This window comes from Cyprinodon tularosa, unplaced genomic scaffold, assembly GCF_016077235.1.
Source record: "Cyprinodon tularosa strain WSP-4 unplaced genomic scaffold, ASM1607723v1 ctg188, whole genome shotgun sequence".
NCBI classification, from domain to species: domain Eukaryota; kingdom Metazoa; phylum Chordata; class Actinopteri; order Cyprinodontiformes; family Cyprinodontidae; genus Cyprinodon; species Cyprinodon tularosa.
This window is the reverse complement of record NW_024038663.1, coordinates 612,448-684,536: the sequence shown is the minus strand read 5'-3', so window position 1 is coordinate 684,536 and position 72,089 is coordinate 612,448. Positions and strand designations below refer to the sequence as shown.

The 72,089-nt window shown below is 40.3% G+C and overlaps 1 protein-coding gene across 1 annotated transcript; it reads right to left on the bottom strand.

Moving 5' to 3' along the window:
* Positions 1 to 20,846: 20,846 nt before the first annotated feature.
* LOC119782061 lies at positions 20,847 to 50,248 on the bottom strand. The gene is given in 6 exon segments (XM_038282826.1): positions 20,847 to 22,512; positions 22,828 to 22,931; positions 43,739 to 44,751; positions 46,001 to 46,370; positions 46,373 to 46,538; positions 48,153 to 50,248. Coding segments are annotated over 6 exon segments (5,415 nt in total).
* Positions 50,249 to 72,089: the final 21,841 nt, after the last annotated feature.

The following is a 72,089-nucleotide window of genomic DNA, read 5'->3' as shown; positions in this document are numbered from 1 at the left end:
CCAGCTGCAGTCCACTCTTTGTGAATCTCCCCCACATTTTTGAATGGGTTTTGTTTCACAATCCTCTCCAGGGTGCGGTTATCTCTCTTGCTTGTACACTTTTTTCGACCACATCTTTTCCTTCCCTTCGCCTCTCTATTAATGTGCTTGGACACTGAGCTCTGTGAACAGCCAGCCTCTTTAGCGATGACCTTTTGTGTCTTGCCCTCCTTGTGCAAGGTGTCGATGGTCGTCTTTTGGACAACTGTCAAGTCAGCAGTCTTCCCCATGATTGTGTAGCCTATAGAACTAGACTGAAAGACCATTTAAAGGCTTTTGCAGGTGGTTTGAGTTAATTAGCTGATTAGAGTGTGGCACCAGGGGCCATCAATTTTGAACCTTTTCACAATATTCTAATTTTCTGATATGATGAATTTGAGATTTTCATTTGTTGTCATTTGTAATCATCAAAATTAAACAAAATTAACATCTGAAATATATGAGTTTGTATGTAATGTATGAATATAATATACAAGTTTCACTTTTTAAATGGAATTACTGAAATCAATCTACTTTTTCATGATATTCTAATTTTATGACCAGCACCTGTAGTGTGTGAACCTTATTTTCTTAAACAAATCTGGATCTTCCTCCACAAGGTAAAAGGACAGGGTTGCAGTTTTATTATCAGGAGTAAACCTAGTCTCTGTGCATCGAAAGATGATTAGAAAAAGCGTCAAGATTCTAAAAAGAGGGAACATTCAATAAAACATCAAAATCTAAACTTCTTTAAAAATTTCTACAAAAAGCAAAAATTATTCTAGACAAAACATGTAGTGTGAAGACACAAAAAGATCTCCAGGCACTATTTTTTCCCTGCATCTTACCACCATCAAAAGAACAACATGGTGAAATCAGATTTCCACATACAAAACTATCATACTGTTGTTTGTATTTACTGTCTGTGTTTTCAATTTAATATTTCTCCTAAGACTGAGTATTAACATATATAGATTTTTGCCATTTAATAACGAAAACCAAATCAGGACAATAGCTAAGTAGCAAAAAGCTCTGAGATTCTTCAAAATGTAGGATATATATCGTCTTCTTTGTTCCTCTGCAAAGTACAAACCAGTTAACGATTGCTCTCTTGTCTAAATTGTTCAGCTGAAAATTTTAAATTGATTACATTAATCTATATTCAACTCTTTTTCAAAAACACCCAAAATATCTGCTAATTTAGCTCTGCAGAACAAGCCTGGTCAATCGATTGCTTTATATCTATACATGCAGCATTAAGAATCAATTCCTTTGTAATGAGATTGAATCAAATGTGTGACCGTGTGTAATGTGAATGGTTTCCCTGAGTAATTAACTCAAAGAGAATTACTACCCAGACCTGCAGTTTCCTTTGAATGCTTTGAGCTCATTGTTTAGTTGTCTGGCTAACAAATTTGGGTTCATTCCTGTTTATGGGTTTTCTCTCTAACAAATTAAGGGGCTGTTTCTGTTTAGAAATAAAACCCAGCAAAAACACATTAAATTAGAAGATATACTTGCTGATCTAAAGGGGAAGAAATCACAGCAAAATTTAATATTTATGGTGTTTATTATATGTCCAAATGTGCAAATACAGTGCTTTAAAACCAAGGGCGTAGGTTTGATTTGAACTTTGGTAGGGACACTATTGGTCGGGTGTCATTGGTGCTGTAATATGCGTGCCCTTTTTTATGCTCGATGTGAGCATCCGTACTGATAAGACAAATTCATTGTTAAAAGAGAAAAGCATCATTTTGCTACATTAATAAAAATGTTATAAGCTCTACACTCATTAGATGCTTGTTTGAAGTATCACAGGCTCTGCTGAATGTGGAATTAGGACTGTTTTCCACTTTGTAAATGGTTTCATTTGCATGACTATTAGAGAAGGTAAATACAGTATTTTCTTTTGAAGATATACAATTGTGCAGAGGTAAACCCCACTCTTATATTTTTACCTACTATTCTCTCTCTGTATCAAGCAAAAAATAATACATTCATTAAAATATTAACTTCACTATAAAAGTTGAACATCTGGGCTGTAGTTACTCTATATAGCCCATTTCATGTATTTTATCTAGGGCTGAAAAAATTAATCGCATTAATTGATTATTTCAATAATCATCAACTAATTTAGTGAGTGATTCATCATTAACTGGAGAATGGAGACTATAAAACATAATATAAATGTAAAATGTCCCTTTCCCCTACAGAGCAATCCACTTAGATCAGTAATTATACCAAAATTGTAAAAATACAATATATATATACACTATATTGCCAAAAGTATTTGCTCACCCATCCAAATTATTGGAATCAGGTGTTCCAATCACTTCCATGGCCACAGGTGTATAAATTCAAGCACCTAGGCATGCAGACTGTTTTTACAAACATTTGTGAAAGAATGGGTCGCTCTCAGGAGCTCAGTGAATTCCAGCGTGGAACTGTGATAGGATGCCACCTGTGCAACAAATCCAGTCGTGAAATTTCCTCGCTCCTAAATATTCCACAGTCAACTGTCAGCTGTATTATAAGAAAATGGAAGTGTTTGGGAACGACAGCAACTCAGCCACGAAGAGGTAGGCCACGTAAACTGACGGAGCGGGGTCAGCGGATGCTGACGCGCATAGTGCGAAGAGGTCGCCAACTTTCTGCAGAGTCAATCACTACAGACCTCCAAACTTCATGTGGCCTTCAGATTAGCTCAAGAACAGTGCGCAGAGAGCTTCATGGAATGGGTTTCCATGGTCGAGCAGCTGCATCCAAGCCATACATCACCAAGTGCAATGCAAAGCGTCGGATGCGGTGGTGTAAAGCACGCCGCCACTGGACTCTAGAGCAGTGGAGACGCGTTCTCTGGAGTGACGAATCGCGCTTCTCCATCTGGCAATCTGATGGACGGGTCTGGGTTTGGCGGTTGCCAGGAGAACGGTACTTGTCTGACTGCATTGTGCCAAGTGTAAAGTTTGGTGGAGGGGGGATTATGGTGTGGGGTTGTTTTTCAGGAGCTGGGCTTGGCCCCTTAGTTCCAGTGAAAGGAACTCTGAATGCTTCAGCATACCAAGACATTTTGGACAATTCCATGCTCCCAACTTTGTGGGAACAGTTTGGAGCTGGCCCCTTCCTCTTCCAACATGACTGTGCACCAGTGCACAAAGCAAGGTCCATAAAGACATGGATGACAGAGTCTGGTGTGGATGAACTTGACTGGCCTGCACAGAGTCCTGACCTCAACCCGATAGAACACCTTTGGGATGAATTAGAGCGGAGACTGAGAGCCAGGCCTTCTCGTCCAACATCAGTGTGCGACCTCACAAATGCGCTTCTGGAAGAATGGTCAAAAATTCCCATAAACACACTCCTAAACCTTGTGGACAGCCTTCCCAGAAGAGTTGAAGCTGTTCTAGCTGCAAAGGGTGGACCGACGTCATATTGAACCCTATGGATTAGGAACGGGATGTCACTTAAGCTCATATGTGAGTCAACGCAGGTGAGCAAATACTTTTGGCAATATAGTGTATATATATATATATATATATATATATATATATATATATATATATATATATATATATATATATATATAATATATAAGATTAAAAAAAAATGTTTTGTCTGTCAATATTCTCCATCCAGTACTCCTCATGTGGAAATATTTTAGTTTCACCTGGTTTATTTAGACATCACCTGAAGCACTGAAGGGCAGCTGCTTCACCTACAAGCTGCACTGCATCATTATTACTGGATATCTGTGTTTTCTATAATCATATAATGTATAAGTGCATTTTTAATAGTAAAGGATTAAATGTAACACAACCTTTTATCATCGTCCTATATTGCTACTGTCTGACTGTTTAAATAGCTCCTTATGTCTATTTTCTTTTTTAGTGGCATCATCTACAAACACAACACTAAGAATGAGCCTAAGTGTATTCAAATATAAAATCATTTTTAACAATTATAAAAGACAATATAACACTATCTGTAATTTAACATTATCCAAAATAAACAGCCAGATTCAAGCATTTTTACCAGACATTAATGTTTGTACTAATTTACTTACAGACTGTGTGGAAATCTATGTAAGATAAAATCAATGTTTATATTCTTCCTTTGTTTGTTCTTGTCTTTATCCTATTTCTAGAAGTATAAATAGTCAATAAAATAGAACTATTATTATGTGGAACCCTTATTATGCTTTTTAAACGAAAAACAGCAGATGTTTAGGCACCATTTCTTGTTGTTATACTCTATAAAGAGAAACAACACCTGCTAATAATTATACCTGAACTTTCTCAAAGAGTCATAAAAAAATGAAACCAGTAATAGCAACTAAATATCGGTAAAAAGGAAACCCTAACTTTTTCTTTTTTAGTTGGCTGTGGATAAGAATCAGAAATGTTGATGGCTTACAGCCTTTATTTGCCCATTTTGTGTCTTCAGAACTCCTGGTTGACTCAGAATATTTCGCTTTATAAAAGAAAAAAAAAGGTTTTTGTTTTTTAGTATACATGATATTAATTTTTTTTAATAGGGACTAGTTTTGTAGCCTAATATTAATTGTAATAACCGCTGCATTCTAGTGTGAATAAATTTTCAATTTTGTGCTCCAAGCACACCAGGACTAGAAAACAGCCAATCAGAGAGAGAGAAGGCGGAACCTAAGGCAGAACAACCAATGAGAGTGGAGTTAAACAGCGCAGCACAGTTCCATGCGCTGCTGCGTGAAAGTGACAGGAGAGAGCAGGCAGAGGAGCTGCAAGAGGAAAAGAAGCCACTGCTGCAACAACTACTGCTGTAAATGATAAACATGTTGCTCACATCCAATTATTGGTAGGGACAATTAGGTCGGTTCAAAACTTTGGTAGGGACATGTCCCTATGCAAACCTACGCCCATGTTTAAAACATTTCACACAATTTCTTTACCGATCATTTTGTATGTACAAGAAAATCAATTCTTCCCGTGCATGAATGTTTGCCCAATAAATACATCTTTGTGCAATAAACCTTTGAAAAAGAGAATGAAATGTAAATCACTGATGTGTTTATACATAAAAAACCCTCCACGCAGCTAACCCATAATAAGCTATGAACAAAGCCTGTATGTGGCAGTCTGAATAGCACCTCGCCAGTATTCATGTGGATGTGAAAGCCTTGGAGTTAGCCTTGTGCTGCCGGTCATTTTGCTCTTAGATAGTATGTGCTCTGCTCCTGACCCAGTTTATGCCATCCAATCATCAACAGCTGATGATAAAAGGTGATTTTTTTTTTCTAGTTTATAAGCATATATCAGCTTATATTTATATCCAAAGTCATTACCTTCATAAATCACCTTATAAAGTCAACCTTTTTGCATTTTATTTTAACTATTAATTTGGCAGCTACAGTATGTAAGAGTTTTTCTTAAAGGGCTCATATAGAACATGAACAAACAGCATCATGAAAATGAGGTAATAAAGAGTAAAAATAGGTTAAATAAACCCCAAGCCTTGTTTATCTAAAACGTCAACCTCCTAGGAAATAAATAAAGGAATAAGGAATAAATAAATAAATAAATAAGTAGTAATAATAATAATAATAATAGTAAATAATTTCAACAATGGACTGTCCGTTCAGAAACAACCAATCAGTACCAGGATGATTGTTGATCAAACCTGTGTGCACTGCCTACAACCCTCCCCCAGCACATACCGTAACGCTCTAGATCAGAGGTCTTAAACAGGGGGTCCGCGTCCCCTAAGGGCGTCCATGGAGGTACTGCATGGGGGTCGTGAAAATTTTGGTTAATTACACTATTTTTTTATATTCCCCCCTGCAATTTTTTTCCACTAATTGAAATGTCTTTAAATACACATTAACATCAATTCAACACACTGTAGTAAACAGATAAATGGAGGCAGAAGATGTCTTTCAGTCATCAATGCACACATTCAGCGACACAGGTTGTCCCATCAACCAGAAATCAGAAATACTTTAATAATCCTAGGGCGAAATTACTTTCGTTACATGACTCCATCTGTACTAGAGTGACTATAGAACCAGTTTGATATAACACAATTTTATACAATATATTTAATTAGGGGGTCCCTGCTCTATCTCCATCTGAAGGGAGGGACCAGTAAGGTGTGTCTGTTCAAATTTTCAGGCGAAGTCTACGATTTTATTAGAACGCTTCTACAGATTTAATAAAGGATCCTTATTGTCATGTTTGGCTTGACGTGTTTGGCCCACATGCTGAACACACTCGGAAACAGGCAGATCTTTGAGGGTTTTTATTGGAAAAAAAACAGAACGAAAGGGGATTCTGCAACCGCAGACCGAAGCTCAGCACAGGGAGCCGGAACCAAGGAACGTCTAGGGGAATGAGAAGGGCGGTTAACCAGGGACGGGGCAAAGAGGAATATTCAGCTGGACGAACGCTTACCTCAGAGCGGGGAGAGCCGAACCGGGGAGAAGGCGGGTTGGACTCAAAGCTGGCCAGGTGGAGAAGAAGGCGATCGTCCAGGTGACCTGAGAGCTGAAGCCAGAGAGGGTCCGAGCAGCACCGGGGAGATCCAAGCAACCAGAACAGCGGGGGAAACCTGAAGGAGGTCCGTGAGGGTGGGGGGACCAGTGAGGGGAACCGACTCGGAAGGAACCGGGGGTACCACTCAGAGGAGTCCACCATGAGAGGAATCAGAACACGAGGGAGGCACCTGGGAGACACAGAGGTATGACAGGTTACACAAAGCTTGAGAAGGCTAGAGACCGTGGTCGTTTTTGCATACCACTACGGTAACACTCAGGCGTCCTTCCGCTGTCTGAACGCAGTTCTTATAGAGCACCCCGGTACTGCAGAAACAACCTGCTGGTGTGCGAGCACCAATCAGTCAACCAGGAACACCTGTGGAGAAGGCAGAGGCAGCAGAGTCCTGACACCACCCCCCCCTCAAGGGTCGCCTCCAGGCGACACAAAGGAGGATGTAGAGGGACGGGAGGAGAGGAAAGAGTCAATAAGGGACTGGTCAGGGATGGAGGATCCAGGGAGCCAGGACCGATCCTCGGGACCGCGACCAACCCAATCCACGAGGTATTGGAAACCCCTACCTCGTGGACGGGAGGCCACGATACGTTGGATCTGGCGTCCACGGTGGTCTAGGGTGGGCGGAGGAGGGTCGGCCGGGGGGCACAAGGGACTGGAGGAGACAGGCTTAATCTGAGACACGTGGAAGGTGGGGTGCACACGGGAGTGAGACGGGAGACGAAGACGGACTGTGGTGGGACTGACAATGGAGATAATTTCATAGGGGCCAGTGAAACGTGGGGACAGCTTGCGGGAGGTAGCTCGGGAGGGAAGGTCTCGGGTGGATAACCAGACTCGCTGACCGGGGAGGTAAGTGGGGGCTGGGACCCGCCTCCGGTCAGCGAACCTGCGATTCTGTTCAGCAGTGTCTTGGAGAGCTTGTATGGTCTGGGTCCAAAAGTGCTTGCAACGGTTGATGTGGTCCTGGACGGAAGGCACAGCGATCAGCCTATTGTTGTCGGGTAGAAGTGGGGGCTGATAACCCAGAGAGATCTCGAAGGGGGAGTGACCGGGTAGCAGTGGAGACGTGACTGTTATGGGCATACTCAATCCAGGGGAGGTACTTGTTCCAGTCCGTGGGGTTCTTGGAGGTGAGGCAACGGAGGGCGGTCTCCAGCTCCTGGTTCATCCGCTCTGTCTGACCGTTGGTCTGCGGGTGGTAGCCGGAGGTCAGAGTGTACCGGGCACCAAGGGCCACAGCAAACTCCTTCCACACCCGCGAGATGAATTGGGGACCACGGTCAGACAGAATCTCTTGTGGGATTCCATGGAGGCGGAAAACATGTTTCACTAGGAGCTGGGCCGTGAGGAAAGCAGAGGGGAGTTTCCGGAGGGGAATGAGGTGGCAGGCCTTGGAGAACCGATCGACAACTGTGAGGATTACTGTCATACCTTGTGAGGAAGGGAGACCGGTGATGAAATCCAGGGCTATATGGGACCAGGGACGTTCAGGGATGGGCAGGGGCTGGAGGAGGCCAGATGGTGGTCTGTTGGAGGGTTTATTTTGAGCACAAACAGGACAAGAGAGAACGAACTGTTTGATGTCCTGGGACATAGTGGGCCACCAGAAACTGCGGGCGAGGAGCGTTCGGGTGCGATGGATGCCAGGGTGTGCGGAAAACTTCTCGGCATGAGCCCATTGGATTACACGGGATCTGACTGAGGAGGGCACATAGGTGCGATTTGGAGGACCGGTTCCGGGGTCAGGGTCGGATGGGAGTGCTTGGGTAATGAGGTCCTGTACCTTCCACTGGAGAGCGCCGAGCACACAGGAGGGTGGCAGGATAGCGACCGGTTCCTTCACAGAGTCGGGGGGAGAGTAGAGACGGGACAAGGCGTCGGGCTTCAGGTTCTTAGAACCAGGGCGGTAGGAGATTGTCAGGTTGAACCGGGAGAAGAAGAGGGACCAGCGGGCCTGCCGGGGGTTTAGCCGCTTAGCTGTCTGGATGTAGGCCAAGTTCTTATGGTCGGTCCAAATAAGAACTGGCTGCTCGGACCCCTCTAGCCAGTGACGCCACTCCTCCAAAGCGAGCTTTATGGCTAACAGCTCCCGGTCTCCGACGTCATAGTTTCTTTCGGCAGGAGTCAGACGCCTGGAGAAGAAGGCGCACGGGTGAAGCTTCTGATCCTGATCCGATACTTGGGACAAAACAGCTCCCACACCAGTGTCTGAGGCATCGATCTCAACAATGAATTGCTTCAGTGGGTCGGGGTAGATCAGGATGGGCGCCTTGGAGAAACGGGACTTGAGATCGGCGAACGCCGAGTCGGCCTTGGAGTTCCAGGAGAAGGTGACCTTGACAGAGGTGAGAGCGTGGAGGGGGGCGGCAATCTGACTATAACCCCTAATAAAGCGTCTGTAAAAATTAGCGAACCCCAAGAAGCGCTGAAGCTCCTTTCGGGTCTCGGGTACTGGCCAGTCGAGCACTGCCTTGATCTTATCGGGGTCAGATCGTACCCTACCCCCTTCCAGGATGAGTCCCAGGAAGGCAATGGAGGGCTTGTGAAACTCACTTCTCAGCCTTAACGTAAAGCTTATTTTCCAACAGGCGTTGGAGGACCAGACGGACATGCTTGTAGTGTTCAGTTGGGTTTCGTGAGTAGATAAGGATATCGTCAATGTAGACGAACACAAAGACGTTGAGGTAGTCACGTAAGACGTCATTTACCAGAGCTTGGAAGACTGCCGGGGCGTTGCACAGACCGAAAGGCATTACCTGGTACTCAAAATGCCCGAGGGGAGTCTTGAAGGCTGTCTTCCACTCATCTCCCCGGCGGATCCGCACTAAGTGGTAAGCGTTACGTAAGTCCAGCTTAGTGAAGATTGTGGCTGACTGAACCGGCTCAGAGGCGGAGGAGATCAGTGGGAGGGGGTACTTGTTTTTAACAGTGATAGCGTTTAAGCCCCGATAATCAATACAGGGACGGAGGGAACCGTCCTTCTTAGACACGAAAAAGAACCCTGCCCCAAGTGGAGAGGATGACGTGCGAATTAACCCCGTGGAAAGTGACTCCTTAATATATTTCTCTAGGGCTTGACGTTCTCCCAGAGAAATATTGTAAAGGCGACTGGACGGCAACGGGGCACCCGGAAGGAGGTCTATGGCGCAGTCGTAAGGGCGATGTGGAGGGAGCGAGCTAGCCTGCGCCTTATTGAAAACCTGTCCGAGGTCATGATATTGTTCCGGCACCAGTTTCAGAACATCGGGATCTACCCGAGTGCCAGGCGCGGGGGGGCCTGAGAGGAGGGAACAGCCGATTGAAGGCAGTTGGCATGGCAGCTGGACGACCAGGCTTCCACCCGTCGGTCAGCCCAGTCAATGTGAGGGTTGTGGCACTGTAACCACGAAAACCCAAGTACTAGTGGAGCCTGCTTAACGGGAAAAACGAAAAAGGAGACAAGCTCTCTGTGATTGCCTGAAACAACAAGTTCCAGGGGAACCGTTCTGTGGGTAATGCGGGGGAGTTCTCCCCCGTCCAGGGCCGAAACCTGGAGGGGAGAATCTAACGGAACCGTCTCAATTTTAATTTGGAGAACTAAGGAGCGATCGATCAGGTTAAAATCACACCCAGAATCAACTAGAGCGGACAGTTGGAACGTGTCCCGACCAGAGACAATAGCAGCAGGTAAGCAGAGTCGCGGAGGAGAAGAAAAAGGAAACTTAGGTTGGTCCGTCGATCTCTCCGCTAAAACCGACGGACCTGGTCTTTTGGGCGCTCAGGGCAATCCCTGATGAAATGCGCAGGAGAAGCACAATAGATGCAGAGCCTAGAGCTCATGCGTTGCTGTCGCTCATCCGGAGTCAGCCTAACCCGGCCTAATTGCATGGGCTCTGGGGGAGAAGGAGGTGCTGCAGCGGGTCTAGCCGGTAGCTGCTCGGAAGGAGCTGGCCGAAAAACAGGTGGCCTAAGCGCCCGTAAGCGGTTATCTAAGCGCACAGCTAGCGCGATGAGTTCGTCTAGCGTGACCGGCTGTTCAAGGCGAGCCAGTTCGTCCTTAAGGGACTCATCTAAAGACTGCAGGAAAACAGATCTTAAGGCTCGCTGTTCCCAGTCAGCTGCCGCCGCCACCGTACGAAACTCGATAGCGTAGTCAGCTACCCGTCTGCCCCGCTGTCGTAAGGAGAGAAGCCGCATAGAGTCCTGAGCCTCATCAGACTCAGCAGCAAAAACCATCTTAAACTCAGAAATAAATTCATTAAACGTACAGCCGAAACGCTGACAATCAGGGAAACGGGATTCAGCCCATTTAAGGGCTCGGCCCGATAAAAGCCGTAAAATAAAAGAGATCCTGGTATGATCAAGGGCAAAGGTTCGAGGGGATCGATTAAACACTAGAGAACACTGAAATAAGAACCCTCCACAATCTCCAGCCTCACCGGAATATTTCTCAGGAGTTGGGGAGGAGTACTCGGGGACGTCCGGTGACGTCATGACTGACGTGGCCTCGGGGGAGGGGTCAGGGGACGCGGAAGCTGCTGGCTGCAGACTAGCATTAAACATGCTAACCAGCTGGCTCATCTGGGCAGCTAAGCCCTGTAACTGATCCTGTAAACCAAAAACAGAAGCTTCTAAACCTCGAATCTGATCCTGTTGAGCTGTTACAGCGTTTCCGAGTGTACTCGCTGGGTCTGACTGGCCTGAGTGTTCTTCTGTCATGTTTGGCTTGACGTGTTTGGCCCACATGCTGAACACACTCGGAAACAGGCAGATCTTTGAGGGTTTTTATTGGAAAAAAAACAGAACGAAAGGGGATTCTGCAACCGCAGACCGAAGCTCAGCACAGGGAGCCGGAACCAAGGAACGTCTAGGGGAATGAGAAGGGCGGTTAACCAGGGACGGGGCAAAGAGGAATGTTCAGTTGGACGAACGCTTACCTCAGAGCGGGGAGAGCCGAACCGGGGAGAAGGCGGGTTGGACTCAAAGCTGGCCAGGTGGAGAAGAAGGCGATCGTCCAGGTGACCTGAGAGCTGAAGCCAGAGAGGGTTCGAGCAGCACCGGGGAGATCCAAGCAACCAGAACAGCGGGGGAAACCTGAAGGAGGTCCGTGAGGGTGGGGGGACCAGTGAGGGGAACCGACTCGGAAGGAACCGGGGGTACCACTCAGAGGAGTCCACCATGAGAGGAATCAGAACACGAGGGAGGCACCTGGGAGACACAGAGGTAAGACAGGTTACACAAAGCTTGAGAAGGCTAGAGACCGTGGTCGTTTTTGCATACCACTACGGTAACACTCAGGCGTCCTTCCGCTGCCTGAACGCAGTTCTTATAGAGCACCCCGGTGCTGCAGAAACAACCTGCTGGTGTGCGAGCACCAATCAGTCAACCAGGAACACCTGTGGAGAAGGCAGAGGCAGCAGAGTCCTGACACCTATAAAGTTGGATAAAATTGCCTAATTATCTGCTTACTAAATAACAAAAAAAATAGTTTTCATTTGAAGCAAAAGAAGCTCCAAACATTTTTAATAATTCTTAAAAAGTAATATTATGCTTAAAAAGTTGTATATTAGCTAGTGTTATCTACAAAGCACCTTTGTTTAATTTGTTGAGTTTGGAACTCAAATCTAGTTGTATTAGACATTAGTGACACAGTGAGTAGCACTGCTGCCTTGCAGCAAGAAGGTTTTGGGTCGATTCCCGGCCCGGGGTCTTTCTGCATAGAGTTTGCATGTTCTTCCTGTGCATGTTTTGGTTCTCTCCAGGTACTCTGGCTTCCTCCTATAGTCCAAAAACAGGACTGTTGGCTAATTGGCTTCTCTAAATTCTCCTTAGGTGTGAGCGTGTTTGTGTTTGGTTTGTTTGGCTCTGTCTTGGCGGCCTGTACATGGTGGACCACCCCACAATGTTGGCCAAAAACATTGATCGTAGACATAATTCATAATTCAGACAGCAGAGGCAATTTTATGTCGATCTTTCTGACCAGGAAATTACTCAACTTCTGAGTCAGATAGAAACCAAGTTCATATTAGCTAGTTAAGTGGCCAGGCTATAAGTGTCAGTTTCAGTAGAGAGACTTGTTCTCTGTGGTTTTATTAGAGTATTCTCTAAATAAAAGTGACAAATTGCAAGAGGGTGTATTTATAAATAGCCAAATTGACCTTGAGTGTTTGTTGAGGTAACTGTAGATCGTAATAGGTGACTGGTAAATAGTTGATTGTAAAATAGGTTAAACTATGGTATTTAAAATTAGACTGAAGTTTTATGAAGTAGATCTGAGAACATTTGGAAAAACTGATGAAATTACGGAAAAATGGAAACATTCCAAAACAAAAGCTAAACAGGTCATGATTAAGCATCAGTGACTGAAACTTACACAAATTAGTTTGCAACCAAATGTATATAGAACATACAGTATATCAAAGAATCTCAAACTATTGCTACTTGTTCCAGTACCAACTCAGTATAAATCAAGACTTTAAACTATAAGCTTAGGAAACTACGTTTGATCTGGACTTCTTGCCACTCTGGAAGTCTGTTTTATGTTACTAAAATATTTTTTAAGCACAGAACAGTTTTTCAAAACGTGTTGCGGTATTGAAACTTTAACTTTTTAAAATCTTGAAAAAAAACTGTTTTATTCACACCACCAAAACAACCCATGCTTTGGATGAACACGCATAGGGAAAACTCAGAACAGATCAACCTAATCTTCATCAATGATGCTGAATCAGGGTCTGTTTGCAAAATATACTGGCACAGGATAATCAGAATCTCTCTTCTCCATCCTCACTCACGTTTTTAAACCTTTTCAAGTGCTTCAGTAACCGCTACATGAATTTAGAGAAAATATTTAAAAAGTCTGCTGCTTCTCTTAAGAGCTACAGAGCGTATTTGTGGTGTTTTTGCAAACAGGATGTTTGTGTCTCAAATCATCCCCCCAAAATCACCCAGTACAGTCCTTCTACTGCTATCTGCACTGGTGAAATAACACAGTCCGACTCCATTCAGCTGTGATTGGAAATAACAATCATAATTACCACGGCGTAATCATATCCCTTAGCACTGACTGTCACCATAGAAATACCATTTCTCTAATGTCATAACAAATCAGCTGGTTTCAAGAAAGGAACCCAGAAAAAGGAGGCGGGGTTGGTCTTTATAATTGGAAAGATTCTCTGTTGTGTATCATGTAATTTAGTGCAGCTCTGAAAAAGCTGTGTCACCATCCTTCTGTTTAACTCTGTAATTTATAGCTAAATATCAAAGAGACATTTATATAGTTTTTGTCCAAATCAAAAAATTCATGCCTGATGCTTTGGTCTTTAATCTTGCTTCACAATTTAATATTTTAACCTACAAATTAAGCATTATTGGGATAGTACTAAAGAAAGAATTCATGCTGGATGCTCACACTCTTCCTGTTTCTTTTTCTGAGTGGATTCCTCCTCATCTCCCTGGTGGTGCTCCATTTGTCCTGGAGTAATTCATTACTTGTTCATTCTGAAGTGACAACCCGTCAATTCCAGCTGGCTATGTGGTCTCCTGGGGGCCCACTAGCCCTCAAATAATAAGGACAGCCACCAGGAAACATATTTGCTCACCTATTACCTCCATAACTATGTAATGATTGATTCCTTGTTGGATCATCTATGTTTCACAGCACAGTCGAGAACCGATTAAATGAGAGAGGCAGTGCTCACTCGAGATGATGACGGGTCTAAAAACCAAACATATGATTAGAAATATGTGAGATGATCAACTCATTTTTCACAGAGTGTGAATGTGTTTTTTTTTTTTTTCCTAATCAAGATTAACAGAAGTAGATCTTTTGAAAAATAATATGCAGAGTGATTTCTACCTCACTGGTGTTTTTAATATTTTAAATCATCCCCCCTATTTCATAAATCCTTCCTTTTTTTTTGCTGGTGGCTAAATACAGAGCCATGCAGAAATATTTATACATCTTTAACTTATTTCGGCTTTTTAAAATTATAAACCTGAATGTAGCCATTGAAAAAGTTATAAACCTACAAAGTCATGAGATAGAAGTTAAAACAAAAATTGAAATCGAGGCATGTGGTTGTTATAGCGATTCAGAGTAAATAATTTTCAGAACCACCACTTTGCTGCAATTTAATAACTTAGGCATGTTTTCTAATCTTCTCTAACATTTTAAAATCATACCTCATCTGTATGTATAGTTAAAAAATGCTATATTTTACTTGGCATGTAAAAAAAGATCCCAATACAATATAGTGAATTTTGTGGTTGTAGCATCACATTGTATATTTATTCAGTTCTGTAGGGGGTTATTGTACTTTCACACCTGTTGGCATAGACTGAGTCATATAAGAAAACTCTTAGCCGGAGGTTCTTCTTAATGTATGACAAATAACAGTAGCAAAGCAGAACTATTCAAGGACATGCCAGTATTTAGCACAGCTTCATGTACAATGCTGGTAACTGGCTAAATGATAAGGCTACCTCTGGAGATGTTTTGTAGTCAGCCACAGCAGACAGCAGCCATGCGGGGTATCACTTCAGAGACCAGCAGCTGCGCCTGGCAGCTGGACACACACTCTCTTCCCTTCCGTGCTGTAAATCCAAAATACACGCTTTCTACCTCAGACTTACATTTTAAATCAAATATGTCCTTTGATCACATTAGGATTCACTTGCCAAATCTGGACAAACATAAAAGGCTTCCTGTGGTGCCAATCACACGATAATTTAGGAGTGTAACTTTCACTTTCATCTGGAGTGATTTTTAGTGGATGTAACAGTGGATTAAGCCTCTGATTGCCAATATGAAAATATTTCCGTAACAGTACTGGGAGAGATACTAATGCCAGTGGATTCCAGTCACATCTTATTAATATCCCTAGAAATAAAAGTAAATGTATGAATGCTTCAAGACATTTTGGTAAATTATTTAAAGATATAAATTTATTTTAAATAGGAATATTTTAGTATTTGAATGATAGATAGAAATATTGACGCCTAGAAAAATTACATTATCCATCCTTCTGTCCACACAGGCAGCCACAGGTTGCATTTATAAACCACCTAGAAGCTTTTAGCACTTTTGTGCTGCTGCTTTTAGTCACTGTTCCACTAGCCTTTGTATGAGAGTGCTTATGCAACTAAATGTTCTAAGGGTTTTAAATGGACTCATGGACAGGTTCCAGTGTTGGCATGTTTTAAAAAATTCATTATTTTCTGTTTTACTACTCTTTTGTTGGAGATGTTTCGGTTGTTACACTAAAGCACCCAAAGGCTTTCTCCTTTTCTCAAACTGATAGATAAATCTCAAAATAAAGTGTCTGGGTCATCCTGAAATGTATTACTCCCCTTTGATGCTCTCAGTGACAGTACCAGTAATACATTTTGCGCATAGTGTCTTCTATATGTTTTAACTGTGTATAAGGTGCATAAAGGCCAAAGAACACCAAAGCTATCTGATATGGGAAAAAACACCTTATTCATAAAGAAAGAAGTTCATGATACCCCAGGCTACAATGTTTACATGTTGCTACAATATGTCTTAACATCAAGCTGAATCTTGAAATGTTAGAATACTAATAAACAATTAGTTGTTTTAAAGTATTTTATTTGGGTTTCGACACATGCAAACACAAAGTAGGGCATAATTAAAAAGTGTAAGTAAACTGAGAAAATATTTAGTAAAAATCTGTAAGTATGCTGTGCACGTTACTCTTCATGCAGAATGAACACATATGCACAACATACTGCAGGTCTACATCATCATATCCTAATAAAATACACAAAGCTTTTTGACGGAATATATAGTGTAGGTGATAAAAGGTTTTGAAAGAATCTGTTTCTATACTATTTCACTTTCTAAATGAATTTTTCTTTTTGATTTGTTAGTAAGCATGCAATTTAAGAAATATAGTTTAATCTAAGTAGTCCATGCAACAGATAAAGCAATTCATATTAATCTCTAAAATACATCATTTATTGTTCTAAAGATTTTGCTGATATCATGGTTTTCCTGCTGTGAGAAAAATCATTTAAATCTCTTCTTGTCCTGCCTATTTTACACAACAGACCCAGCAGATGAATGAATACAGGCAGCACATTTCTTAGTTTTTTTTTTTTGCTCCCAGGACCATGCATCTGGGATGTGTTCCAGCTCGACTAAAACTGATTAATAGTGGCTTTAATACCACAGAATGCTGATTGCAAACCCGGCATCTGCGTGTCTTGAAACATGCTCCTTCCAGTCTCATCATTGGGATGTGTGTTTTGGCGAAGTTAATGAATAAGTCATTAGGAGGTGACTATGATTGATGGGTTTGAAACAAACAAGCTAATATCAGCTGCTGCTTAAACCAGTGAGGATTCCAGACTGCAAACTCCAGGTGAAGCAACTGCAGCCTGTGCAATGAGTGCTTTATGTGCCTTTGCAACAAAGTCAGAATTTTTTTTTATTTTCTGAGTTCAGACATTTTTTCCCCCGGTGATTTTGGTGAAGCAGGTGGCAGATCATTCAGAAGCAATTTCTAAAACACTGAGATAAGGGGAGAAGCTAGGATTTTCTGAATATTCTGGCTTAAATAAGCTTCAATTTGGTTTCACAAAAGCAGTACCACAAAAGTTACTTTGGTGATTTCATTTGAGCTAGCCTGCTCCAGATCAGGCTAATCAGCCAGGCTAAGTAAATCCTTATATGTTCAGTCAGTGGTCACATCGATTAGAAACCAATGGCTCTATCCGAATACCTCAAAGCAGTAATGACATTAAAGGCAGGGTGGAAGTGCCTCCTCGATCGCCTTAATTAAAGCTATCAAAATAGTAATGTCAGTTAGGAAGGAGCTATGGAGCAATGTAGCTATGTTTAAGGACCTATAGAGGTCTCTTGTTGTCACTACATGCTATAAGGTTGCTCACAATCCTTATGCATGACAGACTTAGGAGAAGATCTCCTCATGGAATAGAATAAAAATCTGGGCTTTTAGGTGATTAAAAAATCTAATACATTTTGTGATTTATGATTTGTGATTAATGAATCTAATTAATAGCATTTTAATCTAATTTCTGATAAAGCAGCCATGGTGAACAATGTTCCTTAAGGGCCACAGTCCTTTAAGTTTTCCATTCAAACCCTTTTCCTACACAGCCTATGAAGTTTTGTACAGTGACTCGTTGATTAGAATCTGTAATGACCAGAGAACAGAATGCCCAGAAACCAAACAGATAACAACAAGAGACATTTAAACAGTTTGTTGGAATATAAAACTGCCGTCGGCCAGTAGGGATTAGCCAGAGTAGACAGCCAATTAAATGACACAGAACAGAGAACCCAGTATTTAAGGCCAGACAGACTGTGGGATAGCTCAAAAAGCATTTACTTAAAACACGGATCGGAGTAGCAGTGGCTAAGGCATCTAAGGCTGGAAACTCTGGTTTACAAGTTCAGTCCATACCCAGAGAACGAGGTAGGACCCAGCCGGTGGGCTGCCAACCAGATGCGGCAGGTGCCGTCTAGAGTGTCCAAGATGCCACAGCCCCAGAGAACATGCAGGAGTCTGAAGGCAGATCAGACAAACAGATCAGAACAGGAACAGGCAGGCTCAGTGGTTGAGAGGCAGGAAAGGTCAGGATCAGGAATTCAGAAACACCAAGGAATTCTAAAAACACCCTCACCACTGTCTAAAGAGAACAAGAATAATCTGCCATTATGACTGGGAGAAGCACCTTAAATAGAGGTGCAGCAGGCGGATCAGATGAGCAGTGATTGGAAACCGGGCAGATTTAACAGGTGAACGAAATGCATTATTAAGCCAGACATCAGCTCTAAGACCATGACAACCAAAGCTTCTGGAAGAAGATTGGACAGTTGAGTGACAAAGCAGAAAGAGAGGGCAACGTTTCCTATGTTAAATTCAGGTTCACGAACCTTCTCAGAGTTTGAGGACAAACTTAGAGAGTTTCTGAAGAAGGTAGTTGGTGTGTGATGTCACTGTTTTATCAGAAGGCTCCTTAATCCATCCAGGTTGGTTTGGAGGAATCCTTATTTGATAGTTAATCGTTGGTCCAGGGGATTGCACAGGGTCAGAAACGTGAGAGAAGAGACAGGCAGAATGATCAAGGGGAGAAAATAGGGAATGGAAATCGAGAGCCGGTCCAAAGTCATAGGTGATCTAAGATCCAGAGACAATCCAGACAATAGATACATTTAAATTAATTAGTAATTAAATCAATTATGTATACATTTATAATTTTTTATGTAGACATTGTTACTGTTCACTTGTGGTTTTAAAGATTGCTGTTTTTTTATCTATTTTCTGGGCAAGGCATCTGTTTTTTGTGCAGACTGATGGGTCCCGAAATTCAGCAACTCAATGAACTTGCCTTGACTATTACACTCTAAATCTGTGTTGAGCTCAGATTTTCAGCTAGAGTTATGTTACTAAATGCTGTAGGAGATGCTGGAAATCTTAACAAAACCACTAGTTAGCACACAATAGGAAGTATGTATTCAGCAGCAAACGTTTCTCAGCCATGGAAGAATTGACTACAACAAGAATGGATTTTACAATATTGCATGTATGATATACTAAGTTAGTTTGGAACAGGTTGGGAAAATATCTGAGTATATCTGAAAGTATATATATACACTCACCGGCCACTTTATTAGGTACCCCTGTCCAACTGCTCGTTAACACTTAATTTCTAAGCAGCCAATCACATGGCGGCAACTCATTGCATTTAGGCATGTAGACATGGTCAAGACAATCTCCTGCAGTTCAAACTGAGCATCAGTATGGGGAAGAAAGGTGATTTGAGGGACTTTGAATGTGGCATGATTGTTGGTGCCAGAAGGGCTGGTCTGAGTATTTCAGAAACTGCTGATCTACTGGGATTTTCATGCACAACCATCTCTAGGGTTTACAGAGAATGGTCCGAAAAAGAAAAAACATCCAGTGAGTGGCAGTTCTGTGGGCGGAAATGCCTTGTTGATGCCAGAGGTCAGAGGAGAATGGCCAGACTGGTTCGAGCTGATAGAAGGGCAACAGTGACTCAAATAACCAGCCGTTACAACCAAGGTGGGCAGAAGAGCATCTCTGAACGCACAGTACGTCGAACTTTGAGGCAGATGGGCTACAGCAGCATAAGACCACACCGGGTGCCACTCCTTTCAGCTAAGAACAGGAAACTGAGGCTACAATTTGCACAAGCTTATCGAAATTGGACAATAGAAGATTGGAAAAACGTTGCCTGGTCTGATGAGTCTCGATTTCTGCTGCGACATTCGGATGGTAGGGTCAGAATTTGGCGTCTACAACATGAAAGCATGGATCCATCCTGCCTTGTATCAACGGTTCAGGCTGGTGGTGGTGGTGTCATGGTGTGGGGAATATTTTCTTGGCACTCTTTGGGCCCCTTGGTACCAATTGAGCATCGTTGCAACGCCACAGCCTACCTGAGTATTGTTGCTGACCATGTCCATCCCTTTATGACCACAATGTACCCAACTTCTGATGGCTACTTTCAGCAGGATAATGTGCCATGTCATAAAGCTGGAATCATCTCAGACTGGTTTCTTGAACATGACAATGAGTTCACTGTACTCAAATGGCCTCCACAGTCACCAGATCTCAATCCAATAGAGCATCTTTGGGATGTGGTGGAACGGGAGATTCGCATCATGGATGTGCAGCCGACAAATCTGTGGCAACTGTGTGATGCCATCATGTCAATATGGACCAAACTCCCTGAGGAATGCTTCCAGCACCTTGTTGAATCTATGCCACGAAGAATTGAGGCAGTTCTGAAGGCAAAAGGGGGTCCAACCCGTTACTAGCATGGGGTACCTAATAAAGTGGCCGGTGAGTGTATATTGTATTAACATACAACGGTGAAAGTAAGTAAGCTGGAAAGATTTGTTTGGTTTATTTCAGTCTTTTGCAGAGTGAGCATTTGTAAGATCAAAGTCAAAAGTCAAAAAGTCAAAAAGCCTTTATTGTCATTATATTCTGTGACAGATACAATGAGATTTGGGACTTCCATAACAGCTACCGTGAAATAAAAATAAAATAAAAAAAAATATAAAAAATATATAGATATATTAAAAGGAAAAGGAAATGTAAACAGTTACAACAAATATATATAAATATATTAAAAGGAAATGTAAACAGTGAAAAGGAAATGTAAACAGTGAAAAGGAAATGTAAACAGTACTGGCACAGATTGGGGGGGGGATAGTGCAAAACAGGTGTAAAGTGACCGACAGTGCAGGTCGGAGTTGAGGGGGGGCAATGGCTTGGGGAATAATGCAAACCAGGTGAAAAGTGTCCGTCAGTGCAGGTCGGAGTTGAGGGCGGCAATGGCTCGGGGGAAGAAACTGTTCTTGAGTCTGTTTGTCCTGATCCTCATTTGCCTGTAGCGCCTTCCAGAGGGCAACAGGTCAAACAGGGTGGAGCCAGGGTGGGAGCTGTCCTTGGAGATGGCCCTGGCTCTGCTGAGGCACCGGGTGGAGTAAATGTCTGCCAGGGAGGGGAGAGGGCGGCCGATAATCCTCTGCGCTGCCTTTATCACCCTCTGCAGCCTCTCCCTGTCGGCAGCGGTGGAGCTGCCGAACCATACTATGATGCAGTAGGTCAGCAAGCTCTCGATGGAGGAGCGGTAGAAGGCCAGCAGCAGATCAGAGTTGAGGTTATACCTTCTGAGGATTCTCAGGAAGTGTAACCTTTGTCGGGCCTTCTTGATGATGGTGGTGATGTTCTCTGACCAGGTGATGCGGTCAGAGATGTGGACGCCGAGGTATTTGACGCTGTGAACCCTCTCCACCTGCTCGCCGTTGATGAAGAGGGGAGCTGGCTCAGGGCTGTGCCTCCTGAAGTCTATGATGAGCTCGTTGGTTTTCTTGGTGTTCAGAGTCAGATTGTTCTCTGAGCACCAATCAGCCAGCTTCAGGACCTCCTCTCTGTAGGCAGCCTCGTCGCCCCTGGAGATGAGACCGACCACAGCGGTATCGTCGGCGTACTTGATGATCCGGTTGTGGTTGTGGATCGGTCTGCAATCGTGGGTGTAGAGGCAGAAGAGGAGGGGGCTCAGCACACAGCCCTGTGGGGAGCCGATGCTCAGCGTGCGGGTGGAGGAGAGGTGTGGGCCAACTCTCACAGCCTGGGGTCGGTCGGTCAGGAAGTTGTTAATCCAGGCACATGTGAGAGGGGGGAGTCCAAGGGAGCCCAGTTTGATGATGAGTCTGTCCGGGAGGATGGTGTTAAAGGCCGAGCTGTAATCCACAAAGAGCATCCGGACGTAGCTCTGCTGCTGCTCCAGGTGGTTCACAGCAGAGTGGAGAGCTACGGCAACGGCGTCCTCTGTGGAATGGTTGGCCCGGTATGCAAACTGTTGGGGATCCAGGTGTGGGGGGAGACAGTCCTTGATGTGCTGAAGAACCAGCTTCTCAAAGCACTTCATGATTACCGGAGTGAGGGCCACTGGGCGGTAATCATTCAGGCTGGTGATGGCAGACTTCTTCGGCACCGGGATGATGGTGGAGGTTTTCAGGCGGGACGGAACGGTGGCTTGGGCCAAGGACAGGTTGAAGAGCCTGGTGAAGGTGGGGGCGAGCTCGCCCGCGCATGCTTTTAGCACCTTGCCAGGGACTCCGTCGGGGCCTGCGGCCTTCCTGGGGTTCACTGCCAGGAGCACCCTCCTGACGTTGTGCTCCTGGACAGTGAGTGGGGGGGTGTCAGCGCTGGGTGGGGGAGGGGACAGGTTAGGGACAGGGGAGGGCCGCTGGGATTCTCCAAACCGAGCAAAGAAGCTGTTTAGCTCCTCTGACAGCTGTGCGCCCTGTTGTTCAGTTTGAACGACGCTGCCCCTGAAGTTGGTGATCTCCTGGATGCCCTGCCACACCTTACGGGTATTTTTACTGGACAGGTGGGACTCCAGCCGTTGTCTGTGGTCTGCTTTAGCCTCTTTGACCCCTCTCTTCAGCTCAGCTCTGGCAGCACTATACAGAGTATGTAAACATTGTAGCCTATAGGGAGCCAAAGGTGCCAAAATGTGCCCCTTTGAACATGTATTTGGTAAAAAAAGTCTCAAACAATTGTTCTGTGGTGAATTCTCCTCACTAGTCTCCTGTCTACTAAGCCTAACTTTACAGTATTCATATGCAAACCTAAAGTCACAAGACTAACACCTAAACCTAACTTCACAGGACTTAGAAGTAAATCTAAAGAATCCAATGGTCAAATAGATGTAGTTCCCCACAACTCACAATAAATCATGGTTCACAGAATGTGGTCTAACCCCAGGCATGTCCCACAAGGGGGAGGCACAGGGGATGGCCCAGGGGATGCTGGGGGGACCGTATCTGTCGGATGGCCCTGGAATGCCTCGGGCTTTCCTCAGAGGAGCTAGAGGAGGTCTCTGAGGAGAGGGAAGTCTGGGCACCTTGCTGAGATTGCTTCCCACTGTAACACTCTCACAGAGAAGTGGAAGGACTATAAATAAAGGAAAATAAATAATACTTTATTTACTCTTAATGTTTAGAAATGGCATGGTAAAAAATATGTATAACAGTGAATTGAAAGATCTTAACTCATAAATAAGACTTTTTCAGTACTAACTGTGTTTTTGTATGTCGTCCTCCACTTTATGTTTGTGAATTTCTTTGTAAAGCTCAGAAATGCACACATGCATAGGTCCTCCTGGTTGTACCAATAACTTCAAACCTCTTTTGAAGCAAAAATGTAGAAATCAGAACGAGGCCTTTCAATTCCTTGTGGAGACAACTGAAAGAGTGACAAACCTTTTTAAACTTTGTATAAGTTAATATTTGCTGTTTCAGTGTTGAAATAAAAAATCTTTATGGACTTACACAGGATATCTTTGGGATAATAGGATTTTTGCTGATAAATTGAAATAATAAAGTAAGCAAAACTTTTTAAAGGCGACAAATACTTTTAGTGAGCTTCACAGAAGTGTGTTTGTTTTGTTTTTTCTCTGGAAGATAAATTCATCTCTAAAAACCGAAGGATTCATCACTCAAATTAATGTTTGATGGATTATGAAACTGATTAGGAAGAGCAAATGTTGCTGGTAGAGCAAATTTAGAAGTCTAATGAGAAGCATGTATTTATGCACCAACTGTTTGTTTATACCTATACTCAGTGTCCTCATTTATCACAGCATTAAATATTCGTTAAATTTATTTAGAGAATTAAAGATTTGAAACATTTAATGAATATCATCTTAGCAGTCTCTTAGTCCTTGTGGTTTGGGGTTTTAAGAAGAACAAAATATTTTATGATTTGTTCCCTAAGCTTAGGTTTAGATCAGATTAGTATTTTTTTAATTAAATTTTAAATCAGCCCCAAAAAAAAAAAAACCTGGAGAAGAAAAGCTGAACAGTGGCAGAAAATAATTATATTTGATATTTTCTCTGTATATTTAAAAACAATGTTATATTTATTGTTATTTTACCAGATTTTTTTGTATTTCTTTTTTTTTCAAAAGATGTTTTTGAGATCTAAAATACTCACTAGAGTTTGAGGAAAATGAAAATCTTGAAACCTGTTTTACAGTAGTGCAAACTCAACATTTTGCCATCCCTAGGCTATAATACAGCAGTGAAAGGTAATAAGCTGCTCTAAAGACAAGTATTCATGCAGAGACAAGCTGCTGAAATAGCTTTGAGTTGCATTACTATCCAGCCCTTCAGCGAAACAATTTCCAATGAATTACAACTCTGTAAAACATAAAGTCATAAAATTCTTACCAGGCTTTTTAAAGTGTCATATTAAAATCTTCTGGAGTGCTGTGCAGTCATTGCCAACTAATATGTACACCCTAAGTAATGTCACTGAAGCATAAGGATTTTAAAGGTTGCTGGTTAAAATCTTAAAATATATATATTTTTTTTACCAGACATCTATCGTGTCCTCTGGAAGGGCTAATCCTGTCCCACACTTTGACAGTACTGGAAAGCTTCCGGCTATGTCTGTGTTGAGAACTGGCCGAGTGTGAAATAAGCAGCGGAGAACGAGTCTTTTCACATTCAGAACACAATGGATGAACAAGCAAAGCTTTAATTAAAACTTAATCAAAGCAAAACATACTCAAAATTGACATTGATATTAATCTACCCAGGACTCTCAAAATACAGTTTATAAAGTGTCCAAACAGAGATGGAAAAACTTTGCATCATCTACCACAGAAAGCAGTGCCATCCCCTGTGTTGCTTGTCACTATGGTTACATCATAACCTACTCCACCTCATTCCTATATAAAGGCTGATATGAAAACAATGTAAACATGTGGTGAAAACATTAAAGAAGTGGCCTACTAGAGCAGTAGCTGACCTCCAGTTTTTTTTAGAAAGCACATACTGGGACGTTTTCAGGACTGTGACAAACAATCTGAATTGCACAGAGTTTACAGAGGCTGTGACATCCTAGATCGCAAACCACACCTCACCCAGACTTTGTATCTTTGCTTTGCAAATAAGATAAGCCAGTTTGAATGTCTTTTCACAAGCCAACTGATCATTGTGTCTCCTCTACTCACCCTCCGCTCCACAGCATTGTTTTTCCTCCTCTCTCCCTAGAGTAGGGCAACTCCAACTTCACTCCACCCCTTCTCCTACTCTCTGCATTTCATAGATAATATCAACAGACTGTTTAAAAGGCAGAAACCCTGAAAAGCAGCTGGGCCAGACCATGTTTCCCCATCCACCCTAAAGCACTGTGCTCATTGGCTGTCTCTGGTGTTACCTATGGGTGTAAATCACACCATTCATGGCGATTCGATTCAATATCGATTTTCTGACCCAACGATTCGATTATTTTCGATACTCAAGAATACACGATACGATTCAATAAATTTTTTTTCTTTTTTCCTTACAGGCTAGACAGTGTTTCACATTTGAAATAAATCAATGAAGCTGTAATATCGTTATGCATTTCTTTTGAGAAACAGCAGCAAATAACAGAAGTAGAAAAGTTGCACTCCACTTAGGCCTATTAAAACCTCATTCACTGAAAAATAATAATACCCCTGCATTATAGATTCTGAAGGCCTTGCATAAAAAAATACTGCACAACATCAGTGCAATGAGTGCAATGCAATACCTCGGCTCCAGACGTTCCCACCCCCTCCACAGACGCTCCGCTGCACCTCTCCCAAATTGTAGCTGACCGCAGACAGGAGGCCTGCTCGTTTGGTTTTTATGACCGACATTGAAGAAAACAACTCCTGAAGTTTGACCTTCTAGAAGAGCGAGGAGCGTGAGAACACTGGGACCCTTTTTACCTGAATCTCCGCTCTTTTTGGCCCTCATGTCCCTCTGTCGTCGGAATAAACTCGCCCCCACTTCCTCTCCGCCTCGACCGTATCTAAACCCACAGTGTGTAGCACAGACCACGCTTCAATATTGAGCATAAATCAATCATGTCTATGTCAAGCTTGCTGCAACACACTGCTTTAAGAGTATATTCATGAAGCGAGGTAGGAGGGCAAAATAAGTTTAGTGCCACCGCAGCACGGGAGGGAAAATTACGTCCAGGAGCAAATGGATAAAAATAGGCCGAAGGAAAAAAATACATATAATAAAAAAAAACGAAAAACATAAACATAGCGGATGTATCGATGCATCGGATCGTCGGCTGTTGGATAGATGCATCGATGCAAAACGATTATTATTTACATCCCTGGTGTTAACAGATGTTTTTAACACCTCACCGGAGACATCACATGGCTTCAAAGCCTTCATCATCATCCCTGTTCCAAAGAAGCGAAAAACCAGAGGACTAACTGATTTTAAACACGTCGTGCTGACCTGTGTGCTAATAAAGTCCTTTCAGAAACTTGTGGTGACCAACCTTAAATCCATTACGCACCTACTTCTGGACCAGGTGCAGTTATCATACAGAGCGAACAGGTCTGTGAATGATGCAATATACATGGCCCTCCACTACATCCTGCAAGTCCTGACTCCCTGTGATGGTCTGAGCGGTCAAAGGAAGATCAGGCACAGGTTTAGATCCAAAAAAGTCTTCTTTTTATTGAACCCAAAACAAAAAACTGGGGTCAATAAAGGACAAATTACAAAGTTGGGCCCATAAAAGAGGTCAAAGTAACAGAATTTAACTCAGGCTAACAAAAAGACCTACTGAAACAAACAGACCTGCTACATGACACAAAGGGAAAACTTAAATACTGGCTGATCAGGCCACATAGAAGATACAAAGGGGGAAACACAAAAAAACCTAACTGAAATTAACAGAGGAAAATCCCATTCCCCCCCTCTTGCTGACGAGAAGTGGTGTAAACCAATTTGCAGCTTCAATGGGCTGGCTCCACCCCTTCTCCACCTCTGTTCTCCTGAAAGACTGGAGCAGCCAGCACTGAGGTGACTCAAAAACAAAGATTAAATCAAGCAGAACATAACAGTGTAAACTAAAATGTGCGCACTTATTCTAGAATACAGTGTTATGCCTTACAAAAATTTTGTAAATTAAATCCTAAATGTAAAGAAATCCCAATATAAATGAAATTAGACTTGCTGACTTAGTGTGTGTTGTGATTGAATGTTACCACATTTGGGTGGCTGTAGTTGCAGCCATCATACTCCCCAAGAACATAGACCAGAATTTTGCTCTGCTTTCAATACCATCATCCAAGCCCTGCTGCAGGACAAGCCCTCCAAACAGAGCATGCCTGATTATACCTGCAGAAGGGTTACAGTCTTACTGAGGAACAAGCATCAGCACATGAAGCTGGTAAAACAATACTATGATTCCAAGACTACCACTGTTACCCCTAAATTCTGAGTTCTTTCCCCTCTCTTTTTTTTACTGTGCATATAGAGTTTTACCTCCAACCACCAGCTTGCCAAGCTCCTTAAGTTTGGGGATGACTTACACGGTGGCCTAGTGGTTAGGGAATTTTACTTGAGATCCAGAGTATGTGAGTTCAAACCCCACTCCCACTGACTGCCACTCTGGGTCCCTGAACAAGACCCTTTACCGCACACTGCTCCCCGAGTACCACACAAAGGCAGCTCACTGCTCCCTAAGGGGATGGGTTAAATGCAGAGGGTTCATTTCGTTGCTCTGTACTGGTGACAGTGTAATGACAATAGAAAATAAAAAAATAAAAAGCTGGAAAAAAATAGACCAGACACCACTTTCATCTCTATGAAAATGCTCATAGAGATGAAAACTTAAAAAAAGAGTGCCCACTCCCACACCTCTTCCTCAACTCTCCAGTCACCACCAACCAAAATCCAAGCTAAACACCACCCCTTCACCAAGAAAGCAGAGCAGAGGATGTACATCCTGTGGCATCTGAAGAAGATCAGCTTGCCAAAGACAATAAGGGATTGCTTCGACTTCGCTGTCACTGAGTCCATTGTATCCCTCTCTATCACTACTATGCCCAATCATCTGGCATGCTGTCGCTGCCACCAAAGCCAGGAGCAGATTGCAGTATAACATGCTGTGTCTAATCTAAAAGTCACCATGGAGTTTTTGTTTTTTCTTCATTTTTTCTGACCCTTAGCTGCCAAAACTTCAAAATATAGAAAGATTGTCCATTATCTATTTGTCGTTTTAGCTGTTGGGGAACATAAAAGTCTGCTAAAGGTTCATCACGCTTAATATTACTAGAGTCATGCTTATTGCCTATTAAAAATACAACTGAAGCTCAGTAAATGGAACACTATGAGAACCGAGAAGCAATTTCTAACCTCAAATCCAAAACTATAGTTGCATTAACTGAATTACTGTATACACAAATCTTGTATCACATCAGTTTAAGAATTTTATGATTCAGTAATTATTCTAGTGATTCAGGTCACTGTTTTTCCATCACTACAGCATATGTAAAATATTTAATCTAATTTCGTATTATTTTGTGTTTCTTAATGCCATATCATTCTTTCTCTGTAAAAAGTTACACAATATTTCTCATAAAATTGCAATACATCTTGCATTTGTTTTCCAAGCTATATATTTCTAAATGTATTTGTTTCGTATGTATATTTACTTATCTGTATGTAGCATCTGATTACCAAAGGAAAAATTCTTCATACATGTGAAGCAATCCCTGGCGTTAAAGCCTTTTCTGATGATGGAGTAACAAGAATGGATCATATGCTACGTTCAGAACGCACACAACAGAAGCAGCAAAAAAGCTTCTGCTGCTTCATTTTGGATGCTTGTACATATTAAGGTCTGACACACCTCAAGTTCATCTTTGACGCTCCTGAAGCACGTCCAGTAAAGTGTGTACAGATGCTTCTGCTGCTCCTGCCCTCCATGGCAGAGAACAGCTGGTATATTTGCTGTTATCAGTGGGTAAAAAGTAGTTTTATTTTATTTTTAAGTAAGAAAGTACACTTAAAAAACTTGATCTGTGGATTCCTTTTATTAAGGTTATGATTCTGCCTTCAAATATTTTCTGTCAGAACAGCACAAAACCTCCTGTTCACCAGTGCTGCTCTGTCACTGGAATTCCCCTTCAACAGCAGCCTCTGTTCCAATTGCCTCTTGGGGGTTTTCCGCTACTGTTCGTGGCGTCTGGAAGGGGTTTTTCATGTACATAATCCAAACGGCTGGAATAATAAAAGCGAACATTTGTTGACAACAGGTTGTGACATTTTAAGTTAATTTATGCACTTATAAACAGTTTCATGAGAGTGATCATAGCGATCTGCATCAGAGGTGCTGTGTCTGTCTACCTGCCCGCTCTCAGATCAGCTTCTCTGATTGGTTGATATGGCACATCAAGCAGCAAAAGTTCAATTTTTCCAACTCCAGCAGCATAAGCTTCTGAGCAGCATGCTTATGAGGCGCTGCTTCAGCTTCTCAGATGTGTCAAGATGCGCTGCAAGAGAATATTGATCCAGATTATGAAATGGATGATCACAAAATATAATGGATTGCTCATTGGCATTAAGGACACTTCTTATAAAAATGTCATTAAAAACCTGTCCATAACATTTCAGATGATGGACACAGAAACACAGACAGACCAACCGACAGACAGACACATACACAAACTCCCTTAAAAAGATAATATCCTTAGCTAAGAAAAGTAAGGAGCAAAATCTGGGCAGCCAGCTGTCAGTCAGGGTTGAAATGACGTGTGGAGCTTTTTTTTTAGATTAGAGCTTCTTCTAACCAATGTACAAAGTATTTTTTTCCTGCACATAATGAACAAATCACAGTAACAGGGTGCTTTTCTTTAGCCTCCTCTCAGTCTGTGTTCCAGGCATGCTGAACACCCGCCCACATTGCAGCTTTTCAGCCAATCTGTGTCATATATTGCTCCTCTCAGCCAATTAGCATCACATATGCGAATCTCAGTTTCCCTCTGATCCCTGCAGTGCAGTGATCGATTTGAAGCAATGCTCTGTGTTAGTGTGGCAAGGTACGCAATGGGGGTCAAGTAAAGATTCAATCCCACAGACCCATCGTTGAAAATCGTGCACACTATCCAGTCAGCCAAAGGGATATCTATCATGCCAGGTAGCCACGATTCATGATCACTCAGAGGCATAGTGACAGGATCCCACACTATCTTTCCCCCTCTTTCAACAAGTATGCATTCTTGCTGTGTGTGTCCTGCCACCACCATTTACAAATCTATGGACCATTTTACCAGTTTGGGCACCAGACCTGCTCAGGTGGTCAGACCTGCTTGGGCCCTGCGCATCCCAGTGACGTTGCGCTATATGATTAGGGGAACTTTGCAGAATGACCTAAATATAGTGCTTGCCCAGACAACGATAATGTGGCAGCCGTGTGTCCAGTTGGGAGCATCACTTAGTGTTAGCATGTCTACTGACAGATGAAGTTTTACCTGATTGATAACAAAGTAACAAAAAATCTGTTTATGGTGAACAAAGTAACTGAAAGACCATGAAATAGAGGGGGAGACATGGGTAGTGCCATATTAACGCAAGAACTCCCAAGAACATCATTTTGATGGTTCTGAGATTTTAAAGGGAAAGAACTTTATTTACATTAATTATATGTTGGTCATGTTAACTGACCCTTCCTGTTACTATATTTCCTTTATTTTCACGTAGTTTTTTAATAACATAAAAATAAATATGGTTCATTTTACCCTGATCTCCCACAGCCGTCATTTTGAGTTGCATTGTAAATTCCTCCCATGGTTGATTGACGTTCGGTACCGTTGTCTAGCAACCAACATTCTACCTAGAACTCTTTAGTTAATAAGGAAAAATGGCTTTCAGAAAAAAATGTAACAGCGAAACAGGCTTTGGAAATGCTTGAAAATATTGATGATAGTGATTTGGGCGAAGAGGGAGAGACCGATGATGACAACTGGCTGGTAGGAAGCAGCTCAAATTCTGACAGCAAGCCAGAGGATAATCAAAAACCCACGGGAAAACGCAAACGTATCAGTGACCCATCAGACAATAGCGAAACTTTTGTTCAAGTTTTGCATAGCACCACACCTCAGCCGGTACACTCAGCAGCCCAAAAGCCAGACCAGAGCCTGTGGTCTACTATAATCACACACAGGTTGGCATGGAAGTGTTGGATCAGATGATTAGAAAGTATTCCGTAAAAGGTCCAACCTAAAGGTTGCTTGTGGCTGTATTTTACGATCTCCTGGACATAGCAGCTATAAACGCGTTGGTTTTGTTCGGGAGCTGTTTGAACATCGCTGTCACATGCATAGATTTTACCCTTGAACTGGTAAAACAGTTGCTTGCCAACCACATGTGCTCCGTAAATGCTTCAGCGCAGCACAAAAAAATGCTCATATGATGTTTGTCATATATGTGAAAAGGTGGTGTGTGGGAAATGTTTGGTTGTAATCAATCAATTTCTGTAAATAAAACTGTAATTTCAAACTTTGAACCTGTGTAGTAAAACAGATTTATATTTAACACAATTTAACCGCAAACAATAATAGCATACAATACAGCCTTTAAATATATATATATTAGACCTATTTAAGGTTTACATATTCACAATGGGTTTATAACTTACACTAGAACCATTTCAGTTGAAAACATCATCACTACTCATATGTTCTGTTGGGAAAAATGTCACCCATCAAATTGACTACCAGTGGCAGTTCTTGTGCTGTCAGAATTCTGAGAGTCTCAGTGGCTGCATTACTTATAACTTTGCGTCAACAACAACCATTCGTTTTCTAAAAGTAGAATAATTGTTTACTTTGTATAAAATCTCTATGGAAGTCATTTAAGATGTTCTATTTGTCCTCCCCTGCCCTCAGATCTTAATATAAAGAATAATAAGAAGCACTGAGACTTTTTGTGCCACGTTGTTAAATGGCAGAGCACAGTCTGTCTTTAGACGGCAGTGCTTTCCTTCAATACTGAGAATGATTGTTTTCTATTTTTGGGTACCTTAGGTCAACAATGACATTTTAAATAGCAAATACAGGTAATAGTGTGTTGAGTCAGGTTAGCACATAATGGCAAATAATAAGGACAAACAAAGAATTGCTATAAATTAAATTATATAAATGAATAAAAAACAAAACAAAGTAAATTTAAACAAAAGCATTTCAGATTTACCATAATCCTTAGCAAAAACGATTGAACCAACAAACCCCGAGAAGCTCTTAAACAATACTTTGACTGGAAAGTGCCTGGCAAAGGTGTTTATGTCCCTCAATACCTTTTTCACCTTGTGTGAGGTAACACCAAACACCACCCTGAATGAACCATCTCCAATGTGAAAACATGGGGCTGGTAGCATTTTGCTTTGCAGATAAAAACTGATCAAGGTTGTAGAAAGATTGATTTAGCTAAATACAGGGCAGCCCTAAAAAGCTAAAAAGATGTAGGACTGGTGCAAAGGTTCAACCCGAAGTTAAAACAAAAATCTTAGACATACAGGCAAAGCTGCAATGTAATTATATAAAAAGCCCAGATTTGCATTCCAACAGATATACTGTAGCAAGGCTTAAAAACTTTATTGATTTCTTCATGGCCAAAACAGGCCACTTGCATCCAACTGTAAAAGCTAATTTCTATCCAATTTATGAAAATTAAATGAACAAAATAACAATTATCCATTCATCCATCCATCTATACCCTCTCATTCCGTCTGGTTAGTGGTGGGGCCGGTGCCTATCTAAAATGTATCAATAAATAAATAAAAAATCTAGATAAATTCACTATCTTCAAGTTTTAACTTCTGATGACACCTCACCCATGGCATTCTCTTCCCAACTAAGGATGATTCAGACTTTTTTTTTCTGACACTTTTTGTATTCCTTTGAATTTATGTATTGAATGAAACTCTTACAAAAACATGTTTCTTGTTGCAATGCCACAAACTAATTATTAATAATAATAATAATAATAATAATAATAATAAAGGGTGTACAGGATATAAAGGGTACAGCTTAACAGATACCGCAGCAACTAATAAATATAAGTTTTCTTCTCATATAATTAAAAACAGTTACGTTTCAACTTTTTTTCAAACTATTTTTAAATGCCACCATTGAAAATTGTTGATCAATGCTGAATAATTGGTTACTGTTTGAGTCTAAAGGGAAGAGAAAGTCACACTGTGAAAATCCAGTGTGACTTTCAAGGTTTCACAGAGACAAATCACTGCCGTGAGAAATTGAAAAAATATAGGGATGTAATTATAAATACTAAAACATCTTTCTAAGGAATATTCTACCATTGCTCATGGATCTTAATGGGTTTTCAGGAGTGTCAAATCAAAATTTTGTGAAGCACATCCACCCAAGCTCACATAGATGAAAATAAATGTGCATTTTTATTTATACTCTGAAAGTAAGGTATTTCCAGAAAAGGAAGCGACTAGTCTGGACTACAGGCCATTTGTGTTTCCACTGCAAATCACCCAGAAGTTAATTTAGGTTCTTGTCACAGTTTGATGATTCAAAGCTCTCATCACTTTATTCCAATTTCTCTTCTTCCCCACATTAATAACCAACACAGGCTCTTATCTTTGTGCCTAACTTATTTATTTTACACCTTTCTTTTTTTTCTGCCTAACAAGCTACCTTTACTCTCCCGCATTCGCCAAGTAAAGCTTCTTTATGGGGCTCAAAGGGAATTATTCACAGTCTCCTCAGGACTCTGACAAGGTCATGGACATTTTGTCTCCCTACTCTCCTGGCTTCTGTTCTGAACCATAATTGATTAGGTTAAGCAGCAAGAGAGGGAAGGTCATGCCTGCAGTGGGTGATCTGGAGCGCTCAACAGCATGCGTGCCCACCGACACGGGCTTTCCATCACCAAGAGACAACCCCGGTGTGGACAACATGATCCACACTGAAATGTATCAGTTCACCATTAAGGTTCAGCTGCACAAGAGTTATTCTATGGTGTGCTTGCTAGTCAAGAGTTGATCAAGAAATTATCGGATAAATTATATCTCTTATTAGTTCACCAATTGCCAAATAAAGGCCAATTCTGTAGCTTAAGGGAGGGGTGGCAACTCTAAGGTTGCTAGCATGTGTTAAATTAGACATAAAAAAACAGATTGTGATTTTTATGCATTCAAAAATACAGCTTGCTCTATAAAAAATTAAGTGGGTAATATACTGTAACGCTACATATAAGCTCTCGAATACCTTTAGTAAAAACATAGAGAATAAACCAATATATTAGTTAGGATGTTTAGAATAAGCCAATAAAGCCCTCAGCTTTTGCAAAAAAACAAAGCAGTTTCACATAAAACTGGTTAGAAACACCAGCATTAAATCAGGCAATCTCAAAGTGATGCTGGGCACACACCAAAGATGCATAGATTTCTTTTGCTATTTGATTATTTTCTTAATGTTTTTCTCTTCTTTAACCTTATGTTACACCTCAGTGGGCTAATCATGGACAAATTATATCGGTTTTACTTTGTGGATATATTGTTTTTTTTTTCCGGAAATTCGTGTTCAATTAATGGAGTTTTGTAAAGTTTTGTTAATAACTGATTAGGTTTGTTTAAACTTCTAAACCATTATTTTGGACTGACTGAAAATCTCCATGATTTGGAACATTATGGGGGGGGGGGTAATGTCATAGTTGTCCGATCGGTGTCACCGTTGACCATATGGAACCAAGGTAAGCCTGGCTTTAGCCTCTTAGCAAGCTAGCTTCACAGAAAAAAATACCATGGTAACATGTGTGTTTTTGTTCTTGTAAAACTAAGTTGCAGAATAATGTAGTTTCATGAGATAGGGCCCAGTGTTGCTTCTTCAGCCCCATTTAAAAAGGAATTGGTGTGTTGTAAGAGTTAGACTTGGGCAGGGGAGGTATGTGGTGTTTGGCTTATTCATCTTCTTGCTTTGGTTATTTTGACTTGTTTTTTTTTTTTAAGTTTTTTTTTTTTTTTTTTACATTTTTCTACATTTTTGTTGGAACACAATATCAACTTGAAAAGCTTTAGCACTAATATTTCTTTTTTTATGTAATTCTATAATAAACATATAAATAAATGCATTACAAAACCAGGATTGTGCAAAAAAAAAACAAACCCTAAGAAGCCATATAACATGGGAAATTTATCAAATATAAATCCCAACAAACAGATTGTGAGGTGGATTGGAATGAATGCTGAGCTCAATTTGTGCTGTTTGGGTGGCTCTGAATAAGCTTGACTTCATTAGTCAGCCTGGAATTGTTCTAGAACTGCATAAAAACTCACAATTTGGAACAAGCAGAATAGATGTGGGTACAGTAAAATCTTTGGGACGATCTAAATGTTATGTATTTTTTTCCCTTCTCCCTTATCTCTTTGCATGGAAGTCAGTCAGCCAACACAGCAAATCCAAAAGCAGCAGCTGCTGGCCCAGGTTGATACCATTCAGAACAGAATATCAAAAACTGGCAAAGCTCACAGTGTGAGCAAGCACAAAATAGGAGAATCCAGTTTATGCATACAAAATACCCTTTTTATTGAAAACATGTTGACATTTCTTGTCTCAGTTGATATTTCTGTAGATATTTTCAAAAATAAAGGGGTGAATCAAAGAAATAGTCAGATTTTGTTCAACATAAGGGGGCAGCTTAAATAAAAATCTGAGCACGGGGTGTCCTTTTGTCCCCATCTCAGCAAATCTCATTCAAACATGAAGGATGGGGCTTTATTTTCTGTTAGAGTAGTCAAGAGCAGAATTGGTACAAAAAACTTGACATTATTTTCAGTTTCACTTTATTCCACAGTTTACAGTATCAGATATTGTTCTACCAACAATATAGGTTGCTTGAGATGCACTTTCCATTTTTAAGCTGCACTATGCTCTCATTAGTTTGGTTGCACTCATTAGTATGCACACACACGCACACACACACATATATATATGTCAAGACCAAATATTTAGTGCATTTCTTGAAAACATATGGTACTTAATGCATATATGTTGTTTTGGAACAAACTGGAGTACTAGTAGTTGACAAGTTATATCTTAATGGCAAAACCTCATGAATCAGTATTGTCTTACAAAAATATATACTGGATGAGAGGCTGACTATATTATGCTTGAAGGTGGGGGAGCGGGGGGGAGAGGGGATGTTAGCTAGGTGATGGGTGGGAAGGTGGTTGCTGGACTGGGCTTGGAACCAGTTTAGCACCTTTACCATTTCTAGTTCTTCTTTTAACTGTGTATAGACAAACTAATTTGTTCATCTTTTAGATTGTATTCCTCTGTGAAATTTAATTAACAAATTCTTTAATCTAAGTGCATTTATTTTTTGGAGATAAGGTCCTTGTGTTGCGCTAAATTTATTCTGCCACAAAGGGTGATACCTCCAGCAGTCTTAACTATAAACATGGTGCAGGTTCTAAATATGTAGCTAGATTTTTTAAGTCTATCACACATATCATCGTTGAACCATGAAATTCTGTCCCTCAGTGTTCTAGATAACACTGGGAGACATACACAGGCAACACATGTTTATTTGTATAGCATAATTCCGTATAAAAGCAATTCAAAGTGCTTTACATTATATAAATAATATAAATGTAATAATATAAATAATAATCTAGTCATAATGGGCTTTAAAGATCTGACCCACATGCAGAGAACCACTCACAGACCAAGGGTAAAACTTAACTGGTTTATTGAGGGTTAACAAAACACAGATGGAGAGAGATATTCTGCTGGGTAATACTGTTGGACCTCAGCAGAACGGTGAACCGCAACCGGAAACTCTGAAGGGGAGATCACAATGATCAGTTCAGGGACCTTGGGAAAAAAGACAGAGGCTAGTATATTGCTTGACAGGCACTCATGTTTTAGGGGGCCCTTGGTTATTTCCTTGTGGGGGTAAAACCCAGAGAAGAATGAACTTGTTGGAGAGCGGACACGTTTGACCCAGAGGAGTAAAGGAACAGACTGTCACTTGGTTTTCCAGAAGTGGAATTGAACGGATCATGTGGAGGTTTTCCCTTGCTCAGTGTGACTCAGTTAATCCTTCCAGGGGGGGTAGAAGGTCCAGGCTTATCCAGTTGTACAGGAAGGCTTCCTGCCGAAGAACAAAGACAAAGCAAGTTTAGACTCAGAGAGACAAGGCTAAGGTTAGACTCTGCTAATCTCAGTTTGGCTAGAGTACCCAATACTGGTAAACACTCTGGCGTCGAGGTAGTGACAGCCCGCTGCTCAAATACTCCTCTGGTAAAGAACCAAGAAGCCGCAGGCGTGCAAGGAGGCCCAACAAGAACAGGGCACCATCTGGTGGTGGAGAGAAGAAAAAGACAAAAACAACCCACACAAACTGGAATCCTAAAAAATCTCTTTAATATAAAAATATTACAGCAGGTAAAGCAAGTAAAAAACAGTTAGACCACACATTTAAAGTCATGATACGTCAGATAACTGTTTAACAGTCAAATGCAGTTTTAAACAAATTGCTTTTTTACTTTGACATAATAGAACTCATGCTTTCAGCACTTTTACAGTCTTCTGGGTGTTTGTTCCAGATAAGTGGAGCATAGGAACTAAATGCTGCTTCTCCATATTTGGTTGAAGATCTGTATGTACAAAGTAGGCCAGAACTAGAAGACCTGAGTGGTCTGGGATTGATACACTTATAACAACTATGTTATCTATTGAGGAGTTAAAGTATATCTCTGAGCTACAGAAAGCTAGTGTAGGGACTTAATTTTCTGTACTTATCAACAGTTTGGATTTAGACAGATGTCTTTGAAAGCCTTAATTATGGCTGTCTCAGTACCTGAAAGAAGGCTGGAAGACTGGTGAAAGGAGGCATCTTGAGCTAGTTTGCTGACATGGGCTGGTCCTTCTCTTGTATATGAATAAGATAACAAGAACATTTTTTTAAAATCAGTCCAATGAGAGAATCCTTAAAAGGTTTAGTTTTGTCCAACTTTCTGTACTTTGCCTAAAATATCAGAGGGGTAAACATAATACAGCAAGTGGCAAGCAAGTTAGAGATGTGTCTGAGCAGGCATAGGTGAAAGTGCCAGATACTTGCCACATTTGGGCAGATTTTAACATACCAGAGCCTGTGTCCATCCTGGTCCAGACTTAGACTTAAATAACTTTTATTGTCATTTTGTATGTAGTGTATACAAAAAAAAGTTTCGTTTTGTACAGCTTTCAGAGCATTTCCATTCCATAAAGTGTAGCAGTGATGAAATGTAAACAGTGTTGGAGTAAAAAGACATGGTGCAAAAATGCATTGATATGGAAGCGAAGAGCATTCGATATATATGGTGCAAATATGCAGTATTTTGGTTTAGTATTATTAGTGTGATGCAGAGTCTATGACATGATTTAGTTTTCTCAACAGTTCAACAGACTGATGGTGATGGGGAAGAAGCTGTTGCAGAATCTGTAGAAGGCTGTGAGGATGGTTGGGGGCATGTGGGCTCTACTGATCCTCTGCATAAAATAAAAGGCACTTTTGTGCCCTTTTAACCAGTAAGGAGATGTTTACAGTCCAGGTGAGGTTGTTTGTGATGTCCTCCCCCCCTCTTGTCTGGACCAAATACCTTGACTGAGCAAGCTACTGTAGTAGTAAATATTGTACTGAAATCATACTTGTTGTCCTGTCTGGTGTTGGGCAATAGTGCTGCCGGCAAGCATTTGCTTGAGAGATGAATTCTTTAAAACTATCTAAAAAATTCTAAGTCTCAAGATTTACATTTAAAGACCTGCATTTGACACTCAAAAACTTTGCAACTGAAATATGCAAAATGGAGTTGATGCATAGTTTCCTCTATTTCCAATGCTGTGCTCTGTCCTATATAGCCATCTCTAATGATCGTAAAACATGTGGCTTTGCTGTGAGTTATAATACACCTGCAAAGTAAAATTTCAATATAAACTGGACTAAACAAAGAAAATAAACTTGCGTTGTTGTCCAGATAAAAAAAGCAGACAAAAGGACTTTTCTCTTTGTAAACACACCCACATAGGCTTTATACTTCCTGCCACTAGTCACTGGAATAGAGAATAACATTTCACGTTAGCTATAAAGGAAATCTCCAACACTCACAATTTTAGAACTACAGCAAAAAGTTAAATCTTGAGCTCATTAAGTCTCTATAGAAACAATTAGATGTTGTTGATACACAACCTGTCAAAAGCAGTCCAGACAGAAGTATTTCTTGCCTAATAAAACATTTTTAATGAAAGATTCCAAAATCAAACTTTCAATTTGAGCTTGGTGATTCCGTCAGATTAGATTCAAATTAAGCTTCTCTACAGCAATCATGATAGTTTCTAGTACAAAAAATAAATAAATGTATCTTTCAGTTAACCTTTAAGTAATGTGGAAGATCTCTGATGTCAAAAGAGGGTTTCTCTTTCAAAGACTCTGAATAAAGACATTTTATCTTACAAAATGTTGGTCTCATCATTAGGGTTTTTAATAGTAGATAGATTAAAAGTAAAAGAAATTAATTGAAATATGACTGATTCAATACAGAGACAGCTTTCTAATTTTGCAGCAACAAAATCTTCCTGACCATCTTGATCCACAGACTTATTCCTACAGAAAAGGGATGGGACTCCGGAAGATCAAGAGAGACTGAGCAAAGGAAAAGGATCAAAGATCCCTCTCTCTGAACTATTTTTTGGGGACTAGTGGCCTTTTTTATTATTACTGGGACTAAGAAAAATAGGAGAAGTCATGAGTCAGAGGTCAATGGGCTTGAACTCAAACATGTGATGACTGTATCCAGGACAGTGCCTTATATACAGGTCATGTCAAATTAGTGAGTGCAGCATCTAACTGGAATAAAATGAGTCCTTTCAACCTTAAAAAAAAAAAAGAAGATAAGAACAAAGGCTGGCATTTCTTTATATTCTTTTGTTCTGAAGTTTTGATATTTTGAATCATAGTTCCCACTATAATTGTGTCCTTATTCACTTTGACATGAAGTTTTAAAAGGACCCTCAAACAAGGCAGCTAAAGTTCCCTCTGCTTAGTTTAAGGATTCCTTGAAATATAAAGGGTGAATTATATTTATACCTGTGGCTGCATAGTAGTAATTATCCTAATTATTTCAATAGCCAAAGGGTATTTCTGGTGAGTTTTCAGCAATCTTTTTTTCATTGCAAAAGCTTGGGATTTATGTACAGCTCAATCATAATATATTACAACTTTGGGGCAGAGTGGATTCAAATTTACCTTTATATAACAATGGAGTCGAAATCTTTTATTCATTTCAAACTTAAAATCTGAACAGAACTAAGTGAATCAATAAACAGGATAAAACAGAATTTATGTGATATTCCATGCAACCACAGGCATTTTACACTTTTGTATCGTCTGAATTATTAATTGTTCATTCATTTGAATTCAGCTGCTGTTTTTAATTTGGTCTGGCTGACCAGGGATCAGCATGACTCAGAGTCAAGATATATGAAATGGCGAACTAACAGCTGCATGTGAATGAGCAGCGGGGCTCCACCATCCAAATGCAGGGAGCAGCTTGGAGAGAGGCAGGCCGGAGCGATGATGAGCCCATCCCTTGCGAATAAATTGGGGTTGACTTTGTGAGGGCCTTGAAGGAAGGGAAAAGGAATAGAATGAGAATGTTCTGTTGCTGCACTGCAGGATTATATTCATGGAAGATGAGGGACGATGGTAAGTGGGGGAGGCTGTGAAACTTCATGAGGCTTCATGTGTGCAGGGAAAATGCAGATGACCCCTACTATTGTAATGGCTTCATCATAAAATGAAACCATAAAATTCATACTTAAATGGTTAAAAATATTCTTGTTCTTGCAGTAATAAGATATATTTTATATTAATTTAAACAAAATACTAAAACAAATGTACCTGATTATAAGAGGACAGTACTGTAGTCAAAAAAATCTACATGATAAAGAGATAATTTAATCATCTAAGGCCTATTAATCTAATATTTTCTAATGATTTCATTATGTAAAAAAAACATACACATGCCCAAAATAAAACCTTAAGACCTTAAAATACCAAAACTCCTTTTACTTTGGATTGGAGTCAAGGTGTATAAGTGTAACAACACTGTACAGTGAAGTGTTTCATTTGGTAATTTTCTTAATTCTCATTTATTCCGTTATTTTTATAAACTTTTCTAAGGTCAACAATGTTTGACCAATTTTGCTATAAACCTTTGCTGCTGCTGTAACATCATTTCCCCATTTTGGGACAATAAAGGCATTTCATATTCTATTCTATTCTATTCTATTCTATTCTAAACCTTGAAGACTTTCCCAAGCAGATCCCATTTGCCATGTCATCCTTATCCACCACTGCCTGTCTTCTGTTTTCCAAGCCTCCTTACTAGTCAATAGCACCCAAAACTCCCCTTTTTCAACTGCTTCACTACGGCCCAGTCTGCCTTCTAATTAAGCTGCAATCCACCCACACCCCCTTTACTGTACAAGTCTACCTCCTATTCCAATCAGACATACTTATTCTTATAAATCTGCCCATTCTGATATCATCAGCCATAGAAAAGGAATAATCTTGTTGGACATTTTTTTCCCCAAAATAAACATAGCAAAGTGTTTCATGTAAAGAAAAGATTCTACCTAAGTTGAGTGTCATCAAGTTAAGCGAGTTAACTGAGTTGTAAAGGTGTATTGCTGGTTCTGTTTTTTTTTGTTATTGTTTAACTCTAAGTTCCTAAGCTCAGATGTCTCATGAGTGGGAAGCTTCTGAGGGTAGGAGCTATCATATAAGACAGATAAGCCAATCAAGAGTGGAAGTGTTTTTGCCAGACTTAATAATGATAAAAATAATAACAGAATTAATTCAGATTCTTTAAACTATAGAGGGGCAAGAATATCAACAAGTTTATATTGTAGGTACCTATAGTTATATTCACATTTTAATTGTTCACTGAGGCCAATTTTACCCATGGTTGACAACTTAGTAGTCACCTTTTAATACACGTAGGATCAAGTTTGCATTAAATTTAAGAAATCAACTAGCCTGGGTGCCATTCCGAACTTAGTCCCGCCCACAACGTTTGAGGTCGGGAAGTTCGGTCTGGCATTGCTCAATAGTTGCGCGAGTATGCTCGCACAATATCTGGCGGGCCAATCAAATTGTCAGGGCGGGCTTTATATGATGATGGACAGATGATCAACAGTAACGTATTCAACCACGTGACCAAAGCGCGCTTGGGTGACAACAACAATGGCTGCCGCTGGAGAGTTGAGGTGTGTAGATTCTGCTATTAGGTCTGTTCTAGAAGATATCGACAGCAAATTAATTTTAAAAGAGGAACAGAGAAACGCGATCAAGGCTCATCTCCGTTGCTCTCATTGGTTGTAGGTCTATCCAATTGAGCGCAGAGGCATTTTTTCTCCTGGTTTGTTCAAAACATGCCCCATAATCACAGCTCTATGGAGCAGTATCAGACTCATATTCTGACTAGAATTGAGTAGGATTACGTCAGGCTAGAAATTAACCATTTTTTTTCCAAATTAGGAAAATTAGCTAATTTGCATTGAAAATGTCTTTACAGACAAACTCTTTGGATCATGGCACTTCAAGGTCAGAAAAACTATTGGTCAGGGGATAAGAGACCTACTGTCAATCAAGTATAGAACAGCATTTGAATACATTATCATTATCTTAATTATTATCACTAAATTAAAAAAAATATATATATTCTCCCTTCTAAAGGGTCAAGCATGGTCTACTGTTGATATCCATAATTAGCACTGTCTGTAGATGTTTTGAATGTATCATTGAAACTGTATGTTTTCTTTTTTTAACAAAGGCAACAGCAGCATTGCCATAAAAGTGCATGGATTTCTAAAGGGGATTATTAAATTTGAGAGAATAATAAATCCTCTTGGAGACACAGCTTTCTTAGTGCAGCCATGAAGTTCAGCAATTACATCTTTTAAATCTCCCGCAGTGAGAAATGGTGTTAATTAGCATCAGACTGCCTGGCATGATGAGATGAGCTGGTATCACACAGGTGCAATTGTCACTTTGTTTTGTTTAATAACGAAGGAGCTGACATTAACTTGTTTCAAGTGCTTGTTAAGATTTCAGCTGAAAAGCCAAACTTGCTCTTTAAAAGGTCTCATGATTGAATGAGTTCACATTTAAAAGCCCATGGCTGTACTTTGAGCTGTGCGAGTCTGTTCTCAGGTGAGCAACAATTAGCAACCAGGAGAATAAAAAGGAAAACTGTCTAAATGTTTGTTTTGTTATTTTGTTTATCTTGAGGACCTTAAAATAAGTTAACCAATAAACAAGGTACACAGTTAGGAACCATGTATCCCCACCAAAAATAAAATCAAACGTGATACTTTGCGATTATGATTACCTTTATTTTTTTAATAAAATATTTGTTGAAATGGATTAATCTACTATTATTACTTAAATACTATATATACAGTTTAAGACTGGATCTTTCTTAATGGGACTCCAACACATTTTTTCAAATGATGCATATCATTTTATTTCTGTAATAAAGTGGTTCGCAAATTGTGGTAAATTACAAGAGACTTTTCTACTCTCTTTTTACTGCCCGCACTCTTCTTCTACGGTCCATAACAATACCCACAAGTAACAGCACTTCCTAGTGGGCATGTATGTATTACACTTAAACTCCACAGTTACTACACCCCTCCCCTCTTAAGCATTAACAACCAAACTTTAACTTTTCCACTAACAAGCTTATCTTTCATTTAGCTAACTGGAAATCTTTAAGGTAACTAGGCAACCTTATTTGCCTTTTCGATTGTCTCTTAACTGGAGTTACACTCTTTTCAGTTCCTTGTTCAGTCTCTGGCTTTTTCGCAGCTTCCACAGCCGTTGGCTCCTCCAACTTCTCTCCACCGAGAACGACCTCCTCAGCTTCCAGCCATTCTTCATTTTTTTCTTCAGACCCACTAGAATTAACAGGGTCAACCGGTTGGTTGCTGTTGCATTTTTCTGGTTTCGGGTAGTGAGTGTGAATCTGATCCACATGTCTCCTCACTATCCTCCCATCCCCAAGCATCACTTTGTAGGACACCGGTCCAGTCACCGACTCAATGATTCCTGGGATCCACTTTGGGCCTAAACTAAAGTTCTGGGTCAACACTGAGTCTCCTGTTTTGAACCAACGTCCCTTCGCTTTTTTATTGTGATCTTTCATCTGTCTTTCTTGGTTTCCTCTCACTCTTTTGCTCAGATCTGGGTGAATGGAATCTAAGGTACAACGTAGTTTCCTCCCAAGAAGTAACTCTGCTGGAGATAAACCAGTTGTAGTGTGAGGAGTAACCCTGTAGCTAAATAACACTCTGGCTACTTTGGTTGTCAGGGTGCCCTCTGGACATTTCTTCATCATTCTCTTGAATGTTTGTACACCTCTCTCTGCTAACCCATTACTCACTGCATGATAAGGAGCAGAGGTTACATGGCGAATGCCATTTTTGTTCAGGAAGTCCTTGAATTCCATGCTTGTGAAACAAGTGCCATTATCCGATACCAACAACTCAGGCAAACCATGGTTACTAAAGCTGGTTCGCAGGCACTCAATTGTAGTGGCTGAAGTAGCGGAGCTTACTGGATACACATCCATCCACTTTGAATAGGCGTCAACCAGCACAAAAAACATTTTCTCCATAAACGGTCCTGCATAATCCACATGTATGCGGCTCCAAGGCCTATCAGGCCAATCCCATGGATGCAATGGAGCGGGTGCAGGAATGTTGCGGTGCTCTTGGCATGTGGTACAGCTCTTTACAGTGTCCTCCACATTTTTGTCCAACCCGGGCCACCATACATACACTATATTGCCAAAAGTATTTGCTCACCCATCCAAATTATTGGAATCAGGTGTTCCAATCACTTCCATGGCCACAGGTGTATAAATTCAAGCACCTAGGCATGCAGACTGTTTTTACAAACATTTGTGAAAGAATGGGTCGCTCTCAGGAGCTCAGTGAATTCCAGCGTGGAACTGTGATAGGATGCCACCTGTGCAACAAATCCAGTCGTGAAATTTCCTCGCTCCTAAATATTCCACAGTCAACTGTCAGCTGTATTATAAGAAAATGGAAGTGTTTGGGAACGACAGCAACTCAGCCACGAAGAGGTAGGCCACGTAAACTGACGCAGCGGGGTCAGCGGATGCTGACGCGCATAGTGCGAAGAGGTCGCCAACTTTCTGCAGAGTCAATCACTACAGACCTCCAAACTTCATGTGGCCTTCAGATTAGCTCAAGAACAGTGCGCAGAGAGCTTCATGGAATGGGTTTCCATGGTCGAGCAGCTGCATCCAAGCCATACATCACCAAGTGCAATGCAAAGCGTCGGATGCGGTGGTGTAAAGCACGCCGCACTGGACTCTAGAGCAGTGGAGACGCGTTCTCTGGAGTGACGAATCGCGCTTCTCCATCTGGCAATCTGATGGACGGGTCTGGGTTTGGCGGTTGCCAGGAGAACGGTACTTGTCTGACTGCATTGTGCCAAGTGTAAAGTTTGGTGGAGGGGGGATTATGGTGTGAGGTTGTTTTTCAGGAGCTGGGCTTGGCCCCTTAGTTCCAGTGAAAGGAACTCTGAATGCTTCAGCATACCAAGACATTTTGGACAATTCCATGCTCCCAACTTTGTGGGAACAGTTTGGAGCTGGCCCCTTCCTCTTCCAACATGACTGTGCACCAGTGCACAAAGCAAGGTCCATAAAGACATGGATGACAGAGTCTGGTGTGGATGAACTTGACTGGCCTGCACAGAGTCCTGACCTCAACCCGATAGAACACCTTTGGGATGAATTAGAGCGGAGACTGAGAGCCAGGCCTTCTCGTCCAACATCAGTGTGCGACCTCACAAATGCGCTTCTGGAAGAATGGTCAAAAATTCCCATAAACACACTCCTAAACCTTGTGGACAGCCTTCCCAGAAGAGTTGAAGCTGTTCTAGCTGCAAAGGGTGGACCGACGTCATATTGAACCCTATGGATTAGGAACGGGATGTCACTTAAGCTCATATGTGAGTCAAGGCAGGTGAGCAAATACTTTTGGCAATATAGTGTAGCTCCTAGCCAATGCCTTCATTCTGGACACTCCTGGGTGGCACTGATGAAGCTGCCTCATAACCTGTTCTTGACCTGGTTTCGGCACAATCACCCTCGAGCCCCACAACACACACTCGTTCTGTATACTGAGTTCATGCTTCCTTACTTCGTAGGGGGCAAACTCCTCCCCTTCCCGCTTTGATGTCCATCCATTTCGCACCATCTCCCGCACCCTCGAGAGCACCGGGTCTCTGTCCGTCCATTCTTTTACTTGATCAGATGTCACCAATGTTATGTCAGCGCTCTCCAGCATGAGTACTGTCTCTTCCCGTCTCTCTACTTCTGCTTTCACGGGCAAAGGAAGGCGGCTTAGGGCATCAGCATTACAGTGATTTTTTTTCCTTCCTTATACACTATTGTGTATTCATAGGCTCTCAATGTTACTGCCCACCTTTGGATTCTAGGGGAGGCCATCTGTGGTACGGCTCGCATCTCACTGAACAGAGACAACAAAGGTTTGTGATCTGTTACTATAGTGAATTTACGTCCATAAATATACAGGTGCTGGTCATAAAATTAGAATATCATGAAAAAGTAGATTGATTTCAGTAATTCCATTTAAAAAGTGAAACTTGTATATTATATTCATACATTACATACAAACTCATATATTTCAGATGTTTATTTTGTTTAATTTTGATGATTACAAATGACAACAAATGAAAATCTCAAATTCATCATATCAGAAAATTAGAATATTACTGAAGACCAATAAAAAAAAAGGATTTATAGAAATGTTGGCCAACTGAAAAGTATGAACATGAAAAGTATGAGCATGTACAGCACTCAGTATTTAGTTGGGCCTCCTTTGGCCTGTATTACTGCAGCAATGCGGCGTGGCATGGAGTCGATCAGTCTGTGGCACTGCTCAGGTGTTATGATAGCCCAGGTTGCTCTAATAGTGGCTTTTAGCTCTTCTGAATTGTTGGGTCTGGTGTATTGCATCTTCTTCTTCACAATACCCCATATATTTTCTATGGGGTTAAGGTCAGGAGAGTTTGCTGGCCAATTAAGAACAGGGATACCATGGTCCTTCAACCAGGTACTGGTAGCTTTGGCACTGTGTGCAGGTGCCAAGTCCTGTTGGAAAATGAAATCTGCATCTCCAAAAAGTTGGTCAGCTGCAGGAAGCATGAAGTGCTCTAAAACTTCCTGGTATGTGGCTGCGTTGACCCTGGACCTCAGAAAACACAATGGACCAACACCAGCAGATGACATGGCACCCCAAACCATCACTGACTGTGGAAACTTTACACTGGACTTCAAGCAACGTGGATGAAGTGCCTCTCTTCTTTTCCTCCAGACTCTGGGACCTTGATTTCCAAAGGAAATGCAAAATTTACTTTCATCAGAGAACATGACTTTGGACCACTCACCAGCAGTCCAGTCCTGTTTCTCTTTAGCCCAGGCAAGACGCTTCTGATGCTGTCTGTGGTTCAAGAGTGGCTTGACACAAGGAATGCGACAGCAGAAACCCATGTCTTTCATACGTCTGTGTGTGGTGGTTCTTGAAGCACTCACTCCAGCTGCAGTCCACTCTTTGTGAATCTCCCCCACATTTTTGAATGGGTTTTGTTTCACAATCCTCTCCAGGGTGCGGTTATCTCTCTTGCTTGTACACTTTTTTCGACCACATCTTTTCCTTCCCTTCGCCTCTCTATTAATGTGCTTGGACACTGAGCTCTGTGAACAGCCAGCCTCTTTAGCGATGACCTTTTGTGTCTTGCCCTCCTTGTGCAAGGTGTCGATGGTCGTCTTTTGGACAACTGTCAAGTCAGCAGTCTTCCCCATGATTGTGTAGCCTATAGAACTAGACTGAAAGACCATTTAAAGGCTTTTGCAGGTGGTTTGAGTTAATTAGCTGATTAGAGTGTGGTACCAGGGGCCATCAATTTTGAACCTTTTCACAATATTCTAATTTTCTGATATGATGAATTTGAGATTTTCATTTGTTGTCATTTGTAATCATCAAAATTAAACAAAATAAACATCTGAAATATATGAGTTTGTATGTAATGTATGAATATAATATACAAGTTTCACTTTTTAAATGGAATTACTGAAATCAATCTACTTTTTCATGATATTCTAATTTTATGACCAGCACCTGTACTTATGGAACCGTTTTATTCCGAACATCACAGCTAGTCCCTCCTTATCCAGTTGTGAATAGTTTTTTTCCGCTGCATTCAATGTTCATGAGGTGAATCCTATGGGCCTCTCAGTTCCATCTGGCATGTGATGTGACAGCACCGCACCTACTCCATAAGGTGAGGCATCACATGACAGCACAATGTCTTTCTCTGGGTCGTAATGCACTAGTACTTGTGCAGACTGCATCATTTCCTTTGATTTTTCAAAAGCAACTTGCTGTGCTTCTCCCCACTGCCACCTCTTGTCTTTTTGAAGCAGTTTATGCACTGGAGCAAGAATTGTTGACAGATTGGGCAGGAACTTGTTGTAGTAGTTTAACAGTCCTAAATATGCCTTCAACTCTGTCACATTCGAAGGTGTAGGTGCCTCTTGGATTGCTTGCACCTTCTCATGAACTGGGTGCAATCCGGTTGCATCCACTTTATGACCCAGGAACATCACCTCCTCATTCATAAACAAACATTTTTCTCTTTTGAGACGTAGACCAGCCTCCTCCAGCCGTTCCAGCACCGTGGCCAGCGTCCGCAGGTGATCTTGGTCATCTTTCCCTGTGAGCAGGATGTCATCCAGGAAAATTGCCCCCTGGGGAATGCCCTGCAGCAATCCCTCCATTATCCGTTGGAATATCGCTGGGCTGGATGATACCCCAAAAGGTAGTACTTTGTATGTGAACAATCCCTTGTGCGTGTTTATGGTCACATACCTCTTTGCTTCCTCATCCAGTGGAATCTGGTGATAGGCGTGACTCAGATCCAACTTTGTGAACTTTTGTCCACCCGCCAGCGTAGCGAACAGGTCCTCAATTCTGAGAATTGTGTACTGCTCCAACTTGGATATTTGATTTACTGTCAGTTTGTAGTCTCCGCACAGTCTTACTGTCTCATCTGGTTTTAACACAGGAACAACAGGCGCCGCCCACTCTGCATGTTTTACTGGTTCAATGATCTCTTGGGCAAGGAGACGATCCAGTTCAGCCTCCACTCTTCCTCTCATGGCATAAGGAACAGGCCTAGCTTTAAAAAATCTGGGGACTGCTTCCTTGTCTATGTATATTTTTGCTGGGGGGCCTTTAAAATTCCCTAGTTCTTTATTAAACACCTCCCCGTATTTTCCCAAAACCTCCTCTAAAGTTTCCTTTCTAACATGGTGGATTTTGGTTTCTGGACTCCCCTGTACCTCTACTGGGTTCCCCTCCAGGATGTGGTGGACTTGGGGGGTTGATCTCCACTGTAGGCCTAACTTTTGAATCCAATAACGACCAATCAGACTGGGGCCTGACCCTGCTACGACTACTACCGGTAAGTCATGCACTCGTCCCTTATGATGCACCTTAACTAGTGCTGCTCCCACAACTTTTATTCTATGACCAGTGTAGGTTTTGAGTTGCACTTTACATGGGTGTAGCTTTGGTGCCTCTTTCCCCCTCAAGGTATTGAATACGGAGTGGTTCATTACTGTTACTCCGCATCCTGAGTCCACTTCGAACTGAGCGTCCGTCTCATTAACTGTTAGTGTCTCTATGAATGGAGCTACCGCTGGTACGTCAAGTTCATCTATTTTGTACAATGTGAACATGACTTCCTCTGCATCCATGCTCTCTTTGTCGTCCTCCCTCTGGCTGACGTAATGGGCTCCCTGTGTTCTCCCCTGTCTACTTGTCTGCCCACCACCCCCTCTAGTCTTCGACTGACCAGCTGGGCCTTTGGACCTACATACTTTCTTAATGTGGCCAATTTTTCCACATTTGTGACAGGTTTCTTTAATAAACCTACATTCACCCGCTGCATGGTGCTCACCTCCACATCTGTAGCAACCTTTATGCTGGAGCTGCTGCCGACTTGGGGTCTGTTTTGATGAAATTTTATGCACCACTTGCGGCGTCCTCCCATGTGATGCTGAAAAATCCAAAGATTGTAAGTCTTTTACATCTTTGCTGGCTGTTTCAATCGCCTGAGCTAACTTCAACGCCTTGTCAAAGCTCAAATCTGGTTCGGACAACAGTCGGCGCTGAATGCGGTCATCTCCGATGCCACAGACCAGTCTGTCCCGTATCATCTCCGACAACTTATCTCATTAATTGCAGTCTTGCGCCAATTTCCTCAGGACAGCAACATATTCCATGACTGTTTCACCATTTTTCCTGTTTCTGGAATTAAACTTGAAACGTTGCACAATCTCACTGGGTTTTGGGTTGAAATGGTCCTTTAATAACTTGACCAGCTCATCGAACGTCTTGTCTCCTGGCTTGGCGGGGCTTACCAGATTTCTCATTAGGCTGTACGTCTGACTGCCCACTGCACTGAGCAAAATAGCTTTCTGCCGACCTGCATCATCGATCTCATTAGCTTCAAAAAAATGGTGGAGCACCTCACAATATTACTCCCACGTCTGGGTTTGGGAATCAAAAGGAGCGGTACTTCCTACCATGCCCGCCGCCATGGTCCTCTGTTGATTTCCAAGTCCGTTCTTCTTTTTTTTTTTTTTTTAAACTTTGCAATATAGCCGAGAGGCTTGCTCATTTGTCTGCCGAGGAATCCGCTGTGCCTTTATCCTCGGCTTGACTTTATCCTCGTCGCCATTTATGTGGTAAATTACAAGAGACTTCTTATTCCACAGGAAGGTGGTTTATTTTTATAACATGAACAGCATACAGCTTCACACGGACTTTTCTTTTCTACTCTCTTTTTACTGCCCGCACTCTTCTTCTACGGTCCATAACAATACCCACAAGTAACAGCGCTTCCTAGTGGGCATGTATGTATTACACTTAAACTCCACAGTTACTACACAAATTTTTTTTTTTGCATCCCCATTTGAAGAGGTGGGGAAAAAAAATTTTGCCCAACCCATCCCCCAAAAAATTTATCAAAAGATTAACTGTTTTTTTTATGTTTTGTTTTATTTTCTATTACATTGGTGCTACCCCTATAGAAAATACTCAGAATCCATTTCAGATTTTATAACAGTTAAAATATTACATAAAACATCAGGTAGGCTAGCTCTGTGATTGGATACCCTCTGGACTCAGTGCAGTAGATTGGAAACAAAAGGATCCTAACTAAATTAACATCTCTGTTGGGTAATGTCAACAGAGATGTCTCGAGTTTTGCAACATGCATGAAGCTGTTGCTGAACTAGAGAGCTCCTTCAGTGACAGACTGCTGCACTCTAAATGCACCATGGAGCGTTATCACAGATCCTTCCTCCCAACAGCTGTAAGACTTTATAACCATCACTGCTCCCAACAACCTCAATAAGTTGTTACATTCATGCAGATTTTGCATAGTTTCTATCTTAGTCAGTTAAATAACATGCTGCTGTCATTTTGCCCATCTCTGATGTTGCTGCTATTTTCAAATGTCCATCAATGTAAAAAATGTCCACAGCTCTATATTGGTAAATGGTTATTTATTCTCCAGGTGCTCGGTATTTATATTGTTAAAACACTTTACAGTAAAGTATTTTTTTTTCTAGACTCTTCACAAGTATGTTATTCTTATTAATTCTTCTAAGGTCCACATTTGTGTGACCATTTTTTCTATCATCTTTTTCCTGCTGTAACACCAGAATTTCCCCAGATTCAGCGTTTTGTCTGAAACGAATGTTGATCGTGGTCAGGAACACAGGGGGGATTCATCACACTCATGTTCTCACTTACCCGATGATGCGGATACAGTCTGGAGGAGAACTGACTGTTTCCTGCTGTGAACCTCCTTTTATACAGTACCAAAACACTGCCATTACACAGTAGCTTTACAATAGAAAGACGTTCAACAGTCGTCTGGAACACGTCAAATACGTTGATATGCATTGTAGATAAGTTCTTGGTAAGTTACGCATAAGTTACCCATAGGCTTTGGATAAGCTAGACACCACAACTAATAAGTAACTTACACTTAACATATGTCAACAATCGGATAACTTACCTGTAACTTATGCCCCATGTATGAGCATATGCTGGCTAACGTAAAGAAATTTCTCAAATTTCTCGCCATGTGTCAAAATCTGCCAGCGTGTTCTAGCGTGCTTCAGCATGCTTTTACAAAACGTACCGATAACTTATCCAACATATGCCAACGTTTTTGCCAGATTTTTCGTATGTCAGGCATACGCTGGTCTAAATCGTCAAAGTGTGACAGGGGCTTAAGGTTTCTATAGGCAAAAATGCAATTTAGAATTTCTTTTATTACAATTCTGACTAGGAATGTTATCTTGCCCAGGAAGAATTCTACTTTAATGAATGGAAGAACACAGAATTGCCTGCCATAGCCCACTTAATATAAACCTACAAATTAAATTGAGTAATCTTCTCCTTCGCCATTTTCCTCTTCTTTGCAGCTGTAACGCTTTTTATATTTCTTTTAAACACATTTCTTTTTTATTTAAATTTCTTCATGAAAAGATCCAGTTCCATTGGGGTGGAATAAGCACTTCCCGATGCCTGTTGTCATGGTGACCACTCAATTCGAGGCTCCACTGATAATGGCTTTTTAAACTTGTCCCGCTACTTAGAGTTGATTGAACTAATTCAGAGCAGCAATTGTGAAACCGAAAACTGAGAGTCCCCGACTTCGGACAAGATCAATTGAGAGTTGTGGAGTTGAATCTGAGTTTGTTAACCCTGCTTTGTGAAACTGACCCTATGAATTAAGGTCTTGTAGAAAAACCTGGATCTGCAAGAGACGACTGATGGTGAGGGAGTCTGGTAACATAAATTAGGCATGATTTCTCATCTTGGGTCAGGTAATCTAAAGGCGTTGTAATGTTAGACTTATAAATTTACACAAATCTTAGAATCAGTGTCATGTGCGTGTGTTTGTGTGTCTTTGGTTATTAGACTCACAGCCAAGATGTCTGAAAAAAGAAAGAGAGACATAAGAAACTTCTTAAAAAGTCAAAGTGTAAGTTAAATTCAAAGAACTGTGTAACACCCCTCCTTAAACACCTTCACTGGATCCATAAAATACTATATCCACTGCAATTTAAAGCTGTCAATAACCTTGTAAAGTATATTTGTTTTATTAAAAGTGCTAATAAATCAAATGTATTATTGTTATATATTATTATTATCATCAAAACAGAAAAAAATACAATATATCAATGCAATCTTATATATCTAAGCTCACAATAACTGTAAAACTATGTGTTTTTAATCTACATGGATTGTTATACCCCAAATTGTTCAAATGTTCATGTCATGTATCCATGAATTTTGTCAGGAGAAGGATAGCAGAGATGCAAGCGAAAGTGGAAAACATAAATAGAGAAAACAAAGGAAATACATACAGAACTACTAGATACTTGAGTCCCCGCCCCCAACTTCTGAAATCAAAATGTCATGCGTGTGCACAGGTGTACCTAAATAACTGTTGTCCAATCAAAGAACTCCATACCTCTTTGGAAAAGTTTCATTCTACAGAATCCAATGATATGCACCAATTTGAGATAGACAGAATCCCCAAAGAATCACACGTGAGAGTAGTAGAGGTCATTGTAAATTACACAAAGGTACAGTTTCCAAATATTGGTGAGGCGTAGAACCGTAATACTGTAAGAGGAAGAAGATTTTAGGTAAATATTAGGATATTGATTGGAAATATTCCAGAAACTGAAAATATCTTAAAATGAAAAAGAACAGAAAAGATAAGACATTTTTGCTGTGCTTTTTTTGGGGCTTGAGGGGTTTTAAGGAAGATTAATGTTGTATTCTACACTAGTAGGCTATAATTTAGTTACAAACCTAATACGAAAAGTAAAGGATTAATTTCAGCAAAACAAATAAATCAAAATGTGTTTTGTGACTGTAGACTGTATGCAAATGTAAAAAGGAAAATTCCCTTGAAAGGCTTGTTGTAAATAGATCAACTGAAACCTTTTTTAAAAAAGGTTTGTACCATTTATTTGTATTTGGAAAGTCTTTTTGACACTGATTTTTCTAAGGTAGTTGAGTTTTGTGCTGCCTGGATTAATTAGAAAATTAAGGCAGTTATACATGGTGCAATTATCGGCTTTCATAGATGAAAAGAATTATGTAGAGGAATCTTTGGTTGTGGCTTTAAATCTCTGCAGTTACATCACGGTTCAATGACTGCAGTTTTTAGCATCTTTTGACCAAAGATGCTAAAAACTGAAGAATGACAATCTAACTTTGTGACAGTTGCTATGACCTACATCTAATGATGAGGCAATAGAAATGCAGCTGCTGTTGTAGATGCGATACATTAAGACCATTGCATTCATACAGATGAATGCAAGGAGATCTATTTCCAGGATTTTTTTTATGTTCAATAGAAGAGAAGCATGTCAAAAAGCAGTTGTCAGACCTCACATATTGATTGAAAAATCATAGCAGTAACCGTGGAAAGTAATCATGACAGAATAGCCTGATAAAAGCAAAATTACCACATTTGCTGTATTGAACCATAAATATGAAAGAGAAATATGTTATCATGCCTGAAGTAAGTGCAAGGATGTAGAAATTTTCATCTAAAAGAATGTATAAATGAGAATGATTTGCAACACAGAACTGCAAGAAAGATTTTTTTTGATTGTGGTTATGTTTTAGGAGGGCTTGGAATTGAAGATAGGTGAACAGCTTATTTTGTTAGTTTAACTAATCAATTGCTTACGAGCTAAGACAATAAGCAACTTTATCAGCATACATCAGATCAGACATGAAATCCATCTGCTAGAACTGTACAATGTGCAAATACCAAATTTGACGTGACAAAGATTAATAATTCCATGTCATATAAGTAGTGTACCAATAGTATTCTAAGGCCCCGTCCACACGAAGTCAAACCCTGGCCTAAACGCACAAATTTTTCACCAAACAAGCTTCTCATCCATACGAAGCCGGTGTTTCAGGGGTCTGTAAATGATCTTTTTTTTATTAAGCCTTCAGAGTGGGAAGATTTTGAAACGCCGTTTTCGCATTTCCATCTTTAAGCTCTAACCGCATTTTTTTTCTTACACGCATGCGTCATAGCGTCGCCTCTAAACACGCATGCGCGACACAGTATCAACAATGGCGCCGTACTGTGTTGAATGGTTGCTGCTCATGCTACTCACCCTGCTGTCAGGCTTACAACAGAATCTTCTTCTGGAATATCTCCAGGAAGAACAGAGCAATATAGACGACATCATCTCAATTTGACTGAACCACGAAAATTGACCCGCAGGGCCATTTTCCGGTTTTCCGGTTTGGTTGTTGTATAAATATTACTGCGCATGCCCAACATTTCATCGCCTATTTTTGCTTTGGCACCACAGCGCCACTTACAGGCCTGGCATACATTTTGCAGCGTTTTCATGCATTCGTGTGGTCGATCACATTTATTTTACGTCTCCGTTTTTACGACAAACGTTCTGGAAAATATTAGCGTTTCGTGTTCCTTTAGACTTTGTGTGAACGGGGCCTAAGTTTGCAGAAATCCAACAGTCTAAAGGACATAAGAACATAATGTCAGCCCAGCAAATCTAAAGATGCTCTTTGAATTTGGTTTGCCCCTCTGTGTTTTCTTCTAATTAGATAGAGTAACTACTAAGGTTGTCAGTAGAACATCAAATAAAAACATCAAGAACTGTGAAAGTCCTGATATCTACTAGAGTTTTTAGAGCTTTGGCCTCTCTTCCAGTTTTTAAGACCTAAGCCACACCTAGACTATTGTCTCCTCTATCCAAGCCAATGCTCAAGTCACAGCCCCAGCTACTTCTTAAACTCAAGAAGAATGACTTCTTATATCGTCAGAACCCGATCTTAGCTTTACCACACTCATCGCGCTGTTGCTGTATTCACAGAGAGGGGCTGAGGTAGACCTAACTCCTTAGTAATAAGACTTGCCTTTCCACTCCTCTAGTTATCACTCCCAGGTTCACTTGGGTCTTTGCTAGATACTGCCTACCTGGCAGTATGCCTTCCTCCTGGCTCACTGATTTGAACTGTGTTGTTTCTTTATCAGTATTTAGTTGTTTTCTAGAGCTCTTCCTTTATCAGTCATCAAACTCATCCTCATCATGATTCTTACTGCCCTCTATCTGTCCTCACATCCCCCAGTAACACGACATATGACACCTTTCCCTAGTTTCCTACAATAAATAAACTAGTAATATTTGAAGTATTGGTTAGACTGATAAATGTCTATAGTTTTACTTAAAATATGGTTTGTAAATTCTAAAAGACAGTTAAAGTAGCCTAAAGTGGAAGAAGTTAGAACAAGATTATTAAGCAGTTTGTCATTCTTCTTGTCCAAGGTCTGATGTGCCACAATTCAGGAGCTTCTGTAGACAACCTCATATGTTTCTTGAAGGTATAGTTTTCCAAAGCACTTCCTTGAACTAACTCTGCAGTTGTTTTCTATTGCTGAAAGATAAACTATGCTTTCATATAACTGTTTCAGGGTTGTCTTCAATTTGAATATTGAGACATGGATGAGGACACCTCTAACATCTTTGCTAGAGTTTGACAGAAGAAAAAAATATCACATGTAGGAAACAAAAGCAAAAAATTATGCAATAGTCCTCCATCTCACAACAGCAGTGCACTGGGTTAGCCTTGTAGTCGTCAGTCTGTCTGTTCTCTCTGTCTAAATGTGTCCTTGAGCAAGACACCTCATCGCCTCGCCTGCTGTTTAGTCAGAGGGCATGGTGGCACCGATTGCAGGTCAGTCTCTCTTTTGTCTGTCTGTCTGTCCCAGAGCAGCAGTGGCTTGAGTGTAGCTCAACACCGTTATTGTGTTCATGGGTGAATGACTGAATGCAGTGCAAATTGCTTGGGGGTATTTAGGTTCAGGTCATTTACCTTCAAAAACATTGAAAGATTTCATTAAAGTGAAATAGGTGTGAAAAGTATGAATTAGCCACAATCTAAGAATAAATTCATTTTTATTTTGCTTTTTTTTAAAGGTAAACTCTACTAAAACAAATCACAAAATGAACCTTGATTTACAAATAATTTCAGACCGAAAAATCTGTTTGACGGGAGGTCTTTGTCTACAATTATCAGTTTTTGCCATATTTCAGTGCCTGTATATTGTGAGTAATCCTGTCATGGTGCGCATCTGTGGGTGTAGAAGTGTAACTGCATGGCAAGAGGAAGAAAGGTCTGAGGGGGATGCCAGGGGTCTGAGTGGAGCACACAGCTTCCTACCCAGACATGAGCATGAGTGGCTGGATTCATGGTGAGAAAGACAAGCTCCCTGCAGGGGAGTGATGGCGGTGAGCAGACAGACAGCATGATAAATGAGGGAGGAAAGCTACAGGAGGCCATAAATCAATATCTCCTCTTCTCTTCTCTCTGTTAAGGTTGATACTCTCTTACTCATCTTCTTGTTCTGTCTTATTTTAAAGATGATGGAGGAACACCCTGAATTGACACACCTTCTGAATTTCAACTGTCATTTTTTATGCTAAAAAGTACAAATAAGAGTGCTAAAACAAAATGTTCCCCAAATGCACCACCTACAACACATATTTCAGAATACTAAAGGAAGGAAACCATTTGTAAATGCAGCAATGAAAAAAAAAATCGCAAAATTACTTGGCATGACATAACCTTTTGTGTACCGGTAACTTTTCTAGCAGTTGCTTTACACGTCTACTGATATCAGGTTTTCCCAGAGTTTATTTGCTATTTACATTACATATACCTCATTGAAAGATTGATAAATTAAGACTTTATATTTACTCTGTATATAAATGGCAGCCAAAGCCAAGTTCCATCACCTGGCGGTACCTAAAAAAGGGAGCTGCTAGTAATATGTGTAAGTAACCAAAAGAAGCACAAAGTGGATTAGATTAACAGAACAATGTAGCATAACCTTTGTCTTATAGAACCACAGGGTTCACCTAAATTTTACACTAAATTGTGCCATAGAGTAACAATATAAAAGCACAGGAAGATATTATTGTCACCACTATTTGTCTCACAAATTAAATTTTAGTAGATGTGGCCATTGGTTAAATTTATGCAGTTTTTTTTCTCCTTTGTCAACTGTCATGTTTGCTAGGCAACAGAGCATACACATAGTTGGGGCAGTGACAGTCGGAGAACGAGGGATCCATAGCCAAACTTTTCCGTGCTCCTTATTTTTACGGTCCTCCAAGGACCCAGTCCAGGTACTCTGGGTCCTTGGAGGACATATCCACACTCTGCTCTGCCACCTGTGCTCCTTTGCCTCTCTCCTTTTCTTTGTGCGCTCAACAATATTTCTGCATGCTGGATGAACTATTTGCTTGAGATCCACCAAGGACCCAATCTACCTGGACTGGGTCCTTCGAGGTCCATGAAAATAAGCAGGCCGGAAGGGTTTCGGCTGTGGATTCAAACAGCCTTCTCTGACATTCACCGCTGTATGCTCTGTTGCCTAGCAACAATAACAATGACACACAAAGCAGACAAAGAATGGATACCAAACTTTTCACTCCAGTTCTGGCTTCTAATAACATTTTCAAGGAGCTTCAGCCGCATATCATATTTATAGTCCGCACACTCTAGAGATTTTAGAATCTGTGCTTAAATGTCAGCTAAACTAATTTGCACAAATAAAAACCTTTCAATTAACAAAACATTACCTGCCACATATCTGACTCAAAAACCATTAAAAAAACTATTTTCATTAATTTCAGATGGAACTATTCACATATTTGTATTATATTAAACTGCAATTATTCACCACTGTTCTGCGCCATTTTACTTTTTCCTCTGAGCACAGAGCAGCCGGCTTGCTTGGACTCCCAATGAATCATGGGATACCCAAAGCTACGGTGGATACACCAGACCTGGGCTTCAAAATTGGCAAAATTAATGCTGCATTTGTCACCCTCATAAAGAGGAGCCTTCCAATCTGACTAGGCTGTGGCGCAGTGCTAAGATGTAATGTATTGATGAATCATGCCTTTGGAGGACTCGGCTCCTGAAATCGAACTAAGCAATTTTTGGAGAAAAATTTTTGGTGACTGAATTTTTTGTGCATCAACTCAAAACATGTGTTTTTCATGCCTTGTAGGTATAAAACTTTTCTGCATTCTGATGTGGTGAACAGAAAGTATATTAGGAAAAAAAAGAAAAAACTATTTAACTGTCTCCTCAAAATAGTTAATAGGTCTAGGTGAAACTCCTGACAGTAATGAGATGAATAGCTCAGCCTGGAGTGTAATGAGCAGAACTTTAACCCACATTTAGAAATGTAACAAGTTCCTGTTTTTTTACAAAGAAATCCTGTTTTTTTTTTACAATTTAATACATTGCTGTGATTTTTTGTGACTGTTACTGCAGCTTATTTTTCCAAAGTGTAGTATTTTATAGATTTATGTGGTTTACATTTATGATCTCAGTTCTTTGGTGGTTTGCATTATGTCAGATGTGAAGGAGGGGAAGAGGGGTGTCTCTGCAGGGGAGCCCCCACAGAGCATCATTGTTTTCATGCAGACATCCCGTGTTCAGCTAAGCTGATTTGAAAAGGCATTCGTGCAAACCAGTAACACCCAGAACACAGTGGCTGGCAGAGAATATACCAGCAGGACATCATCTGGCATCACCCTGGGAAATGGGTGGTGATACCAAGCTGCTGTGAAATTCTGATTAGAGACAAATTCCATAAACATTTAGCAACTGTTTTGGATGACGAAAAGGATCATTCATAAGGAAAAAAGTATGCCTAAAAGAAGAAAGCTTATTACCGAGACAAATCATAGCCAAAGCTTTCAGAATTGAAAAAAAAAAGCATTACATTTGTTTTTCCATACAAATGACCTGAGAATTTAATAAAAAGCAGTGAGAATGTCACTACTTGCAAAAGGAAAATAGCACATTTTAATTTCAAGGTTTGTTTCTGACATAGCTAGTTTTCAACAGCATATCGAACTTAAGTAGACTTGTGCAAATGGGTGGAAATGCCTGTTCTTGCGGCTGTCATATTTGCATCAAATAATTTTATTGTTGAGCAGGAGAAGAATAACTTCAGCTGATAGAATGTCTTCCAGTATTAGAATAACTCTGAATATAAGCTTTATTTCCCTATTTTAGATTTAGTTATAACAGTCATGAGTCACCACTCAGAACAGAGGACTCAAGGCAAGACAGACAGTGAGATTAATCAAAAACATTTATTACAAAAACTAGGATCTCCAGTTCAGCAACTAAGGTGTTCAAGGCAGGAACCTCTGGTTTTACAGTTCAGTCCGTGCCCAGAAAATTTAGTTGCTTCCAGCCAGTAGGCTGACAAGAGGCAGCGGTTGCCACACAGAGAGTTCCAGACGCTGAAGCCTTGAAGACTACAGAACTGGCAGGAGATCAGATCCAAGCAGAAGAAGGAAGGCAGGATAATCCAGAAGGTTAAGTCAAAGCTGGTGTTGGGGACATGCTAAGGATTCAGAAGCAGAAGGTCAGAGTTACCAAGAGGTACCAAAGGGAAATCCAGGTTGGTGTCAGGAAGCGGTTCCAGGTTCAATACACAGGCATAATCCAGCAGGAGTCCAACGACAGCTCAGGCAAACAGATCAGAAGAGGAACAGGCAGGCTCTGATGTCCAAAGGCAGAATGGGTCATGATCAGGAAATCAGAACACAAGTATGCTACAGAACTCTAATAAAGGGCATGAGATTAATCTAGCACTGATAGTGAGTGACTGATGAAAGGGCTGTTTAAATAGAAGCTGGATGAGTGGTAATGAGAACCTGGGTGGAGCTAGGCAGGAGAATGAATAAGAAATCAAGCCAGTGCTTAACTCCAAGGACTGGCTTGACAGAGTAGTAGTAGCTACTGCTACTACTACTCTGGAAAATTAATTGTTCTTTTATAATCAATTGTTTTCCCTATGATAAAGATATTTCATGCTTATCTACTTTAAGATATATGAAGTTGAAACAAGTGAGCAAAACGCAAATGAAAGAAAAAAAATCCATTATATATATATATATATATATATATATATATATATATATATATATATATATATATATATATATATATATATATATATGTATATATATATATACATTTAAATATGGTCTTCTGTTAAGTATGTGAGACAGAATCTGGGGAGTGATATTCTACTCTTTCAAAATGGAAAGAACACATCAAACTTCATCACTTTGTCAAATCAGCTAAAAATAAACAATGAAACCAAGGCTGTAAGCTTGGCTTTTATACCAGGAGCACAGTTGCTCCCAAATAAAAACATGCACATAAAAAATGTCGGTGCACAATACATTTTTGAATAGGAATATTTTATTTTGTTGTGTTAAAATTAACCTGGGTAGTAATGGATGTTTTGTGAGGCTTTCTTTTTTTGAACTTGTGGTTTACATGTACAAACATAAGTGATTTACTAAATTATCTGCCGGGTTCCGCCCTTCGCAATACAAGGTTGTCATGAAACTTAAGCCAAAGGAAGAGTTGGATCCAATCTAGAAACCTTGTCAGTAGTGTTGCTAAACATAACCAAAGTATACACAGAGAAAATCTGCAATTAGAAAATATTAAATTTATTTATACAGGTAACACAATCATATTCTTCAAAATATATCTATCTAAGGAAAACCAGCCAATTGTAAGGACTAATTGACTCTCTGCAATCCCTCACTCCGAGCATGCATATAGCAACTGTCAGGGTTTGGTTGTGGTAGAGGACCCAAATGCAGAGGCAGAGAGGCTGAGGAGATTTCTTGGGAGTTTAATGGGGCAAAAACAGTAACAAAGGCAGGAATGCAAAAATCCAACTAATAATCAAAGCAAACCAGAACTATGGAGACATCTGGGGGAAACCAAACACGAGGAGCCAGGGAGAGACGAGGAACGTGGACAACAGCATGGGAGGACAGCAAAGACAAGGAACCAACAAAGAATGAGAGCAGAGGGAGAGCATATATAGCAGAGAGAGACAAAGGGAGGGCTAACGAGCAGGCAAGGAGCAGGTGTGAGAGGAGACAATGAGGGAGCCAAGGGGAAAAGAACATACACACACAAGAGGGCAAAAGGGGACAACAGAAAAACATGAGAACTAATATAAATCTAGGAATACAACAAAACTGGAATTAAACCAATAAATCTAGAAAACAAGGAGCAAAGTAAAGAACAGCAGAACCAAGACCATGACAGCAACAGTGGAGAGGAAAACTCCCTTTTAAAAGAAAGACCACTCCAACAGGACCGGGCTCGGTGTGAGTGGCCATCTGCCAAGGCAAACTGGGGTTCGAGGAGATACAGGGAGATGAAGACATAAACAAATAAGTTATTTGCTGCCCGGGCCCGGCAGAAGACTTTTATGCTTTGAATCAATATACGCTGGGATGAGAAACCTTTGCGCACTTTCATCTGGTTTGGTCTGCCGGCTTCCGTAGCGTCGTGAACACGCGGGCGCGCGCTTTCAGGAAATCCTATACACTACTGTTTATGCTCTAAAAACATTCTAAATGACTTTGTTTCGAGTAAATTCTGGATGCTACCCACTCAGGACATTTGGAATACATTGGACGAGCAGTATGGAGGAATATTGACACTTTTTTTGTGGACTTTTATGGACCTTTCTGCCTCGGGCACCATAGACCTCCATTATTTGAATGTCAGCAGACAGCAAGAAGCCTCCCAGATCTCCAGATGCATTTGAGATATCAAAAAAGTACTCCAGAGTGTTGTTTAGCATGGGGGTGAGTAGAAAATGAAGGCTAATCATGTTTTGGGTGTACTATTCCTTTAACACTTCAACAGTCTTATGGCAGCGGGGAAAACGCTGTTGCAGAACCTAATGGTCCTTCATTAAATGCTGCAAAACCTCTTCCCAAAGGGCAGCAAGGAGAACAGTCCATGGTGGGGATATGTCGCTGGTGGTGGTATGGGCTCTAGACATGCAGCGCTGGGATGAAAAGTCTTTAATGGAGGGAAGAGGAGCCTCGATGATCCTCTCTGCTTCTCTCACCACTGTTCTCACATTCTTCCAGTCTGAGGCGCTGCAGCCTCCACACCACACAGTGAGACAGCTGGTCAGAATGCTCTCTATGGTGCTTCTGTAGACGGTCGTTAGGATGGGCGGTGTCAGGTTGTCTCTCCTTATCCGCTGTAGGAAGTACAAGTGATTTTGTGCCCTTTTGACCAGTGAGGTTGTGTCCTCACTGGTCAAAAGGGTTCAGGTGAGGTTGTCTATGATGTCCACCCTAAGCAATTTGCAGCTGCTGACCACCTTTACAGCTGAGCTGTTGATGAGCAGTGCAGCGTTGTTAGGCCGGTTCTTCCTGAGGTCGACAATTATCTCTTAGGCTCAAGGTGACATGTTGACAAGGCTCACCTTTTTCACTCCACGTTTAGGATCTGGCTGTTGTCTCTGCACCAGCCCACCAGCTGCTCTACTCCTGGTCATTGTTGTCTCTTATAAGGCCAACCACCGTAGTGGCGTCTGCAGACTTCACTATGTGATTGGTGGTGAACCTGGTGGCGCAGTTGTGTGTCATCAGAGTGAACAGTAGGGGCTCAGGGTGAGTGGATGGTGTGAGTAAAAAGGAAGATATTGGTCTGTGTGAGTGGGTTTCCTATACATTTCAATCTTGAGGTTTCCATCTCCTTCCATGCTCACCAAACAGTGCAGAAGAGGTAGCTTGGTGTCGATGGCATCCTCTCTGGTGAACTTGATGTTGTGGTTATCTGAGTTGATTTGTCTTGTGAAAGCTGTAAAGCTTCCACTTCTTTTAGTTGGATTGTGACAAATTTTCCTTCCAGATATCTAAACCAGTTGCTTGGTGGTGTTCCTCTGAAAGAGCCTAAGGCTCTCTTTTCCATTTTTCCATGTAAAGATTGGCTTTAATTGGGGACACTAGAGATCAGATGGCCAACCATGCTTCTGTGTTTAACAGTCATCCTTGGCCAACCATGCTTCTGTGTTTAACAGTCATCCTTGAACTTGACAGTTGCTAAGGTTGTGGAAAGACAAAGGTCCAGTAGGGTGCAAAATCAGAGAGAAGAAGGCTGGTGCTAGTTCACAAGGACAGCATCATATTGTAAAAGCGGGGCCAAGAAACAGCAGTAGAATGCAGCAACCAGTGTGGCTAGCCAAGCCTAGCTAATAGAGGCCTACTGTGGAGGATCCAAGGAGGATAGCGGTAGATCAGAGAAGCCTCAGGGGTACACAGCGGGGAGAAGCAGCGGCTGGCGGAGGTAGCCTCTAGAGGCTAAGTAATCGAGATGGAAGAAGGACAGTGAAAGTATATCTAAGAAGCCTGTCTGGACAACAGAGTTCCAGTGACACTACTAGAGTTGGCCTGTGTCTACATGGAGGTAGAATGACCAAACAGTCCTTCTAAGGCTAAATTAAAAAAGCTTTTAAAAAGCAACCCACAAACCTCTTAATAGCATTGCCCTCTTCATCTTTTGCCAACATTATTTTATCTGTCTTCAACTTTAATTAATACAAGCTTGTAGGTCACAGCCTCAACTGAATACTGATTGTTATTTTAGAAACACAAATGTAAACACAATTTTCAACTCCTACAAATTTCACTTAGCCTATTTCGTATGCATTTTGACAAATGCACCTTTATCAATTTACCAAAAATGTGTCATGCGCCTTACTAGAATTAGGACCTTCGCTTCACCTTGCAGTGCTGCAGAGCCACTCTCTGCATAGGGATAACATGTAAATCATTCAGTCCAGCTGTAAAATTTGTGTTTGGTGTGAACGTATCTTAACAGCCATGATTCAGTTCAGCTGGTCAATTAGTTTTAAATAGCTGTTTTTAGTAGCCATGTGCTTTCTTCAAGCATGCTGTTTACAAGCAAATAGAAATTGAACTTTATATATTTCTCACAATCGATAAATGAACTCTCTGCATTTAACCCATCCCCTTGGAGAGCAGTGGGCTTCCACTGTGCAGCGCCCAGGGAGCAGTGTGGGGCTAAGGGTCTGGCTCAGAGAGCCAGAGTGCCCCCAATGGGAAGGAAATCTTTCTTAAACAACTCAATGTAGATTGAAAAGTAGCAATAGGAATAAATCAAAATATCAGTCAAATTTTGATTTCTTCTGGTAACAAAAATACCAATCTTGTGGCAGCAAATACAATTTTACAAGTCATTTGAGGGAAAAGAGGAAAATCTTGAGGGAAATTAAAAGATTGTGTTGGTTCTAACTTTTATTCCTTTATTTAATTCAGGTGTTAATCCCCTTTCAGTCTAATAACATATTTTTTTTAAATATATTTCTTTATGAAGTACAAACCTACGACGGAGTATTAGGGCCACACATGAAGAGAAAAAATATTTTTGCCATGTCGACATTAAACTCAACGTGTCGACGTGTCGACAGTAAAGTTTAAATTAGTTCAAGAGATCCAACCGCTGCACAGGATACATGCACAGAATCCTATACAGTTGCAGCACGTCAAAGACTACCTTCACTCTTAAAACGCAGACTGCAGCTGTGGAGCGCGGTTGCTCTTTTCTCCAAACTTTGGAATGTCGAGATTAAAGTTGCCACGATATATCAACTTTATTCTCGAAATGGCGAGTTTAAAGTCGACATGTCGAGATTAAACTCAACATGACATTTCAACTTTATTCTCAAAATGTTGAGTTTAATGTCGACTTTAAAGTCGACATGTCGAGTTTAATCTCGTCATGGCAAAAATATTTTTTCTCTTCATGTGTGGCCCTAATACTCCGTCGTACAAATCTGTTTGCCCCTGCTTGCCTTTTTGCTTTACCACTAACAGATCTGAAAATTCAAGCTGTATTTTACCTTTAATAGACTTCATGAAACTCTTTATTTATGGAGTTATCAGGAAAATGTGAAAATGCAAATCTGTAGATAATTGTTTACATATAGAGCTCTGTTGTGTACATAATTTTTATGCTACACAGGTTACACTGACGACACATCTTTGACTTCTCGATATGCTTAACTTTTGGTCTCATCTGAAGAGATTAATGTCTCACAGAATACACCCACAGATTACATCCCTTTAAAACTGCCTCCCAATTGTCAATCAATTTTATGCACAACAGAACCAAACATTGCTCTAATTGTGTTTGTATGAGATCCACTTGGTATTACATTGGCAAACAGTGCTGAACCACCCACTTTCACTTCACTGAACAAGAAAATAGGGCCTCTGTTATGTTGGCAGACCAGGATAAAGCTGCCACTCCTAGAAAACTTTCACACCTCTTTTGGACTGCAAATTCAACCAACAGTTCAAATATTAAAGTCAAAACGTATGAATAATAACGACTTTGACAGATCGAAAAGAGTGTGCATTCATGTGTATTTAAGTCATTTACTTGTTCAGCCTATGGATAGAAAGATGGTGCTATCTTACCAAGACAAATATTTTGTCTTAAGACTTTAGCATTAAGTGTTTTATTTTACAACTTGAACTTGGAGAAAAGCAATTCTATTCTTCTGATAAAGAAAAACTTTTGTCAGAACTGTTGAAATATTGATGCCTTTTTTTTTTAGTTTTCACGGCACTAGTGGCTGTTTTTTTTGACAGTAGGCTGAAAGGAAAGGGGTGTGAGAGAGACATGCGGCAAAGGACCACAGACCAGATTCAAACCCGGGTTGGCCACAGCGAGGACCAAGACCTCCATACATGGGTCATGCGCACTAAGCACTGCTCCACCTGCAAACCCAAAATATTGGTGCCTTTAATCATAAGTTTAATTCACTAAATACTTATAAATAATTTATTGCCAAGTCATTGATTTCCTGAAAAAACATATATAACTGCTGAACTTTATTGGTTGGAGCGTGAAAAAGGAAGATTTTCCAATATAATTGGAAATCCTGATTTGTCAGACGTTGAAATCACTTTCTGGTTTTCCCTGAATGCTCTTTGAAAATGGTTATTTAAGTATTAATGTCTTTTTATGCTGAATCATCATAAAAAGGGGAGAATTGAACTGAACTCTTAAAAAAGTTAATTTTATTCTCTGACTATTCAGAGATTTGTTTTACAGATTTGATTATTTTGAAGGGCATACTGTATGTGAAGGTGTAGTTATAAACTCACAAAAAGTATAATGAAAAAGCAGAACACATTGAGTAACAGTGTACAATACTACATAAATATATCAATATCATTTATTCATTAATAACTGTACCTTATGCTCTCCTGTTAAACTACAATTTTTTTCTTTCAATGAGGTCTGCCTCATTTTTTTTAACAAAAACATTTTTTACAAAAAAATTTAAAACATCTAAAATTTTCTAAAGTCATACGTTCCAATATATGCTTCACACAAGTACAAAAAATGGAAATGCAAAAATTGACAGTACATAAACACCAGAGATGGGAAGTAACGAAGTACAAATACTTCGTTACTGTACTCAAGTAGATTTTTCTGATATTTTTACTTTACTTTACTACTTATTTTTATGGCGACTTTTTACTTCTACTCCTTACATTTTTACACAAATATCTGTACTTTCTACTCCTTACATTTTAAAAAAATTGGCTCGTTACTTTAGTTTTGAATCATTTCAATGGAGTTACCGTTATTATTTTTCACATCGTCAATACCAAATTCAATCTAATTGGATGGGAATCTACGTTGCATTTGACGCACCAATACAAGATGAATCGACAGATTCGGCGGTATTCATTCACGGCAAATCATTGCAGCTTGGTGGCGGTGGCGTTAGCATAGTAGCATGGACAACGAGATGATTGAAAATGAACACAACGGAGATCTATTGGCAGACATCCATTTAAAATGTAGGCAACGGCATGAAAAAAGTGGTTTCTTCTTTTACTTTTATACTTTAAGTAAATTTACAAGCCTGTACTTTGTTACTTTTACTTGAGTAAAGAAGTTTAATCAGTACTTCCACTTTTACCAGAGTATTTTTTAACACAAGTATCTGTACTTTTACTCAAGTATGGAAAGTGAGTACTTTTGCCATCTCTGATAAACACATTCCAGAGATTTTTTTTTATCAAAACACCTTTTTCCAGGGTGTCTTTTATATTCTTTGACATCACTTAATGATTTAGAAATGGTGGGTATTATTCCTCCAGTCTACAGAGGACCTATATAGAGGGTCACTAAAAAAGAAAGCCAGCCATTTCAACCAGGTTGACCAGTTGCTCCTCAGATGTAATCAACTCCCTCATTGGTCATTTGCCAACAAAGTGGGGGAAGTAAAACCAATGAAAGATAATAACTGCTTTCCAATGTGCTCTGGGACCAGAAGGGTCACGGAAAAGATAAGTACAGCAGGTAAAGCAAGAAAAAAGAATGCTATTTCAAGAAGGATTTGGAAATGTAAATTGAAAATGTAAAAAGGAAGAAAGAATCTTTTCTAAATGGGTGACTAGAAATTGTATTTTTAATCAGATCTATAAATATTGTTTTTAAAATGTCCACTTAGAAACAGTATTTGAAAATACATTTTCAAATTATAGTGTTTAATAATGGATTAATGAATACAATTTTAAATTTGTCTTTAATAGTTCAATTTAAAATGTGTAATTAAAAAATGCCTTTTAAAATTGGGTTTCAAATTGCCTGATTTAGATGTTCAATTTAAATGGCTGTTTTTCTTTTCAAGTGATTATCTAGGACCTCCACACAGGTCCTGTATGTATGCAGTGCAATTTGCTTTATTAATGCAAAACAAAAACAAACAAAAAAAACAAAAAAAAGAAAGAAAAAAAAGTTAAATCATTACTTTTATGATTATTAGTTAATTTTCCAAGGGGCCACATAATTATTTTTTTTAAACATTTTGTGATTATTTCCTTTGTGTTAAATATACTGAGTCTGATTTTTTTATTTATTATAGTAGCAATAAAACTTTGTGAATTTAAAGATCTAAATGGTCATATCTTGTCCTCTCATATTCTTATTCTATTATATTTTTTTATCTACAAATAGACAGCTTTTTCTGTTTTCAGATAAAGCAGATAGTTGTGTTCTTTAGTTTTTAAAACTGGAGGTGAGAATGGTAAAAAAAAAAATAGAAACATATGGACACGTTCAGCTGTGGTTTATAGCTAAAGCTATCTTAAAGATTTTGTTAATATGCTGAAAAATTCAAACTTATGGTCACTATAGCTGTCTAAGCTGGTGTCTTACATAAACTATGCTTAAAATGTACAGACATTTATCTATTCCAGATTCTTTAGTTAGAACACAATCAATCATGTTCGACTCCCCCTGTTTCAATATTGCAATTAAGTAAACAGATGTGTGTGTATAAACCAATAACAGCACAGATAAACAGGATTAAATTCAATAACGCAAGCTATTCCATCCATCACACATTGACAATTGAGCTTTCTTCCAACCATTTTTTTTCTAAAGCATTTTCAATATAAAATTTACCAACAATTAAATAACAAAATGCTTCAGTATATATATATTCATACTGGGATATTGGAAAGGTCACACCATATGTCAATATGTATGTTTTTATTTTTATGATGAAAATGTTTTTTATCTTTATAACCCTTGATAGTACAAGATTGTTTTACACTCAAATACCAATATCAGGTTAAGTGTAAGGATTTCACCCAATAATGAATACCAATGTAGAACAACAGCAGATGCTGCAGTTTCTCTAAGGCATTTATCTCAACAGCAACATTTAGTTTGTCCCACCGGATTTTCAGTTGATCCAAAAACCATTTACCTTGAAAAATCTATCTGACAGATTTAACTAAACACTTACCGGTAAATTACCTTCTACTCGTTCTGCTAACTATCTCGAGGGGATTAAAGTGATGCACTAATGCCACCATGTTTTTATCTACTTTATGTACATCTAGTTGATCATGGAAAGAGAAGGTGGACTGATTACTGGGTTCTGGGTGGCAGTGTTGTTTTTTTTAACAGCCATCTTAAATTTAGTCTTAGTTTTTGTCTTCAGAACAAACTCTATTATTAGTTGCAGTCACACATTAGTCACTACTATATGTTCCAGTTTTAGTCCAGTTTTAGTTGACTGAAACTCAAAAAGGTTTTGGTCTAGTTCTGGACAGATTTATGTTGCAATTTGTAAAACAGCTAAGCTTTATAATTTCGAACAACAACTACAGTAGATTTCTTTACCAGACAGACAGCTCTTGCCTAGATACTACAATTGCTGGAGATACAATGCTGCCATGCAGTTCATCATTGTTGTTAAGCAGAAACCTTTGATTTGTAGAATTTAAATAAACTTCTTTATGAATGAATGCCTTACTTAATAGAAAAGTGTCTCACAAAAGTTATGAAAATAGCAGCTCAATTTCACACATCATATTGGTTAAAAGACTGACAGACAAGCCAACTAAATTTACAATAATAAAAGAATGGTTTTAGACATACAAGGTTTCTGTCCAAAAGCACACACTTCCTAATCTACAATGAATTATGCATTTCACATGGATCAATAAAATCTTTATTACTACAACAAAGCAAAGAACAAAAACATTCTTACACTTTATTTCTAAAAATGTACCCCTTGGTTACCACTACTCAGGGGTCAAAGTAGATTTAAACCTACATAACCAACATAATTGCCTCATTATGCCATGGTAATGTGGCCCTAAATTTCAAAATTATGTTAACTAAAATGTTGATATAATCAAAGGAAACCAAGACATTGTTTTAATGACAATACAAGGAACTCACTTTTATTTTAATAGATAGAAACAGGAACTATGAGAGTTAAATATTCAAAGATCTGTGTATCTTTTCATCTGGGTCTTTAACCAAAACCAAACAGTATGCAATTGAATCTTTGCTTTGGATTAGACTCTTATTGGGCAATAGTTGGGTTGGGAGCTTGGCATTTACTATTGATGACTTTCACCTTGATTTTGTAGCGTGTGGTTAAGTCCAGTTACAAAGATGTTCATTTATGCAATTCAAAAACCCATGAGATACTTGTTTCATTATATAAAACTGGTGAAACACTGTTTCGATGGTGCTAATGTTAGCACTTACAACTGCAAACCCCATAGCATAATGTTAGCTTAGCATTAACAGACTACCAACAGAAACAACCCTCTATAACACAAAACTAGGTTAAAATGGTAATGTTTCCCCCCATCTTGACATTAACCAGCAAGCCTTGGAACTACTCCAGCCTCAAAGGACATTTCAATGACTTCCTGATCGACTGGTGGAAAAAGGAGAAATAGAGGTTGGACTGACTAACACAAAACTACTGTCTTTAAACAGTTCATCGGGACCTATTATGTAGGCTTACAGTTCAGAATTCCTGTTTATTAAAAACACTTATTAAAAACAAATACATCTTATTGATAATACTTATTTTCATCATCAGTTGTCATATTAGAAAAGCTTTCTCAAGCAGTTTGTGATTAATTTTGGAAACAGGAGATGAGCCCCTGATCTAATGCACCACCTGACTCGAGAAACCTGTTCAAAGACTTTCTTTTACTTATTATTTAGGTAGCACACATCCATATTTTATTCTTACCATCATCTTATTTTATTTATAGGTCATGCTCTTTCTGCTGGGGAAGCCGAGATCTTTTGGAGTGCAGGGGGCGCTCATAAAGACCTTCTATGACTCTGTTGTGGTATCAGCCATCTTCTATGGAGCTTTCTGTTGGAGCAGTGTCTTATCTGTAGCTGAGAGAAAGAGGCTGGATAAGCTGATCAGGAAGGACAGCTCTGTGATTAAATGCCCTCTGGACTCAATAGGTAATAGGTAGGAAACAGAAGGATCCTAACTAAATTAACATCTCTGTTGGATAATGTTTCCAAACCCATGAATGAAGCTGTTGCAGAACTGGAGAGCTCCTTCAGTGATAGACTGCTGCTCCCTAAATGCACCAGGGAGCATTATCACAGATCCTTCCTCTCAGCAGCTATAAGACTATAGCCACCATTTTTCCAAAAACCTCAATAAGTTGTTACATTCATGCTGATTTTGCAGCTATACCTTACTGAGTTAAA